Here is a 72,089-nt window from a genome sequence, read left to right as displayed (position 1 = left end):
CTCCACAGGATTCTTACTCTCCTGTGGTGCTAACACCTTCCACCCCATTGCTCCAGTTGAAAACTCACTCTTGGATACTGTAGCCTTTTTCACCAGACTTACCATAGAGGAAGTTAACTGAGAAGATGCAGCTATCAAGGAAAAAGAATATTTTAGCCAAAAGTCTTCAGGTTGTTGGAAGTCATGAGCCATCCTCTGCCCGTCTCCAACTGCAGACATCAGTGCTTCATTGGCTTTTGTTTTACTTGATTGTGGTGTATGGATAGATGTCATCTCATAGCCCCAACTTCACTCTGCTCACTGGAGCCATCACTGTCTCTCTGAGAAATAAAAATAGGACACACTGTAAATGTTATGTGACAGGCCCTTATCCCCTTCCAGTGTCTCTGAAGGCTTCCCCATGTCACTCTGGGTCTCATCTCTGAAGTAGGTGGAAACGCCTCTGTCACCTTCAAGACTTCCAGGCCCAGGGACTTGATGCTGTGCATGTGACTAGACCTTTTTCCTCATTAATGAATCTGGTTCTGAATTTCCCATCTCTTCCTTATATGTGATTGTCTAGTATGTTGTCCTGTCCAGGTTTTGGAGATTTTGTGCTCTCTTTTATGCATTTACTCTCAGCTCAGGTTGTTCCAGGGAAGGATCTCAGGATAGTTGAGTTATAGAAGAGAAAAAATAAAAGCCAACAAAGGTCAAAGATATTAATAAAATCACAGAGTAAAATCTACTTAAAAGAAAATTGAAAAGTGTTTGTATATAGTCAAGGACATCTTTGCAGCAGTTATCCATGAGCTACTGGTTCTACACTTATTTAGAAAATATAGCACCCAGTGGAATTTTTCTATACCAGCTGCTGCTTACACTCAAATCAAGAGGAAGTAATACATGCTAAACCCCAATTCAGATTCTCTCTGTGAGGCAACTACTGGGATATCATGAACTCACTCTTTTTCATGATGTCCTCCTGTCCTGTGCCAGGGCCCTCCTTCTTTTCACTGCCTGGATGTTGGTAGATTGTTTCCAGGCAGGCAGGATCCCCCACAGTCTGGCACTGCTCCTCTTCCTTCTGCATTAAAAATCTGTTATAGCATCCTTCAGAAACACGTTTCCCCTGGAGTCACCTAGGCTGTGACCCATTTCAGCCTCCCGTGTTCCAACAATACCCCATAACCTCCTTCCTAACTTACCGTGTGGCTCACGTGCAGAGCCTTGTAAAACTCACTATCCAGATGAGGCATCTGTCTTCTCCTGGCCTGGGTGGGACTCTGAGCCTGAACTGATGTCAGCTGTTCTGAGGCTGTTACAGTCCAGTTCCTCCTAGGGTGGTACTGCCCATGACACTGGGGTGGGGTAGAGGTGTTACAATGGAAGGAGGGGAGCTTCTTAAAGAGGAGATGGGTTGAAGGAACCTAAAGGGAAGTTTCAACAGAAAATCCCACATTTCCCAGCCCAAACCCCCTTCCCTGTCCATGTCAGTGTGTTTTATGGTGTCTTTAAGCGCTTCCCCCTCTGCCCTTGAGGGTGCGCTGCTCTCATTTTCTTCTGCTGCGCCTCGTGGCTCCGCAGCCTCAGCAACTCCTGCTGCAATTGCCGCAGATCTTGTTTCTGTTCCTCCAACTTCTCCTGTAAGCGGCGACAGACTTTTTCCTTTACTTTTATTTTCCTTCTCACATTGGCCTTCATGCAACGGTGGGCCATCTGGAGACACCGCTGATGAGGGCGCCTTTCTGAGTGGGGCCGCTGCCTCTCCAGCATCTCTTCATAGAAGACGCGGCAGCTGAATCCCTCTTTGACGCCGTGCTCTGCATGTGCCAGGAGCGCCCCCCTGCTCAGGAACACCCGGCAACAGGCTACACAGCGGAACCCGAGCTCGGTGGTGACTAGCCCTTCTGGGGTTGCAGCCCGGGCCCTCTCCTCCTCCAGATGGACAACAGGCTCGGGGGTGGGTATGTCAGGCTGCTCCTGGAAGGGCTCCGGGGAGCTGAGCAGGGACCTGGTGTTGGTTGGACTTGGGAGAGAGCCAATGGTGCTCTCTTCAGAGAGCTCAGCCTCAAAGACCTGGGGTGCTTTTCCCACGGGTGAGAATGTGCTTCCGGTTTGCCACTCAACAGCTACACCCTTTACTGTGTGCACTCTGGTGAAATAGGCACACCTGACCCATTGCTGCCCAGCAGGAGACCCGGACTGGGAGTCTGCTGAATCTGAGGTCTTCTCAGTCGAAGTCGAGGAAGAAGAGCTCTCAGACACCCTTGGGATCTTACTGGGCCTGGAGTCTGGACTTTCTGATCTCTGTGTCGTAGGCTGCTTGGCACTCTCCTCTCCAGTCACAACATCTGAAAACAGAGTTATTTTAATGACCTGTTTGAATCGTGGGTGGACAGCAGTGAGCTCAGGCTTTTATCTCAGAGATCACTTGAGACTTCTCCATCCAGACCTTCCCTGACACTACTGAATCTTGTCAGTTCTTTCTCCTTTCACAGGGCTCCTTTTACTTTGGTGACACTGTGTGGGCAACTTCATGTCCTGTGCGCATTATATTAATTAAGGTATCACCTTATCACAAACATTTTTACTCTTCAGAAGTACTAATACATATTGGGGTTCTATGTTTTCAGTTGTAGATTCATCCTTTAAATTTTTTCTTTTATTTTTGATTTTTAAATTCCAATTGATTTCTGCTTTGGAATGTAGAAATTACCCCATGTGCCTGAACTTTCCTCATTTTATGTTACTTCTCTAAAAGAAGTATTCTGTGAAAATAATCTTAGTAATTTGGAGGGTGAATAGTGAAATAGAAGTAATGGTAACCTTTTTTTAAAAATCTGATTTCAAATTCTTTTCAGGGAAAGCTTATATAAAGGAAATCACGTTTAAAGAAAGGAATTTGAATAAATTGTTTTACTTCGTACCATTATACCTCTCATTTTTATCATTTTCACTAAGCAATAATTCCATGTAAAAGGTGTTTCCCCTGAATAAAACTTCCATTAACATATCCTTATTAAGTCATCTCTTTCAGGATCAAATAATGTATCCAGAACACAGTTCTTCATGTCTTAAAGTCATGATTCTATATATCTCAGATGGTCATGATGCAGCAACCTCAAAGAAAATTATCTGGGAGTATGTAATCATCAGCTTAAAGTTTTCTGTGTATTTCAGAATAAGATCAGATTATTCACAATGAAAAAAAAAGATGGAGCCAAGAGTTCTTGATATCAGGGTTGAATGAAGTGTGAAAATCCATTCAGAGTCTTTGGATAGAGAGGGGTGACTGAAATGCATGAGGATGTTAGAGGCAGGCAGCGATGGAGAAGGTAACAGGAAGGTAGGCTGCACTAGGGGATGGAGCAGATGAGAGAAGCAGAGGAGGGGTAGGGTGGGCAAAGGAAATTGGCTTGGGGGAATGAATTACAGTAGCAGCTCAGTTTGAGTAAAGTAAGAATTAAAACCATGATCATGAAGTGAGGCTATGCCTTTACATGGTGTTAGGTCCTTGGAAAGTAGCAGGCAGGAGACAAACAGGGTGGATTTCCTTGGAGCTAAGGAGGGAGGGGCCTGCACAACTCATCTGCCTGAGAGGAGCAGAGCTCACAGGACTAGGACACCTGGGGTGAATATGTGATACTGGCTCCATCACACTACCCACTCACAGAACTCCCTAAACATTTGCTTTCTTTTCAAGATTCTTCAAAATATGCTGTGACTCTCATACCCAATATGTAATAACGGTGAAGGAAAAATCTTCAAAAGGCCACCTTGTTCCCCTTGCCCGCATCCTTCTGACTCAGTTGCCCCCTTCCTTCCTTTTCATCTACGTGAAGAAGTTAGGTTTCAAAACTGAAAAGTGAGCAACTTTTTTGAAACTATTATAGAAATCCCTGAGATGCCACTTAATTATTTTGTTTGTTTACTCATTTATTTCATTATTATTCATTCGTATTACACACTTTTGTTAATGGTCTACCACATGAAAGAATTATGCTCTCAGTGAAAACCTTGGTGAGTTATTGCCTCCTTTCCAATACACATCTTTTCTCTGGCCCAAGATAAATCAAATTCCAGGGAAATTAGGGGAAATCTAGGCAGGAAAATAAACTGCCTCATGGCCCACTGACCATCAGTCAGAGACAGTTTTCCTTCTTACCTAAGGTTTCAGAGAAAGGTCTCTTCCTTGCAGACTGCTGCATCATCTTGTCTGGGTGAATGTGAACTTAAAAGAGGAGTTTCTGAAAGGTTTTATCACACCTCCCAGTTGGAGGAGCTGTTCCAGCCTCTCCTGAGTTGGGGCCTTGGATTTAGTCCTAATTATCTGCCAGTCTATAGTCAAAGTCGCTCTCCCACAGGGAGATCTCAGATCACCAACCTCCCAGAAGAGCAGTTGGGATATGAGTGAGCACCAAGACTTCCAGTAACCCTTGTGTGACATCATCACTGACATAGCTGAGTTCCATGGGCCAGTTTGAATCTAAACACAGAAACAAGAAAAACAGCAGCAGTTGAAGTAGCAGTTGGCAAGGGATTGTGGGTCAGAATATATAATAAAAATGAATTTAAACTCTTCTCTGTTCTCAAAGAAGTTATAATCTCCGAAGAGATGGACATGCAGTGCTTAATAACTAAATGTGATGGGATATCTATTTCCCCCAAACTTCTCATCTGACTCTGATTGAATCTTTACTCTTCAACTGTAATAACACAATATCCTGTCTGAACCCCCTCAGGTATCTCTGTACCAGAGTCTTAACACAGGCTGTTACTTCTGACTACAAGTCTTCCCTTTCCACTTCTCCTCTCCCTTTGTTCACCCTGATTTGGAGATACATGGTATTGAAAAGAGCTGTACTCTTCTGTAAAAGACATTATACTCTATCCATCTCAATATTGTCATTAGTATGGAACAAGTGTGCAGCTGATCAAGAGTATGAATGCTGATCACCATATGAACGCTGGCTGTTAGTATTATGATTTAGGTGACAGTTTGCTTAGTTAGTCCAGTCAATGTGATTTTCCTTCTTGAATGATTCAGAATGCCCAAATACAGCTTCTATCCTTGCTTTCCTCGTGGATCATGGAAGATGGTCATTTTCAAATATCTAGACTCTGAAAGTATTGTATCAAGTTAATGGAAAATAGGAGGATTACTTCATCATTGCAGTTCTAGAAAGTAAGAAAGTTCCTTCCCATAATAGGTACCCAGTATCCATTTGTGGAATACATGAATGTCTGGTCACTTTACAAAGGGACACTTCCCTACTAGGCATCCAGTGGAGAATGGGACTGTGTGACATGTATAGTTGCTCATCTTTTAACACTGATATCCCAGGAATATTATTGTGAAAATCCTGAATCTTTGATTCTAGCCATGCTAGTATCTATGAAGTAGTATCACAGTGTGATTTTGATTTTGATATCCAAGATGACTAACATGGAGCATATTTTCATGCAGCTTTGTATATTTGGGTGTAATCTTTAGAGAACTGTCTATTGAAATCCTCTGCAACATTTAAATAATGTTTGTTATCTTTATATTGAGTTGTATATGGTCGTTTCATATTGTAGTCAAAACTCCTTATCAGGTATATGATTTGCAAATATTTTCTCCCATTCATTAAGTTCTCTTTTCCCTTTCTTGATGTTGTCCTTTGAAACAGAAAAGATTTAATTTTTGATGAAGCCCAATTTTATATATTTTCTATTGTTTATCATTCTTCTGATGGTTTTGGAAAATCCAAGGTCATGAATTTTTACCTCACTTTTATTCTAAAATTTCAATAATTTTTTTATATTGCAGTATTTATCCATTTGAGTTGTTTTAAATGTTGTGCAAATAAGGACCCAACGTTCTTTTGTATGTGAGTGTCAAGTCTTATTGATCATTTCTCAGAAAAAGTTTGCTCAGAGTCTGATAGGAATTTCATTGAATCTTTAGATTGAATGAGGGATTATTGTGATCTTAATATCTGGTGTTCTGAATCATAAACATAGGATTTTTTCATTTATTTTGATCATCTACATCATTTCATCAGTTTTTAATTTCCTGAAAGCAAAATTTACAATTATGTAGTTAAATCTATTCCTAAGAATTTTATCTTTTTTGATGTGACTGAATAGAATTTTTTTCTTGATTTCATGTTTGGATTGTTCATTGCATATATAAGGAAATATAACTGAATTTTTTAGATTGATCTTATATCTTGCACCTTTTTGATCTCATTAGGTATAGTAGTTTGTAGGGGATTCTTTAGGATTTTCTTCATACAAAATCATGTCATCTCTGAATAGAATAAACATTCTCCTTTCTGGTCTGCCTGGCATTTATTTCTTTTTGTTGCCTAAGTTTTCTGATGAAAAGCTCCAGTACAATCCTGAATGTAAGTGGAGAGAGCGAACATCTTGTCTTGTTCCTGATCTTTGAAGGAGATCATTTAGTCCTTTCACCATTAAGTGTGATGTTAGACATGGGTGTTTGAAGGATGACCATGATTAGAATGAGAAAATTCCCTTCTATTCCGAGTTTGTGAGTACACCTGTTGTGGAAGGGTGTTGGCTTTTGTCAGATACTTAACGCATGTTTGATATGATCATGTCATAATGGTTTTTATTCTATTGATAAGACATAATGATTGATATTTAGGGGTCAAAACATCATTGCAAATCTGACATCAAACTCATGTAGTTAGGCCATATAATTTTTCTATGTTGCAGAATTCAGTATGCTAGTATTTTGCATTGGAGATTGCATCCACAGTTGTAAGGTATTCAGTTCTATAGTTTTCTTTTATTGTGAGTTATTTATGTAATTTTCATATTATGTATGTTTTAATTGGGTGTTCATCTTCGTTTTACTATTTAATTTCTTATATACCTTATGTCTCTGTGGTCTCTCTGTTCCTTCTTTGCTGATTTATTTTGCATTTAATAAATATTTCCTATCATAGCATTTTTATTTGATGATTGCCTTATTATATTTTTTGATCATGCTAATGTTTTACGTAAATGTGTGTGTATAAACTTATCTGAATCAGTTTCATATTTTTACTAGTTTAATTCCAGATGCATATGAGAACATTATTCCTATATAATTCTATCCTTATTTTTCTCTTACCATGATATTGTTATTCATAATACATCTAACTGTGTGAAAAAAATGAAAAGTACCTTGTTATATTTCATAATTTACCATCTGATGTAATTTCCTTAGCTCTTACAGACTTTGTCCCACTCACTCTTTTCTTCTATTATTGGAAATCATAGTAACCATATATTTCTATATGTTATAGGACAAACAATACATTGAACACTGTTTCAGCTTGCTAAACCTGCCAGAATGCAATCTCCCAGGAAGGAATTTGCTTTCCAGGGGGAATTTATTAAGTTATGAGTTTAGAGTTCTAAGTCCATGAAAATGTCCCAATGAAGGCATCAACTGGATGATACCTGTACTCTGAGAAAAGGCTGCTGGCATCTGAAACACCTTGTAAAGCCCACAGTTAGCATTTGCTACTCCTTGCTCCCAGTTCCATTGCTTTCAGCTTCTAAATCCAGTAGCTGTGTCCTTTGGGTTTTCTCTTAGCATCTCCAGGGCATTTCTCTCTCTAAGCATCTGTGGTTCATCTATAATTTTCTGCATAATCTCTTGGTCTGATGTCTGTATTAGAGTGGTGTTAGCTTACTAGAATAACTTAGGGAGTATTCCCTCCTCTTCAATTTTGTGGAAAAGTTTGAGAAAGATTATCATTACCTTTTCTCACAATGATTCATAAAATCATCCTGAATCCCTCTGGTCCCTAAATCATCATAGGTTGTTCATTTACTCTAAGCAGCCTAGTTTCTTGGCCTAGAGTTGCTCATATTATCCTCTACTGATAGTTTTTTTGCGTGTGTTATCAGTAGTACTGTCCCACCTCTCAGTTCTGATTTTCTTTATTTGCATTTTCTATCTGTTTTTCTTTGTGTATCTGTCTCAGAGCGTGTCACTTTTATTGCTCTTCTCAAAGAACCAACTTGTGCATTTGTTGATAGTCCCCTTTTTGAAATGTTCAATTTAATTTATTTCTGCTCTAATCTTTGTTATTTCTTTTCCTTAGGTTCACTGTCAGCTGAGTTTAATGTTCCTTTTCTAGTTCCTCCAAATATACAGTTTGTTATTCTATGTTAGCTCTTTCCTCTTTTATAATGTTGGTGTTTAGCCAATAAATTTCTCGCTCATCCTTGCCTTTGCTGCATCCCATAGTTTTTATATGTTGCATTCTCATTTGCTTTCATCTTGAGATATGTACTGATTACTCTAGTAATTTCTTCTTTGACCTACTGATTAAGAGTATGATGTTTGACCTGCAAGTATTTGTGAATATACCAGTCCTTCTGCTGTGACTGGTTTGCAGCTTCATTCCATTATGGTTCTAGAAAATGCTTTGTATATTTTCAAATTTTTTCAATTTGTTGAGAACCTGATTTTGTCCCATCATATGGTCTATCCTGGAGTGATCCATATGCAGTTGAGAGGAATGTATATCCTCCTGTCGTGGGGTGTATTTATCTGTATCTATCTGTTATGTCTGGTTCATTGATCTTATTATTCAAGTTATCTATGTCCCTGTAGATCCTCTATCTAGACATTTTACCTGTTGATGATGGCAGTCTCGTTAAAGCAATCTAGAAATGTCTGTTTCTCTGTAGTGTGTTGCCAGTTGCTGGCTCATATATTGGCACAACCTTCTTAGATGCATAAATGTTCATGATGATTATTACTTTTTTGTCGATTCCCTCCTTAATTATATATAGTGTTGTCCTTGGCTCTTAAAATTTTTGCTTTTGAATTCTATTTGATCTCATTTAGTTTACTACTCCTGATCTTTTTGGTTACCGTTTGCATGGAATAACTTTCCCAACATTTCACTTTGAACCTATTTTTGACAAGTAGCCTAAAGTGAGTCTCTTGTAGAGGGACATACACATAGATGGATCACATATTTTTTATCCATTTCCCCTGTCTGTGTCTTTTGATTGACCTCCATTGTAAAGGCAATACATTTCTCAACCATTTTAACTTTGTGCTTTTATATTTCCTGTCTGAGTGTTTCTCATTTTTTACCTCTTTAGTTACACATACTGGCATTCTTCTTTCCTCCATTCTTTTTCAAACTTCTTTCTCCCGTCTTTTCCTTTCAGCCTGTAGTACTCCTTGTACTACCTGTGGCAGAGCAGGTTCCTTGTAAATAGTCTCTCCCAGATCCCAGCTTATGTTTGTCTGAGAATATTTTAAACTCTCCTTCATTTTACAATGACTTTTTTTCCAGATAAAGAATTCTAGGCTGCAGTTTTTCTCTTCCAGTGTCTTAAATATATCATCCTATGGCCATTTCACCTTTATAGCTTCTGATAAGAAATAAGAACTTCATCTTATTGTAGTTACTACAGAAGTTATTAATCACTTGGTCTTGCTGCTTTCAGAATTCTCTCTTTAATTTGATATTTGACATTGTGATTAATGTCTTGGAGTAGGTGTATTCAGATTTATCCTGTCAGGAGTATGTTATATTTCTTGAAACTGTATATTGATGTCTTTCATAAGAGTTAGTAAGTGTTCAACCATTATTTCCTCTAATATTCTACTTGTACCCTTTCTCCTCTCTTTTACTTATGGTACATCCATGACATATACTTACATGTTTCACGTAGCCATTCAATTCCTTGAGACCCTACACCATACTTTCCATTCTTTTCTGATCTGTTTTTTCCCTCTAAGATTTTGTATGCACTATCCTCCATTTCTGTGATCCTTTCTTATGCCCCTTCAAATCTCCTATTGTATATCTCTATCATTTCTTCATCTCTTCCAATGTGCCTTTTATTTCCATATGTTCTATTATTTTGTACATGCTTTTGAATTATTCTTTATGCTCAATCATTATCTTCTTTGTATCCTTTATCTCTTTTGCCACACTTTACTTCATCTCCTTGAATTGGCTTAGATTTCTTTGGACATGATTAATGAGTTTTTTCAATTCTTATATCTCAGCTGAATTTTTGGTTTGTTCCTTTCTCTGTGCCATATATTCCTGTTTCTTGTTGGGGCTTGTAATTTTTTACAGTTGTTTAGATTTTAAAAACTGTTTGATGAATTTATTCTGAAGGTCATTTGTCTCTCTTGCTTAGGGTTTTCATGTTGAATGGATTTGTGCAGAAGCACTTCTTTGATGCTTGGTTGAACTTAGTCTATACCTTTATAATAGGCTCTGTCTAACTAATTAGATTTTTTTGAACAGGGCTGAGGCAGGGGCTGGGGCAGGGGCAGGGGCAGGGCCAGGGACAATGGCTGGGGCAGGGACAGGAGCATGGCAGGGGCAGGGCAGGAGCAGGGACAGGGGCAGAGCCAGGGGCAGGGCCAGAGTCAGGGGCAGGGCAGGGTCAGGGTCAGAGCCAGGGGCTGGGACAGGGGTAGGAACAGGACAAGGGATTTGAGCAGGGTCTGCGGCAGGGGCATGGGCAGGGCCAGGTACAGGGTCAGGTTAAGGGTAAGGGGCAGGAGTAGGGGCAGGACCAGGCCTGGGGCATGGCCAGGGGCAGGGTCAAGTCCAGGGGCAGGGTCAAGTCCAGGGGCTGGGACCGGGGCAGGAACAGGGAGAGGGGTTGGGACAGGGGCAGGGACTTGGCCAGGGGCTGGGGCAGTTCCAGGGGCAGAGCCAGGGGCCTGGGCAGTGCCAGGGGTAGAGCCAGGGGCCTGGGCAGGGGCAGGGGCAGGGCCAGGGGCTGGGACAGGGCCACGAACTGGGACAGGGGCAGGGGCAGTGTCAGGGGAAGGGGCAAGGGCAGGACCAAGGGCGGGCACAGGGGCAGGGGCTCAGGCAGGGCCACAGGCAAGGCCAGGGTTAGGGGCTGAGACAGGGACAGGAGCAGGACCTTGGTAGGGGCTGTGGCAGGGCCAGGGGTAGGGCCAGGGGCAGGGTATGGAATGGGGCAGTTGCAGGGGCAGGAGTAGGGCCAGGTGCTAGGGCAAGGGCAGGGGCACAGGCAGGTCAGAGGCAGGACCATGGGTTGGGGCAAGGGCAGGGGCAGCACCAAGGGCATGTTCATGGGCAGGGGTAGGGCTGAGGGCTGAACCAGGGGCAGGGGAAATTGCAGGGCCAAGGGCAGGACCAGGAGCAAGGGCAGGACAGGGGCAGGTCCACAGTCAGGGGCAGGGACAGGGGCAGGACTAAGGGCTGGGGTAGGGGCTGGGTTAGGGGCAGGGGTAGGGCAGTGGCCGGGGCAGGGCCAGGGACTGGGCCAGGGTCAGGGTCAATAACAGGGGCTGGGGTAGTGACACAGGCAGGGGCAGGGGCCGGGCCAGGGTCAGGGACTGGGGCAGCAGCAGAGGCAGGGGCAGGGCAAAGGCAGGGGCAGGGGCAGTTCCAGGGGTTGGTGCAGGGGCAGGGATAGGACCAGGGACTGGGTCAGGGGCTGGGTCAGGGGCTGGGCCAGGGTCACGGACAGGGGCTGGATATGGGCAGGGACAGGGCCACGAACTGGGTCAAGGAAAAGGGCAATGGCAGCACCAGGGGCAGGACCTGTGGCAAGGCCAGGGGCAGGGTCTGGGATGGGGGCAGGGGCAGAGACAGGGCCATGAACTGCGACAGGGGCAGGGGCAGTGGCAGGGGCTTGGCAGTGCCAGGGGAAGGGGCAGGGGCAGGGCCAGGGTCAGGGGCTGGGAAGGGGCAGGGCCAGGGCCTTGATAGGGGCTGTGGCAAGGCCAGGGGCAGTGCCAAGGTCAGGGGCAGGGGCAGACGCAGGGACATGGGCAGGTTTTGGGGCTGGGTTCTGGCAAGGGGCAGGGCCAGGGCTAGGGGCTGGGACAGGGGGGAAAGGGAATTGGCCAGGGGCAAGGGTAGGGCAGGGGCAGGTCCAGGGGCAGGGGCAGGACTAGGGGCTGGGGTAGGGGCTGGGTTAGGGGCAGGGGCATGGCAGGGGCAGGGTGAGGGTCATGGGAATGGCCAAGGGATGGGGCAGGGACAGAGGTAGGGGTAGGGCCAGAAGAATTCTCAGGGGCAGGTGCAGGGCCAGGGGCTGGAGCATTGACAGGGGCAGGGGCAGGGATATGACAAGGGGCTGGGGCAGGGACAGTGGCAGGGGCACGGGTTTAGGCAGGGCCTGGGGAAGGGTCAGGGTCACGGGCATGGGCATTGCCAGGTGTTGGGGCAGGGCCTGGGCTAGGGTCAGGGGCTGGAGCAGGGGCAGGAGCACAGACAGAGGCAGGGGCAGAGGCAAAGGAGGGGCAGGGGAAGGACCAGGGGCTGGGGCATGGACAGGCCAGGGCCAGCAGCAGGGCCAGAGGCTTGGGCAGGGGCTGGGGCAGGGGCAGGGCAGGAGCAGGCCCAGGGGCAGGGGCTTGGTAGGGCCAGGGGCAGGGCCAAGCTCATGGGCAGGGCAGGGGCAGGGGTAGGACAAGGGCCAGGGGAAGGGGCAGGGCCTGGAGCTGGGGTTGAAGTAGGGGCAGGAGCAGGGGCTGGGGCAGGGGCAAGGGGCAGGGCCAAGGCCAGGGGCTGGGGGAGGGTGAGGGGCAGGGCTAGGGGCAGGGCTAGAGGAAGGGGCATGGCTAAGGGTAGCACAGGAGCAGGACCAGGGATGGGCAGGGGCAGGGTCAGGGTCAGGGACTTGGCCAGGAGCTGGACCAGGGTCAGGGGCAAGGGCAGGACAGTGGCAGGGACAGGTCCACAAACTGGGGCAGGGGCAGGGGCAGGGACTTGGCCAGGGGCTGGGCTAGAGCCAGGGCCAGGTGCAGGGTAGAGTAGCTACAGGGGCAGGGCCTGGGGCAAGACCAGGGGCAGGGACAGGGCCAGGGGCTGAGGCAGGGGCAGTGGCAGGGCCAGAAGAAGGGCCAGTGGTAGGGGCATGGGCAGTGGCAGGGGCAGGATATGGAATGGGGCAGTTGCAGGGGCAAGGGCAGGGGCAGCGCCAAGGGCATGTTCAGAGGCAGGGGTTGAGGTGAACACTGAGCAAAGGGGCAGGGGTGGGGCCAGGGGCAGGGGCTGGGGCAGGGCCAAGGCCAGGAGCTGGGGCAGGGCAGGGCCAGGGCCAGGGGCAGGGCCAGGGACTGTGGCAGGGGTAGGGTCAAGAACAGGGGCTGGGGCAGGGATGGGGGTAGTGCCGGGGGCAGGGGCAGGGGCAGGGGCAAGGCATGGTCAGGGGCATGGCCATGGCCTGGGACAGGGGCAGGGGCAGGAGCAGGGGCAGGGGCAGACCCAGGGTAAGGGGTAGGGACAGGACCAGGGACTGGGGCAGAGGCAAAGGCAGGGACAGGGGCAGTTCCAGGGCCAGGGCCAGGGTCAGGGCCAGGGCCAGGGGCTGGGACAAGGTCAGGGGCAGGTAGTGGGGCTGGTACAGGGGCAGAGACTTGACCAGGGTCTGGGGCAGGGCCAGGCACCAGGGAGGGACAGGGGCAGGGCCAGAGGCATGTTCAGGAGCAGGTGTAGGGCCAAGGCCTGAACCAGGGGCAGGGCTAGGGCCAGGGGCAGAACCAGGGCAAAGGGTCGGGACAGGGTCAGGTGCAGGGCAGGGTAGTGACAGGGGCAGGGCCTGGGACAAGGTCAGGGGCAGGGCCAGGGGCAGGGTCTGGGGCTGGGCAGGCACAGGACAGTGGCAGTGCCAAGGGCAGGGTAGGGATAGGGGAAGGGTCTGAGGCAGTGTCGGGTCAGGGGCCGGGCCAGGGGCTGGGGCAGGGTCAGGAGCAGGGGCAGAGGTAAGACCAGGGGCAGGGGCATGGCACGGAAAGGGCCAGTGCAGGGGAGGGGCAGGGGCTGGGATAGGGGCAGGAACAGGGACAGGGGCAGGGGCAGGGGCATGGCAGAAGCAGGGTCCTCGGCCACAGAGGAGCAACTCCTCTCTCCCCTGCATAGGAGCCCCCACTGGTGCACCCATGGGTGAGAGGCCAGGTGCCTGGCTCCCGTCAGAGGTGGGACACTTTAGTACCCCTAGAATCCATAGAATTGCATGAAATGAGACTGTGATTTAATTCAATTTTCACCAGATATTTAAAATCTGGGCAACTTTTATTAACTAATCCTTTTCTTAATAACTAACTTTCCTTATTTTTCACATAGAATTTTTTATTATTAAATTTTTTTTGGACGGATGCATGGTCTGGTAAATTATTTAATATTTTAAATTAGAGAAGTTGTGTGTTTACAAATACTGTAAAAGAAATACAGCATTCCCATACACTGCGCCCCTATTATCAACACTTCGCATTAGTGTGGGACTAACTAACTAACTAATTGCAGCTGGTGAAAGAATATTTTATTTCTACTATTAACTGAGTTCATGGTTTACATTAGGGTGTATTTAGGCTCCTTGCATTTGTGGGGTACATATGTTATAATTCGTGAAAGAACATTTTTCTATCCAAGTCTTTTGTCCATTTTTAAATTGGATTGTTTGTCTTTTTTATTGTTGAGTTGTCAGGTTTCTTCCTTCCTGCATTCCGGATGTTAAAGCCTTCTTGGAATGCGGTTTCCAAATATTTTCTCCCATTCTCTGACTGCCTTTACACTTCTGCCATCAGGTCCTTGGAGTGCCTGGGAAGGTCCCATCCCCTCTGTCCCTGTGGGCTCCCCTCTCATGGCGTGTTGGGGCATCTCCGGGTGCACACTCCTTAGTGGGGGCTCCACCGTGGGTCTCGCTAGTGACGGCACGTGGGAAGCCCTCGCGCTGCACCAGCCTGACCTTTCCAAGTCGGGGGCCACATCTGCTGCCTTTAAACCACCAAAGATCAAAACAGTTACACAATCCAGCTGAGTTTCAGTCTCCAGAAGGTGTCATGTGAATGGACACACACTGACAAAGCCTGGGCCTGAGTTCAGCGGGGAAAACTCTCTGTCACAGCCCTTTTCCTCAGGTGTCCCAGGCATGGCTGCACATCCTCGTGCACAGAGCCACCCACGCGTGGGAATGAGCATCTTACATGATGGGTCTCAAGCTTAGTTTTTACCCCAGAAGCTGGTTTTCTCATAACCCCCTAACCTGTCACCGAGTCACAATGTGCAAACACTTTGTGGAAATCAATCTAAGGCTTGGCTCTTTTTTTTTACCTAAAATCTATGATCAGTGCTACTGAAGAATTTTATGCTTTTCTAAAAATAATTACTTTTGGGAAATAGCTGTGATCTCGTATTCCTTATTCATCACCCTTCTGCCCCAAATGAGCCTTAGCAGCAGGGCCCTGATGCCCCAGGTGAGCCTTAGGGGGCTGGGCCCTGACTCAGGCCTTTGTCCCATGAAAAGGCAGATGTTTTCCAGATGTACCCAGGAAATCATTCCTAGGCAGGGTGCCTGGTACCTCATGCCTCTGATGGGAGATCTTACCTGTATGAAATGTCACTTTCAGAGCTTGGCAGTTGATAGCCTACACCAAAATGCACATTTTTGGTGTTTTTTTTCTTAGTTGCAGTAATTTCAAAACTGTAACTGAGCTTCATTGTAAATTGCTGGGTTTAGCTTTTGACGGCATGTGGGCTCGATTGCCAGCTCTGCTTATTCATTGTTTCCTAAGGAAATTTTCCATAGCCTCTGTACATGTGTAATTAGCAAATCACTAGTTTTGCCTTCTTACCACTTCTAAGCTGCTAAAACATCTCTAGATTCCAATATTTGCAGGGTGAAGCTGAGCAGCTGGCACCAGCCAGCTCAAACCTGCCCGGCCTCTCGGGTGGCCTGTTCCCCAGCCCTGGTAGGACTGCTTTCCAGCAGAACACCAGGTTGGGCCTCTCATCCTCAGTACAGTTCTGCTAAGGAAGGGTTATTAGGCCCATTTTCCAGATGTGGAAACTGAATTTGGAGAAGGAAAGTGGCTTGTATGGAGTCACACAGCCAGAAAGCAGAGGTTCTGTGATCTAGATGCTGGTTTCAGGCTCTCTATACACGGAACCTGGCCCCACACATCCAGGAAAAGCTGTAGGAGGGCAAAGAGTCGGACCTTACCAAATGGCCCCCAGTGTGTGCTCTGGCTTTGGGGCTCTGGGAGCCCATCCATGGGACTACACGGTCCCCTTTCCACTCTCCAGGCCTATTAGTATATAAGAGGCCCAGGCCCTTCCATGATGTCCCCTTCCACACTCAGAGCAGACATAGCTAATCTATCACAGGACTCTTCCTCACCAAACTCAGATGCTGCCTCTGAATTTTCCTCAACCCAATGCTGCCAATGCAGCTGGCACTGGTGACCAAGGTGGGCTGACAGGAGGGACTGAGGTGCCCACTGGTCCATCCATCAATTTCAAGTAAGGACCATACTGTCAAATATGGTAGCCACTAGCTACGTGGGGTTACTGAGCACCTAAATGCATCTTCTGTGGGTGAAGAGAGACTGTAACTGTAAGTGGCATACCAGATTTCAAAGATGTAGTCCGAGAAGGGGCCAAGAAGGCGGCTTAGTAATGTGTGTGCATTTTAGTTCATTCTCCAGAGCAACTACTAAATAACAGAAACAGTACAGAACAGCTTCTGGAGCAATGACAGTGACCAGACACACAACGTACCCCAGCCTGGACCAGCTGGACCGGCTGCGAGTCTCTGGAACAGTGAGTTCCCCAAGCCATGGAAGATCCCCAAGCTGCAGCGGCCGGTGCCCCTCCCCCACAGGCAGCTTCCTGGAGGGAAAGGAAAGAGTCTCTAACAGTAGCAGGGACTGAGTCCAACCAAACACCAATAGTGGCATTAATAAACAAATTCTGACTACTAAAAGTAGGCCCCCAGCTCAGGCAAAACTGGTCAAGGCGGAGGTCGCCTATTGGGCTAACCAAAAAAAAAGGAAAGGGGAAGAAAAGGAGGCTTTTGTGGCTGTTTCTATGGAGGCTTGGCTGCCTCTGGATTCAGCGGTGGGATTACACAGGCTGCAACTGCCCCAAACGCAGAAACAGGCTGCTTTCAGGGCAGTCTTCCACCTGAACCTTCCCCATGGGAGGGGTGAAATGCAACTCCGGTGGAATCCCTCTCTCAAGGAATTCAGACCGCAGGGTTTTGCAATTTGAAGCCATTAAAACCAGCCTACAACCTTTCCTCTGTCTCCACCATGCCCCCCAGGGACAGCCTTCCAAAGTTAAAGGAGCCACAACACCTTTTGCTGGTGGGACCCACAGACAGACAAGCACCACATACTGGGAAGGATAAGAAAAACAGAGCCCAGAGACTTCACAGGAAAGTCTTTCAACCTGCTGGGTCTCACACTCAGGGAAAACTGATGCAGGTGATTCCTTCCCCCCAAAAGGAGGCCAGCTTAGTCCAGGAAAACCTGGCTGGAGTCTGTAATACCTATGTAGACCCTCCTAAGTGTGGGGAGGGAAAAAGCACCTTACAAGCAGAACAAGAAACAAGAAAACAAGAACTGAAAAATTACCCTCTGTTAAACAAAACTTAAGCTAGAGGCCCAGAAAAAGCTGAACTGAAGGTCATTGAACAGATAGACAACAAACTCATCTAGCAAGAAAACCCTAGGTAAGATAAGTGAAAGTAATCTCCAGAATAAACTAATTAAGGTAATTAAATGTCCAGATGCCAGCAAAAAATAACAAATCACACCAGGAAAATTGAAGATATGGCCCAGTCAAAGGATCAAACCAATAGTTCAAATGAGATACAGGAGCTGAGACAACTAATTCTGAATATATGAACAGAAATGGAAAACCTCTTCAAAAACCAAATCAATGAATTGAGGGAGGACATGAAGAAGGCAAGGAATGAACAAAAAAAGAAATGGAAAGTCTGAAAAAACAAATCACAGAACTTATGGGAATGAAAGATACAGTAGAAGAGATGAAAAAGACAATGGAAACCTACAATGGTAGGTTTCAAGAGACAGAGGTTAGAATCAGTGAACTGGAGGATGGAACATCTGAAATCCAAAAATAAACAGAAACTATAGGGAAAAGAATGGGAAAATATGAGCAGGGGCTCAGGAAAATGAATGATAATATCAAGCGCACAAATATACATGTTGTGGGTGTCCCGGAAGGAGAAGAGAAGGGAAAAGGAGGAGAAAACTAATGGAAGAAATTATCACTGAAAATTTCCAAACTCTTATGAAAGACCTAAAATTACAGATCCAAGAAGTGCAGCACACCCCAAAGAGAATAGACCCAAATAGATGTTCTCCAAGACACTTACTAGTCAGAATGTCAGAGGTCAAGGAGAAAGAGAGAATCTTGAAAGCACCAAGAGAAAAGCAATCCATCACATAAAAAGAAAACCCAATAAGACTATGTGCAGATTTCTCAGCAGAAACCATGAAGGCAAGAAGACAGTGGGATGATATATTTAAATTACTAAAAGAGAAAAACTGCCAACCAAGAATTCTATATCCAGCAAAATTGTCCTTCAAAAATGAGGGAGAAATGAAAACATTTTCAGACAAAAAGTCACTGAGAGAAATTGTGACCAAGAGACCAGCTCTGCAAGAAATACTAAAGGGAGCACTAGAGTCAGATACAAAAAGACAGAAGAGAGAGGTGTGGAGAAGAGTGTAGAAAGAAGGAAGATTAGATATGATATATAAAATACAAAAGGCAAAATGGTAGAGGAAAGTACTACTCAAACAGTAATAACACTAAATATTAATGGATTGAACTCCCCAATCAAAAGACATAGACTGGCAGAATGGATTAAAAAACAGGATCCTTTTATATGCTGTCTACAGGAAACACATCTTAGACCCAAAGATAAACACAGGTTGAAAGTGAAAGGTTGGGAAAAGATATTTCATGCAAATAACAACCAGAAAAGAGCAGGAGTAGCTATACTAATATCCAACAAATTAGACTTCAAATGTAAAACAGTCAAAAGAGACAAAGAAGGATACTATCTACTAATAAAAGGAACAATTCAACAAGAAGACATAACAATCATAAATATTTATGCACCGAACCAGAATGCCCCAAAATACATGAGGAATACACTGCAAATACTGAAAAGAGAAATAGACACATCTACCATAATAGTTGGAGACTTCAATTCCCCCCTCTCATCAATGGACAGAACATCTAGACAGAGGATCAATAAAGAAATTGAGAATTTGAATATTACAATAAATGAGCTAGACTTAACAGACATTTATAGGACATTACACCCCACAACAGCAGGATACAACTTTTTCTCAAGTGCTCATGGATCATTCTCAAAGATAGACCATATGCTGGGTCACAAAGCAAGTCTCAACAAATTTAAAAATATTGAAATCATACACAACACTTTCTCAGATCATAAAGGAATGAAGTTGGAAATCAATAATAGGCAGAGTGCCAGAAAATTTACAAATATGTGGAGGGTCAACAACACACTCTTATACAACGAGTGGGTCAAAGAAGAAATTGCAAGAGAAATTAGTAAATACCTTGAGGCGAATGAAAATGAAAACACAACATATCAAAACCTATGGGATGCAGGAAAGGCAGTGCTAAGAGGGAAATTTATTGCCCTAAATGCCTATATCAAAAAAAGAAGAAAGGGCAAAAATTCGGGAATTAACTGTCCACTTGGAAGAACTGGAGAAAGAACAGCAAACTAACCCCAAAGCAAACAAAAGGAAAGAAATAACAAAGATTAGAGCAGAAATAAATGAAACTGAAAACATTAAAACAATAGAGAAAATCAATAAGACCAGAAGTTGGTTCTATGAGAATATCAATAAGATTGATGGGCCCTTAGCAAGATTGACAAAAAGAAGAAGAGAGAGGACACAAATAAGATCAGAAATGGAAGAGGAGACATAACCACTGACTGCACAGAAATAAAGGAGGTAATAACAGGATACTATGAACAACATTATGCTAATAAATACAACAATGTAGATGAAATGGACAAGTTTCTAGAAAGGCATGAACAACCACCTTTGACTCAAGAAGAAATAGACGACCTCAATGAACCAATCACAAGTAAATAAATTGAATCAGTCATTCAAAAGCTTCCCCAAAAGAAAAGTCCAGGACCAGACGGCTTCACATGTGAATTCTACCAAACATTCCAGAAAGAATTAGTACCAACCCTGCTCAAACTCTTCAAAAAAATCAAAGTGGAGGGAAAGCTACCTAATTAATTCTATGAAGCCAACATCACCCTCATACCAAAATCAGGCAAAGATATTACAAAAAAAGAAAACTACAGACCAATCTCTCTAATGAATATAGATGCAAAAATCCTCAACCAAATTCTAGCATATCGAATCCAGCAACACATTAAAAGAATTATACATCATGACCAAGTAGGATTCATCCCAGGTATGCAAGGATGATTCAACATAAGAAAATCAATTAATGTAATACACCATATCAACAAATCAAAGCAGAAAAATCACATGATCAACTCAATTGATGCAGAGAAAGCATTTGACAAGATTCAACATCCTTTCCTGTTGAAAACACTTCAAAGGATAGGAATACAAGGGAACTTCCTTAAAATGATAAAGGGAATATATGAAAACCCTCAGCTAGTATCATCCTCAATGGGGAAAAATTGAAAACTTTCCCCCTAAGATCAGGAACAAGACAAGGATGTCCACTATCACCACTGCTATTCAACATCATGTTGGAAGTTCTTGCCAGAGCAATTAGACAAGAAAAAGAAATACAAGGCATCAAAATTGGAAAGGAAGAAGTAAAACTGTCTCTGTTTGCTGATGATATGATACTATATGTCGAAAACCCTGAAAAATCCACAGCAAAACTACTAGAGCTAATAAGTGAGTACAGCAAAGTAGCAGGTTACAAGATCAACATTCAAAAATCTGTAGTGTTTCTATACACTAGCAATGAACAAGCTGAGGGGGAAATCAAGAAACGAATTCCATTTACAATTGCAACTAAAAGAATAAAATACTTAGGAATAAATTTAATTAAAGAGACAAAAGACCTATACAAAGAAAACTACAAGAAACTGTTAAAAGAAATCACAGAAGACCTAAATAGATGGAAGGGCATACCATGTTCATGGATTGGAAGACTAAATATAGTTAAGATGTCAATTCTACCTAAATTGATTTACAGATTCAACACAATACCAATCAAAATTCCAACAACTTACTTTTCAGAAATAGAAAAACCAATAAGCAAATTTATCTGGAAGGGTAGTGTGTCCCGAATTGCTAAAAGTATCTTGAGGGAAAAAAACGAAGCTGGAGGTCTCACGATGTCTGACTTTCAGGCATATTATGAAGCCAATATTCACAATATTCTATTGTATGTATATACTGCATTGATCCAGTCATCATTTGATGGACATCTGTATTGCTTTCACATTCTGGCAATTGTGAATAATTCCTCCATGAACATTGGTGTGCAAATATTTGTTCTAGTACCTATGTACTATGCTTTGGGTGTATACCTAGAAGTGGGATTACTGGGTCATATGGTTATTCTATACCTAGCTTACTGAGCAACCACAAAGCTGTCTTCTGTACACCTGCATCATTTTTCATTTGTATTTATTTTATTGAACTGTTTATCCCTTACCTATTCTTCTATTGATGTGCTCATCTTTTAATTATAGTGTCTACTATGTCCTACTACCTCTATTCTGTGAGTGTGAAATAAATTGCACAATTTTCCTAGGGTTTGACACTTACTATTTGTCCCATGCAGATTTGTTTCCATACAAACATTTGATGTTCATTTTTTCAAATATAGCAGTTTTCCTTTATGATTTTGAGTCATAGTAACATTGTAACATAGTAACATTGTGAAGAATCATTCTGTGTAGTCTTCTAGAATGTGATAGACCTTATTTTATAGATTCATATCTTTGTATGCATTTGAATTTTGTCCTATTCTAGGGGTGTGGTATAGATGTAACTTTCATGTCCCATAGGACCATCTAGTTATCCCTGTGATATTGACATCAGCTTTTCTCTACTCGTTTGAGATGTCATCTGTATTAGGAAATTGTCCATATTTGTAGGATTAAGTCCCATCCTGAACGAGGTGGTCACACTTTCCCTGAAGTAGCTCCATCAAATGTACCTACTTAACAATGGGGTTGCACCCACAGGAAAGACTTAGATTTAAGAACATGTTTTTCTAGGGCACATTCAGCAAACTTTTTAGATTTTTTCTTGAAACTCTCAACAGTAAACATACTAAGAGTCAATTTCCTAAGATATTTTCTATGTCATTTGTTTCTCGACCCTTCAGATTGACCAGAAATGTGCTGTCACAGGCCTCAGTGTCATTCAAGGATGCAGCTGTGGAGCTCGCCCCGGAGGAGTGGCAGCTCCTGGGCCCTGCCCAGAGGACCCTGTACAGAGGCGTGAGGCTGGAGAACAACAGCCACCTCATCTCAGCGGGCAAGCACATTGTAGCCCCCCATGGAATTATTTCTCTTTTCTTCTTCTTTTTTTTAATATTAATTACATATTTTTAAAAATTCTGCATTCATATTCACCAGCCTCTGCATAGTGAAACATAGAGGTCAGTGACACACAAGTCTCATTAAAGACATCCCTCAAAATCTTCATGTTGTCTCCTGTTCCTCATCAGAACAGAAAGGAAATTAACCCAGGGGAAACCATGGGACTCTGATAATGATAGAAAGTCCAAGATCAAAATTTCCATAGTAAAAGAGTCATTGTGGAATGGAGTTTTTCCTCCATGTGCACAGTTGCTCTTACTGTGATGAAGAAAATTTGTTCTTTGCTGAGCATCTGTGGGTTAAATGTACTTGATCCTGAAGTATACTCATCATAGCTTAAAAAACCTTAAAAATATAACTTCTGTGTGATAAGCAAGCTCAATGTGTATCAAAAAATTTACACAGGGGTAATCCCTCATGACATCCCAAATGATCATAAGAACTTACCCAGAATTATTCTTCATTACTTAAAAGGTTGGTATCAGGAGATAGCCAACATTTCAGTATAAATAAGAAATAATTTACCAAAATGAGATCTCCTTGACTATCTCAGAATATTTATCAAAATCAAGTAATCAACGTTGATAAAATGCTAGGATTTACTAAGTGGAGCCTATTCATTTTTTTTTTTTTACCTATTTTCCAAATAACACCCATTGCAGAAAAGAAAATCCAGAGCACTATATTACATTCTGTTGTCATGTCTCCTCCCTCTCCTTTAATCTCAAACATCTTACCATTTCATTGTGTTTTACAACCATGTCATATTTCAAGAGTTTGGAGCATATTTTGTTTGGACTTTTCCTGTTTCCTTATGATTAGGCATAGTAATGCCCCTTTGCAGCAGTAGCACAGAAAAGACGCTGACCAGGAGCAACATGCTGTCAACTCGTCCCATTGTAACTAATGTCAACTTTTTCTGACCTTAGAATTGTTAACTTGTAACATAGTAAATTCCCGTTATAAAAGCCATTCCATTTCTGGTATGTTGCATTCCAGCAGGTTTTGCAAATGAAAACTGCTGGTGTCCTTATGAGCAGAGAAACCTTAAATAGAGCTAGTGTGCTGGTTTGAAAATTTCATGTACCCCAGAAAAACCATGTTCTCATGATCCAGTCATGTGGGGGCAGACCTACTGTAGGGTGGAACCTTTTGTTTCAATGGTTTTCATAGAGCTATGACCTACCCAATTGTGGTGGGATTTTTGAGTACATGATTTCCATTGAGATGTGACTACACTCATTCAAGGTAGGTCTTAATTAGCTTACTGGTATCTTTAAAAGATCTGACATAGTGAGCAGAGAGATGCAACCAGATGGACATTTGAAGATGTTAAGCTAAGAGATGAAATCCAGAGTTTGCCCCAGAGAAGCTAAGTAAGGTCCCACAGGCACTTATGGAGAAAGCCACTGGAATCTGAGGCTGAAAGCAATAAACTGGGAAGAAGTAGCAGATGCCAGCTATGTGCCTTCCCAACTGAAAGAGTTTCTCCAGATGTCAGCATCCTTTCTTCAAAGTCAAGGTATCTATCTCTGGATGCCTTAAATTGGACATTTTCATGGCCTTAGAACTATAACCTTATAACTTAATACATTCCCTCTATAAAAGTGAGTCCATTTCTGGTATATTGTAATCTGGCAGCATGAGCAAACCCAAATAACCAGTAAGAGAGAGGCAAGGAGAGATGCCCATGGCATAGACCTAGACTTGGATTTCTGCTTCCAGGAGCCAAGGAAATCATGGAATCCAATCACCCATCAGAAGAAAGGGAAGAGGCCTTGGGATGGTTAGTGTATGTGTTAACCTGGACAGGTGATGGTGCCCAGTTGTCTGGCCAAGTAAGCACTTGCCTGACTCTTGCTGCATGGAGATTTCATAGACTTGAATCACCAGTGAGTTGATCGCATCTCTCCCCCACTGTATCTGAAGTCAACTAAGGGGAGTGTCTTCCACAATGAGAAACATTTAATCCAATCAGTTGGATGCTTTTAAGGGAGAAGTGATGAACTCAGCAGTCAGAAGAGAGAACTTTCATCTCCACTTCAGCCAACAGGTAAATTCATTGAAGACCTTCAGAGTGCCAGCTTACATCCTGCCCTAAGTAATTTGGAATTGTACCTCTGCAGTGGCATGAGGCCCTTTTTAAAACCTCATACTATTTACAGATATATTCTGTTGGTCCTGTCTCACTAGAAAACCCCCAGGGAGTAGAAAGCATTTCCAAGGTGCTCAGAGCACAGCAGGTCATTGATGGAAAAACCAGGACCAAAGATATTTATCTTAGCCAGAGAATCCTAAGGGTCATCTACTCAAACAAAGTATCACAATTTATAGAGGTGGAAATTAAAGCCTTTTCTGTATCCTCCTTTCAGAGTGGAGGAGGAAGGAAACAGTTCTATATGTCTATGTCCACTTCAGGACCTCAAACTGGGTATCATTTAAATGTGTTCAATAAAGTAGAAGCCCTCAGTTGTCACACCGTGGAAACAGAGTATTCAAGACCAGCTTCTCCTACACCCTGTGGCTGAGTCATATGAGTCACATCCTCCTGAGCAACGCTCTGCCCTTGATGAAGGCTAATGCCGTGAAGGGTTTCAGCAAGACGCGTGCCATGGAGAGGAGTGAACTTCCTGAACTCCAAACCCACACAGAAAAGTGAGTGCACTTATGAAGACAAAAACCCTGCATGTTATCTGCTCCTTCCCTGCAAGTGTTGCACACAGGTCACCACCACCCGTGAGAGACCCCATTTCAAGTCTAAAGCTGGTTGGGTCTCATGCAGGCTGCAGAAATTCCTCCATTTCCCTCTTCTTGCCCTAGAAGAAATTGACGTGGAAGAGGAAGCCTGTTTAAAAGACTGCCTGGTATGATGGTAGCACAATATTGTGGATGCAGTTAACAGCACTGAAGTATATTTGTGAATGTGGTAAAAAAGAGAAATTTTAGGTCGTGTATATGTTACTACAATAAAAAATAAAAGAAAAAACATACAGTTGTCCAACACGGTGAACTGTATTGTAAAGGATGGATTATAGTTAATAGAACAATTATAACAATGTTCTCTCATGAATCATAAATGTGCCACACTAATGCAAGGTGTTACTAATAGAGTGCTATATCAGAACTGTATTGTTTTTTTAAATGTAAACATATTTTAAAAAAGGACCACCTGGTAGGTACTCCTGAGACATGGTGGGACTTCCTCTACAAAACTGATGTCAGCTCTCTCACTCCATGTTCCTCATCCCTGCCAATCTACCCTTTCAGGGACCCGCACATGACACACTGCTGGGTTACCTCACATCAGGGTCTCATCAACAGCTTTAGCTAGAAACACTCTGGAAATCACATGGACTCTTGAAATCTTTCCCAGCACAATTCTAAAATAGGTTTATTATTCCCACTGTTAAAAATAGTGAAGTTGAGGGGATTTTCTCGAGTGATGAAATAGTTTCAGTATTTCGATAGGGGTGTGAATGGCAGGGATGATAATCAGGTAAAACTCAGCTAATTGTGGATAGATGCGTGATAAAGTGGAGCAAAACATTAGGGGTAGACTCTAGGTGGTGGGTATACCGTGTTCACTGCTAAATTCTTCCAGCTTTTCGTTATGTTTGAAAATTTTTATTAAATAATGTTGGAAAAATGAACTGAACTCTGCACTTCAGGTCTGTACGTTACATTATGTGTAATTGATATCTCAAAAAAGGAATAGTACCAGAGCTGAGGAGGGATTGGGTTAATAATGGAATGAAAAGAAAACAATAATCCTATTGGTTGACAGATGTGATTGTTTATTTCTTCTAAACATTTTTTAAAAGAAAAAAAATTCCTTTTAATTTCCTGGGCAACTCCGGTTCTCCTGAGTAGACAGGTAAGATCTATCCTAGGTCAAGACGATTTTGGAGTACAGGGCAGCTTTCTCCTTAAAATTCGCTTTTCTGAGACTTCGCGCTCCTCCCACCCTGAATCCCGAGGAAGAAAATCCCCGCGTGGTCTGCAGTTTCCCCAAGCACTGAGGACGGCGACACCCGCACCTCAACGCGGCCCGGGTGCGCCCCGCCCGGCCCCCAGTGCCCAGCCCGCCTGGACCTCGTTCCGCCCCCGCCGCTCTGCGCCCTGCCAACCTCCCGGCAAGACCCCGGCGCGCCCTGCACCCCGTCCGGCTCCAGCTCTGCTCACACACCTGCGCCCTGCACCCCGGGGTCCCGTTCCCGGCTTTGCGCCGACTCCGCGAGCAACCTGGAGCCGCCCCTCCCGCGCGCCCGGCCCCCGGACCCGTCCCGCCCCTTAAGCCCCGCCAGGACCCCGCGCCCCGCCCCGCTACGCAGGTCACAGGGCAGGTCAGCGGTCACGCAACCCCGGCGCCGAGCAGCCCTGAGCGCGGGTCGCCCCTGGGTCCGCAGTGGGCGAACTGCCGGCGCTGGACGCCTCCGGGAAGCAGGTTCTGTTGGGTGAGCTGTTCCGGGAGCGCCGGGCCATTGTGGTCTTCGTGCGGTGAGTGCCGGTGGCGGGGAGAGCGCTGCGGGGTGGCAGGCGCAGGGTGCCTCCCCGGCCCGGGGTGCGCGTCAGGCCCTCGGAGGGCTCGGAGCCTGTGAGGGAGGGTCCGCCGGGCCGGGCCGGGCCTTTCCCGCCCACTAGGGGCTTGAGGGATGGGAACTGCTCCTCCCGTTTCCTTTAACTGGAATGGGAACAAGCCCCCAGAGCCCAGGCCCTTTTGTCAGGCAGAGGAGTGGCTCAGCCTGGATTGGGTGCAACCGGATTTTAATGCAAATCGGGCGCCTCGGGCACTCACCTCCCCTGCCCCCCCCCATTCCCCACCCTGTCTTGGGTATTAGCATCAAGCCTGAAGAAATACTTGGTCCCTTCTGATCCTGGAGGATGTTATGTTGCTAACTTACCCTCTTTGCCCTGTTGTAATTTCAGCATTTTCAGTTTAATATCTGCAAGGAATATGTAAAAAATCTGGCCAAAATCGCCAGGATTTTTTTACAAGTAAGTTTTCTGAGAGTGTAGGGTCTCGTGCCCACTTCATGGGAACCCTCTGAAAGTACCTGTGGTTTATAAGAATGGCAGTAGGTGTGTGTGGAGTACGCAGACACCCAGAGAGCCAGAGTTTTAGCTCCTCACCCCCTTTCACCTCTCCAGCACCTCCATAAAACAGCAGAGACACCTTAGCAATGGACTTCTGTCCTGGTTTATTCAAGGCTGCCTGCTTATAAACTACTAACCATGGTAGTTATTTTCATCTTACTTAACAGTATGTTTTCAAATGTCAAAAAATAATGATCAAAAACATAAATTCTGGAAATTGCTGATGTACTCTTCCTTTTGCTTCTTTTTTTTAATTTTGCTTCTTTTCTTATGCTCCAAATATTTGTTCACAGTAGGAAATATTATTTTATCTTACAGGTGAAAATGTGCAGTTGTAAATAAATGTGCATACCTCGTCCTCATGACAGCCAGGTATCTGTAGTTTCCTTCAGGCACATATATAAGTTTATCTCCAGGTGAGATTTTTTTGTTTTTGTTTTAATATTTTTATTGAGATATCTTCATGCACATGTGGCCCATTCAAAAGTAAACAGTCAGTGGCACAAAATACCATCCCATAGTTGTGTAGTCATCACCACGATCATTTTTAGAACATTTCTATCACCCTAGAAAAATACAAAGAAAAAACTTATGCATCCCAGACCCCTTAACCCTCCCTGTCATTGATCACTAGTATTTCCATCTACCTAATTAATTTTACCCTTTGTCCCCCAATTATTTAGTGTTTTATCCATATTTTTTTACTCATCTGTCCATACCCTGGGTAAGAGGAGCAACAAACACAAGTTTTTCACAATCACACAGTCACATTGTAAATGTTATATATTTTTACAGTCATGTTAAAGAATCAAGGCTACTGAAACACAGCTGGACAGTTTCAGGTACTTCCCTGCAGCCACTCTGATACATGATAAACCAGAAAGGGATATATGTAATGCATAAGAATAACCTTCAGAATAACCTCTCTACTCTGTTTGAAATCTCTCAACCACCGAAACTTTATTTTGTCTCATTTCTCTCTTCCCCGTTTTGGTCAAAAAGGCTTTCTCAGTCCAATGGTGCCATTTCCTGGCTCTTCCCTGGGAGTCCTGTTCCACATTGCCAGGGAGATTTACACCCCAGGGAGTCATGTCCCACACAGGGGTGAGGGCAGTGAGTTCATCCAATTGAGCTTTGTGTGAAGGGACTGGGCAGCGTTTCTGAATCTAAGATCTGTGTCCAACAGAAGATATCAACTGGAATGTAAAAGAAGGTAAAATTGTCTGATTAAATAACCTAAGTTTAATAGCTTTTATCCTTTTTTATGTATACCTTTGGGGAAAGTGAAGAGAATTATTATCTATATCATTTTGAAATTCTTGGCAAAAGAATCATCTAAATTAATTGAACATTTTAGCATATAATTCTTTGCTCTGGCTCATGCAATTTTTTTTAAAAAACTTCTTTTCATTTCTCAACTACATTTTTGATGCATTTTGGCCATTGGTAATGTTTCTTTTGAAAATTAATCATACTGAATGCAGATGCACACACCACTAACACTTTTTATTTTTTATTTACATGGGCAGGCACTGGGAATCGAACCCAGGTCCTCTGGTATGGCAGGTGAGCATTCTTGCCTGCTGAGCCACCGTGGCCTGCCTTGGCTTATGCAATTTTGCTGCTTTAAAAGCCTATAGGTAGCATTAGAAGGGAATAAAAAACTTGGGTTGAGGGAAGTTGTATAAAACATATAATTTCTTTTCCATTTTTTAGTTTTTAAACGTATATAATTTCTAATCATCCGTGTCTGTCCTTTTTTTTTCTTTGAAGGAAGGAAATGTCACCCTTATAGTGATTGGACAATCATCCTGCCATTATATTAAGGTAAATATTAACATTAAATCTGTTCCAGAAATAAAAATTTTATTTGAGACACTAAGTGTAGGTAAAATTTGCACAAATTGCATTAGATGTTGTTACTTTTCTCTTATTTGTTCCTGTTAAAAATCCCAGCTGTTTTCGTTCTTTAGCCTGTCTGCAAACTGACTGGATATTCTCAAGAAATCTATGTTGATCTTGAGAGAGGAATTTATAAAAGATTGTGAATGAAAAGAGGTGAAGAAATTGCCTCCTAGGTAAGACATGACATGTGTTACATAAAAAAGCTGATGGTATGTTTTCATGTTTGCGTGTTATACTCATAGGGAAGCAAATTCATAAATCAGACTTCTTTTTGTGATTCCAATAAGTGGTGTAGACAGATACACCAGACTCTTAAAAAATTCCATTTCCTGGGTGTAATGACACAGAAGGCTGTCGTGAAGTTTAGTACCCCATTGTGGTCAGTGAGAGGGAGGGGTCAGGGGTTTAGGATGTATGGGTTTTTTCTTTTTATTTCTTTTTCTGGAGTGATGCAAAAGTTCTAAAAATGATCATGGGGATGAATACACAACTATATATAAATATATACATATATAGTATACATATATATAAAATACGAACTGTGCCAGAAAGGTGAGAGGAAGGTCTGGGAAGGCTTTACAGAGGAGGTAAAGTCTAAGCTGTCCCCAAAAGGATTTAGCTGAATGAAGACAAGGGTGGGGAAGCGTGACAGAAAGTAGCATACGAGGCATGCAAAGACGGGACTCGTGGCAGGTGGTATCTCTGGCTGGAGTCTGGGAGCCAGTTGGGAGGTTGGTGTGAACTGACAGAGAGGTTTTGTCCAACTGATGTCAGGTCTGGTGTGACAGGCCAAGAGCTTTGGGTTTATTCTGAAGGCTGTGAGGGAGTCAGACAGTGTTTGAAGTGGAAAAGTGGTAGAGTTGCATACACTCTGTGGAGGAGGAATTGGAGCAGGTGAAACGCAAGCCAGTGAGTTGGGTTGTGATTATAGGCTAGAAAGAAATCAGAGGGCCTGCAGTGGAGACGGAGGGAGGAGGTATGTCTGGGGCCTATTCATGAGATGAAGCTGGCATGGTCTCTTGGCAGATGTTGTTAAAGAAGGCAGTCTAAACTGATGATGAGCTGGTGTAAACACAGTGTTTGTATTCTTTCTCTATTTCTCTCTCTCTCTCTTCTTTTCTTTCTATCTATCTATCTGTCTGTCTTTCTGTCTGTCTGTCTATCTACCCATAACAGGACAGATTGCCAGCCTTACTTACTTTTTGGTATACTATTTTCATGTGCTATTATGGAGACTCAATATTTGTAAGTACTGCATATCATTTAGCACTTTAGATATAAATTGCAAGTTTTCACACTAATTAAATCTCACTAGTCATTGCCAAACTAAAGTTATAGACTTATAAAGAAAACAGATGAATTCTAAGCAAAATACATGCTTATAATTATTAGAGAGGGTATATTAAAATCTTTTAAACTCTGTTGACTTCTATTAAAGTACTGTAATTCCAAACCAAAATTATTAGGTTTTCATAGAATAATTTTTAGCAATACCTCAATGAAAAGTATAAAGGCTTAAATCTCAGGATTAGTAGTATCAGAATAGTCCTACTTGAAATTTAAGACAGTGAAAAGATATTACATAATTATAATTTAAAATATCAAGTTTTATAGCACTTTTTAAAAATGTTCAGTGAAGGTGAAGATTTCAAAATAGGAAAGAATCATCAAGAGCTTTTTTTTTGCATCAACAGAATAATGTTGTATATATATTTTTTAACTTTTTATTTGGCAGTAAATAATTTGGCAATGAATAATATTTTCAAACTTACAGGACAGCAGCAAAATTAATACAAACCCCATATACAGAGAACACCAACAAACCCCCTCCGCCAGATACCCAGATCTCCCAGTTTTAACATTTTGCCTCCTTGCCCTGTCCGTCTGTCTGTCCATCTATCTATCTATTTTCTGAACATCTGATAGCAAGTTGTCCACATTTTACTCCTTGGCACATAATACTTCCACGTACATTTCCTATAAACAAGCATATTCATTTATGTAATCACCTTAAGTGTACTTTATCAAGCTCCAAAAACTTAAATCTATAAAGTTAAGATACATAGGTTACAATCTATATTCCACTATTTTCTTACATCTCACTAATGTACTTTTGAGCCATTTTACCTCCATTCTTAGCTCCCATCTAGTATCATGTATTACATTTAATTGCCATTATCTCTTCAGCTTTAAAAGACTCATGTATTCAGTATAAGCCTTCCCATCCCAGCCCCTCCCAGTACACAATGCAGTAGGATTAATCACATTCAGTGTTGCAGGATCTTCACCAGTATCCATTACTGTAACTTTCCCTTCACCCCAGATGAAACCCTGCACTCACTTTGCATTAACTCCTTATCACCCTAACTCCCACCCCTGCTAACCTGTGCTCTACTTTCTGTCACTATGAGTTTGCATATTCTCTAATAATTAAGTTTCTTCGTGGTTACCATGATCTTAAATTTAACACACCAAGTTTCTAACAATCTCATTTGCTTAGCTACCAATTTAAGAACTTCAATAACATCATAAACCATGTTCCCAAACCCCTTCATCCACCCAATTTTATGTACCTGTTATCACAGATTACGTAGTTACACATTATGAGTCCCGGACATTGATTTATCATATCTTATGCATGTGCCTTTTAGATCCTATAGGAAGTGAAAAGTGGAGTTACTAATACAAAATACAATAGTGCTGGTATTTATATTTGCCCATGATATTAATTTACTAGAGATCTTTATTTCTTCATGTGACTTTGATTTCATGTCGTTTCCTTTCAACCTACAGAACTCCCTTTGGCATGACTTGTAGGGCGAGTCTGATGGTGAAGAAGTCCCTCAGCTTTTGTTTTTCTGGGAATGTCTTAATTCCTCCCTCATTTTTGAATGACCCTTTTGCCAGATACAGACTGATGGTCAGCTTTGGTTCTTTTTCATAATTTCCATCTCATATCGATACTCTCTTTGTGCTCATCTATCAATTCCTTGATTTCTTGTAGTTCTTTGTCCATGTTTTCCTTTAGCTCTTTGGGCATATTTAGGACCACTTTTTAAAATATCTTTGTCTGGAATGTCCCAGGTCTGAGCAGCCTCACTGGTGGTTTTTGGTGCTTTAATCTTCTCCTTCGCCTGGGCCATCACTTCCTGTTTCTTTTTGATTTGTGCTATTATGATTAAACTTGAAATTTTTGATATTTTAATGCATCATTGCTGGAATTTCCACTCTGAGGCATGCATTCCTTAAACTTGTATCCCACTATTGTTATGACAGAGCTTTACTTGAATGCCAGGAAATAACAGAAGAAAGGAAGACAGAAAGAAAGGAAAAAGAAAACACCTTTCCTAGTCTTTGCAGATGGCCTGGGCAAGTTCTGTCCTTCAGCGCTTTTCCATACAATGAGTCTGGAGAATATCTCCAGGCCAAGCCCTCCCTGGTCCTTTCTGCAGGGATGTCTTGTCCTGGGCATGCAAGTTTGGCCGTAAGAAATCCGATCTACATGGGTGTGAACGTCTCCTTTTCCCTAGGAAATAGTTTCCTCATGGTACTGGCCACTGTACTGCTCATCCTACAGTCAGCAGCCCCTCGCCCCAGGCAGCCACTTGCCTGCTCTCTGTAGGGGGATCAGTGAACTACCTTCCATGTGCAGAACCAACTCTGGAAGGGCGAGCCCCTCGGGCCATGGCCAGACAGATTGGGCCAGGCACACATGTTCTGAGTGTGTGCACAAAGGCTACTATGCCCCCTCTGGATCTGGGGCCAGGGATCTGCACTGGGGACTTGAGTGGCTCCACGCTAAGCTAGTTGGGGAATAAGGAAGAGGCCAGCCAGGGTGCTGTTAGATCCCACCACTTTTAAGGCTTTTTTCTTGATTCAGGACTGAGTTATCATGATACTGCAATTCTTTTTTTTTTTTTAACTTTTTTTTTATTGTATCATGTAACAGATATACAAGCAAAGAAATGAAAAAGAATAGTTATCAAAGCACTCTTCAAAAAGTGGTTACAGGGCTTATCCCAGAGTTTGTCATGGGCTACCGTATGATCCTCTCGTATTTTTCCTTCTAGTTGCTCCAGAATATAGGAGGCTAGAGGGTTATATTCCAATCTCTAGCTTCTATGTATCTCGAAGCCTCTTGTATTCTGTATTATAAGCCTCAGATTATACCTTTATGCTGGTCATAAAAGTGGACTGTTGTAGTATCTATCCTTTTGTTTCTGGCTAACTTCATTCAGCATTTTTTCCTCAAGGCTCATGCATCTTATTATGTGCTTCGGGACGTCATTTTGTCTTACTGCTGCATAATATTCCACTGTTTGTATATACCACATTTTGTTGACCCACTCATCTGTTGATGGGCATTTAGTTTGTTTCCATCTTTTGGTGATTGTGCATAATGCTGCTACAAACATTGGTGTGCAAATATCTGTTTGAGTCATTGCTTTCAGCTCTTCTGGGTATTTACCAAATAGTGCTATTGCTGGGTCATAGGGCAACTTGATATTTAGTTTCCTAAGGAATTGCAAAACAGTCTTCCAGTATACATTCCCACCAGCAGTGCACATGTTTGCCAGTTTCTCCACATCCTCTCCAACATTTATAGTTTCCTGTTTGTTTAATAGCAGCCATTCTTATAGGTGTGAGGTGGTATCTCATTGTTGTCTTCGTGTGCATTTCCCTTATAGCCAATGAAAATGAGCATCTCTTCATGTGCTTTTGAGCCATCTGTATTTGCTCTTCAGAAAAATGCCTATGCATATCTTTAGCCCATTTTATAATTGGGTTGTTTGTTCTTTTGTTGTTGAGCTGTATAATTTCTTTGTATATACAGGAAATCAAACCTTTGTCCAATATGTGATTTCCAACTATTTTCTCCCACTGAGTTGGCTGCCTCTTCACCTTTTTGTCAAAGTCTTTTGAGGTGCAGAAGCATTTGATATTGAGGAGTTTCCATTTATCTGTTTTTTGTTGTTGTAGGTTGTGCTTTGGGTGTTAAGTTTAGGAAGCTACCTTCTGTTACTAGGTCTTGAAGATGTTTCTGTATATTTTCTTCTAGAATTTTTATGATGCTAGTTCTTATATTTAGTTGTTTGATTAACTTTGAGTTAATTTTTGTGTAGGGTGTAAGATAGGGATCCTCTTTCATTCTCTTGGCTATTGATATCCAATTTTTCCATGTCCAATTATTCAAAAGACTATTTTGTCCGAGTTCAGACGATTTGGGGGCATTGTCAAAAATCAGTTGACCATAGATTTGGTGGTCTACTTATGTACTCTCAATTCCACTGGTCAGTGCTTCTATCTTTGTGCCAGTACCATGCTGTTTGACCACTGTGGCTATATAATAGGTTTTAAAGTCAGGGAGTATTAATCTTCCCACTTCATTCTTCTTTCTTAGGATGCTTTTAACTATTCAGAGTCTCTTTCCCTTCCACGTGATTTTGGTAATTAGCTTTTTCCAAATCTTCAAAGTAGTTTGCTGGAATTTTGATTGGTACTGTGTTGAATCTGTAGATCAGTTTATTCCAGAAATGGAACAAAATGAAATAAGAATGACTGAAAGGTAGAACCACTGATGCAACTGTCTGGCCCTAAGGACATCCCAAAATGATGAGGTCAACACCAACCTTGTGATTGAAGAGTAGGTGTCAAGTTATAACCCAGAGCTTATAGAAAGTGTGGCTACCGCCTGGTATTTCAAGAGAATGAAGCCTGATGTTTGAATGGGCCTTTACTATGGCTGTTGTTTTAGGAAGAGTGAACTTGGACACAGTAAGAGTGAAATAGAGAGACAGCCATGTGATGGAGTCAGAGATTGCTTCAGACTGCCACAAGCAGAGGAATTTCATTGTCACCCATTAGAAGCCAAGAGAGAGGTATGTAATGCATTCTCTCCTTTAAGAGGACACAAGGTCCTGAGAACACATTTATTTTAGACGTCTAGCCTCCAAAAGTGTAAGACACTAAATGTGCTGTTTTAAGCCAGTCCATCTGTTGTACTTTGTGCAGCAGCCCCAGCAAACTAAAACAGATACTAAAGGTTTGATCTTTGAAACAGCAACAATATTGACAAACTTTTACTACAGTAACCATAAAAAAGAGAGCAGACTCAAATTTTAGTAATTTTAGAAATGAAAGAAAGAATATTACCATCAGCTATAGCATCTACAAATTAGATAACCCAGATGAAATGGACAAATTTCTAGGAAGACACAAACCGCCTAAACTGACCCTGAAGGAATAGAAATACTGAACAGACCCACATCAGGTAAAGAGATTGAATCAGTAATGTAAAACCTTCCAAAAAAGAAAAGTCCACAAATGCTTGACTTCATTGGTACTTTACCTAACATTTAAAGAATTAGCATCTGGCCTTCTCAATCACTTCCAAAATGTAGAATATATGAGAGAATGCTTCCTGACTCGTTCTGGGAGATCAGCCATTCCAAGATATCAATACTAGCCCAAAATATTAAGATAAAATACAAACCAATATTTCTTAGAAATATTGACCCAAAATGCTCCATAAGTAGCAAATTCAAATAAGCTGCATTTTAAAGATATAATACTCTGTTATAAGCAGAATTTATTCCAGGAATAAAGGGTAACTCAACTTGCAAAAATAAGTCAATATAATGTGCCTTGTAAATAGAATGCAGGGAAAAAACCCATGATAATCATAATTGAGACAGAAAAAACATTTGATAGCACAACACCCATCCATGATAAAATCACTCAAAAAACTGGAGCTATAAAAGAAATCACTCAACATCATGAAGGACCTTAGTAAAAAACACACAGCTATCATTTAAAACAAATATTTTTATTGACAAATCTTCACACAGATATAGCCCACGCATTGTGTACAAGCAGTGACTCATGATATCATCACATAGTTGTGAATTCATCACCATGATAATTTTTACAACATTTTCGTAACTCCAGAGAAAGAAATAAAAATAAAGGAAGAACTCATAATTCCATACCCCTAACCCCTCCCTCTCCTTGACCACTAGTTTTTCCATCTACCCAATTTATTTTATCCCTATTATTAGTTTCTTTTTATCCATTTTTTCTATACTTATCTGTCCATACCCTAGATAAAAGGAACATCAGAAACAAGATTTTCACAATCACACAGTGATATTGTAGAAGTTATATCTTCACACAATTATCTTCAAGAATCAAGCCTTCTGGAACACAGCTCAACTTTTCAGGTACTTCCCTCTGGCCACTCTAATACATCATAGACTAAAAAGGGATATCTATAGAAAGCATAAGAATAACCTCCAGGATAACCTCTTAACTCTGCCATGGAAAGTATATTTTGTTTCATTCCTCTTTTACTGCTTTTGGTCAAGAGGTCGTTCTCAAACCCTCGATGCCCAGCTTTTCCTGGGATTTCTGTTCCACATTGCCGGGGAGATTTACACCCCTGGGAGTCACATCCCATGTAGTGGGGAGGGCAGTGAGTTCACCTGCTAGTTGGCTCAGAGAGAGGCCACATCTGAGCAACAATAGAGGTTCTCTGGGTGAACTTAGGCTCAATTTTAAGTAGACTTAGCCTAACCTTTGCAGGAATAAGTTTCTTAGGGGCTGTGCTAGTTTGCTAGCTGCCAGAAAGCAATATGCCAGAGATGGAATGACTTTTTAAAAGGAGAATTTAACAAGTTGCTGGTTAACAGTTTTTAGGCTATGGAAATATGCCAATTAAAGCAAGTCTATAGAAGTGCCCAATCTAAGGCATCCAGGGAAAGATACCTTGATTCAAGAAGGCTGATGAAGTTCAGGGTTTCTTTCTCAAGTGGAAGGGCACATAGTGAACATGACATCATCTGCTAGCTTCCTTTCCAGCTCCCTGGGAGGTGTTTTCCTTCTTCATCTGCAAAATTTGCTGGCCAATGGACTCACTACTTTGTGGTTCTATGACATTCTGTCATCCTTCTCTGCTCACTCTGAATCTCTCTTTTATAGGATTCCAGTAAAGTAATCAAGACCCACCTAGAAAGGGTGGAGACACATCTCTACCTAATCCAGTTTAATAGCCTCTCTTGATGGAGTCACATCTCCAGGGAGATGATCTAATTAAGGTTTCAAACATGCAGTACTGAATAGGGATTAGAAGAAATGGCTGCCTTTACAAAATGGGATTAGGATTAAAACATGGCTTTTCTAGTTTACATACATCCTTTCAAACCAGACAGGAGCAGACCCCAAGGTTGAGGGCTTAGTCTGTTGATTTGGTTGTCCTTATTGCTTATAAGAGGAAAATGCACAGTGGTCATCTTAACGGTGAATATCTAAACTCTTTCTTACTAGCAGGAAGATTGCAGAATAAGATAGGTTGCGTTCACCCCTGCTACAAGGAACAGCTAGAGAAGTGACAGAAAAATGACTGGAACATCGATTCCAGGATGTAAGTGACCTGGGACTGTCTTCTGTACCACTTAGGGTGGCCCTGTTTGCAAAAACTGAAGAATTTAGACACAGAGAACCAGAGTCCAACCAGCTAGTAGACAGAGTCTAATGTGCCCCTTTCCACACAGATGCCCAGATCCCTCAGGAGTGCAGAGACAGGGAGACAGGACTAGGAAGTAAGCCAAGCCATGTTTCTTGAACATGCTACACCCACACATGCTGTTCATGCCCTGGGCAGACCCCACACCCAGGCATCTGAACCCCGTCACCCACCATTTCATCACCCTCCAAGCATGCCTGCCTCAAAGCCCCCACACATCCTCGCCCCACACAAACCCACTCGCCTGCCCCAGAATGACACACCTCTCCAATGCAAGTGCACAGTCTCACCTCACCCCTCCTGGGAACTGTGAACCTGCTCCCAGCCCCTAGCCCCCCTCCCCCTACCTAACCCCTGTGGGTAATCACCTGCACATCAAGGCTGAGAGCTCTCACCTTCATAGCTGGGCAACATCTGCCCCCAAACCTTAGAGTCATGCGACCCCCTCCCAAACCCTGTACATACATACATTAGTGTCTGGCCTCCCCTGACCCCTGCTCGTGCATGCGTGCATTTCTGCCAACCCTCCCAACTCTTGGCAACTGTGGTCCTGTGCCTCCAGCCACACCCAGCCTAACTCCATGTGAGTGTAACCCCACCCCACTGGTTGTGAACTCTGAACACATACACATAAGGACTCCATCCCCAGATGCGCACACACTACCACCCTGTCCCTCAGACACATATATATTCATAGCCACATCCCACTGTGCACCCATGCATCTGTGCACCAACCTCTTGACACCTGTACCCCATAAACCCTGCCCTGCACAAGTGCAGATCTTTGCCCCACCCCCTGGCACATGTGCCCTGCTCCCACACCTTGCAGATGCTCATGTGCATATCTGTGCCACACAGCCACTGCCATGCACATGCACTACTCTATTCCCCACCGTCCTGCAGCTGCAACCCCCATGACCTGTGCCCAAACCCTGCACACATGTTCATCCACATCCCAGCCCCCCATGGACCCCTACTCCTGTACAAGGACACACCTTTGCCATGCACTACCTGGGCCCCATGCCAAACCCTCTGTTACCCAGAACCCCCATACTCCATGTACCCATCCACCTTTTATCCACACACCATACCCTGTGTGTCCACAGAGTCCCCATCTGCCACCCTCCACACCCTTTCTCTGTGTCCCCATTGCCGCACCCTGCCGGTGTGTGCCAAGGCCTGCCTGAGCTGGACTCCACCCCGACGGCCCGCATACTCACCTCCACAGCCCAGTGCCCTGCACTCCAGGCTCACAGGCACCAGCAGAGCATCCCAAACCTGTATCTATGCATGTGCTGCAACCCGTTGCCACACTAATGTGCCCCACATCCTGCCCCACATCCATCCCACAAATACAAAGCTTTAGACTATTGAATGAAATCAAGTTAAAAAGGAATGCTATCAAGATATTTACATGTCTCAAAGGCCACAGACGATCTCTAACCATATGAAGATGCAGAAAGATAGAGCCCAGCCTAATGACCAAATTAAGACAGCAGAGGAGACACAGACTTTGGAACAACTAATCAAAGATGTTCATATAAATCCTCTATATAATGTGAACGGGATGGTTAATGACAGAAAGGAGATCAAGAAGACACTAGAAGAGCATAAAGAGGAATTTGAAATAATAAATAGAAAAATAGCAGATATCATAGAGGTGAAAGATGCTGTAAACCACGTCAGAAATATAGTAGAGACACAACGCAGCAGATTTCAAGAGGTAGAAGAAAGAACAAGGAAACTAGAGGATAGGACAAATGACTTTGAATGCACAAATGAGCACATAGGATAATAATGGAAAGATGTAAATTGGAGTTCAGGGAAATGATGGACAAAACAAAGTGCATGAATAGAAGTATCATCAGTGTCTCAGAAGGAGAAGAGAAGAGGATACAGCTAGAAAGATTAGTTCAGCATATAATGGGGGAAAACATCTCAACTCTTATAAAAAACATAAATCTGCAAATCATAGAAGCCCAATGAACTCTAAATACAATAAATCCAAATAGGCCTACTCCAAGACACATATTAATCAGTCTATCAGATGAAGATAAGCAGAAAATCCTGAAAGCAGCAAGAGAAAAACAGTCTACTACATACAAAGGAAAATATGCAAAATTGAGTTGGGACTACTCAACTGGTGCTGGTGGTGGCAAGATGGTAGTATATCATGTATTTAAGATCCTGCAAGACAAAGACTTCCAGTTAATAATTCTCTACCCAGCCAAATTGTCCTTCAAAAGTGAAACACTTAGAATGGGCATAGCTGAAATAGCCCTAAAGAGTGGGAGAAAGATCAAAGATGATGGTGGAGTTATACAGAGAATGTAGGGTTTAACAAATGAGCATGTTTTCTGAATTAATATATTGATATTTCTTTTAGTCTCCAGTATCTTAGAGCAGCTAGCAGTAAAAACCTGAAATTGTGGAATTGTAACACATACCAAACTCTGCAACCTGTTCTACAACTAATTGTTGCAATGTGTTTTGAAATTAATTGTTTTTTGTGTATATGTTATTTTTCAGAAATAAAAAAAAAGTTGATTGTGATGATAGATGCATAGCTACATGATGATATTGTGAAGCATTTGTTGTACATTTTGGATGATTACATCACATGTGAATATGTAATATATGTCAATAAAAATAAAAAAGTTATGAAAATGAAAAAGAAACTTTCTTACTGAAATCAGAAAATAGACATGGATGCCTGCTCCTGCCAATTCTGTTGAACACTGTATTGCAAGTTCTGGGACAACGAATTAGACTAGTAAAGGAAATATATGGCATCCATATTGGAAAGGAGGAACTAAAACTTGATTCCCCAATGACATTATCCTTCTCATAGAAAATCCAAAGAATCCACAAGAAAACAAACTGTTTAAAAATGAAGTCAGCAGAGTTGGGGGCCACAAGATAAACAGAAAAAATCAGTTGTGATTCTGTATGCCAACAAAGAACAAATTAAATGGAAATAAAAATTCCTTTCACTCTAGCAACTAAGAACATGCACCAATGAAAGACTATCCTAAATAGATAAAATGAAAGTGAAACCTGTTTAAGGGAAAGTAAGTTTGTTTCTTTCTTCTCTGAGGAAGCTCATATGATACTGAGAAGGGCCCAATTTGGCAAAGACAGAAGTTCATGTCTATAAAGAGGACAAATCCACAGGACCTTCAGAAATCCAACAACTTAGAAGACTCAGTCCCTGCCTTCAACTCTTCCAGCTGTGCTTGTGACCCCAACACAGCCCTGGTCAGCTGAGCCAGGGGGAGAGCTGTTTGTGCACCTGGCCCTCCCTTTCCACACCCCCTGACCCCACCTTCTCCCCTCCTTTCTCCCTCCATTCCCTCCCCGTTGTCTGATGCTGCATCTCCAGGACCTCCCAGACTTCTGCACGACCCACTATAAGAGCAGCACACTATGTCGAAGAGGCAAAGCATAGTAAAATTTATAAAGGGGACCACAAGTGCACAGATATGGCAGTTCCAGGAAAAGTAACCTCCACAGCCAGAGAGACCCCGGTAAATTCCAGCATTTTCACATGAGCGACAGGTGTGTTCCTCATCTGAAAAGGAGGGTGTCAGTAAAACTGCCTCGTGGTGTCATTCTCCGAACAGGGTGTTGCCTGTATATGGTTCAGCCAAAGCCCACTTAATAAGTAACATGTAAATGTTGGCTTCCATCATATTCAGAAGCCACTTTGTTCTTTTCATTTGGTATTTCATTTAATCCTTACAAATGCCCTAATTATAGGTATAACCATATATGCTGGTTTGAAATGATGTACGTACCCTAGAAAAGCCATGTTTTAATCCTAATCCCATTTTGTAAAGGCAGCGTTTCTTCTAATCCCTATTCAGTATTGTATGTTTGAATCTGTAATTAGAACATCTCCCTGGAGATGTGATTTAATCAAGAGTGGTTATTAAACTGGATTAGCTGAAGGAATGTCTCAACCCATTTGGGTGGGTCTTGATTAGTTTCTGAAGTCCTATAAAAGAGGGAACATTTTGAAGAATGAGAGAGATTTGGAGAGAGCAGAGAATGCTGTGGCACCATGAAGCAGAGAGTCCAGGAGCTGGCGACCTTTGGAGATGAAGAAGGAAAATGCCTCCCAGGCAGTGTCATGAAACCAGAAGCCAGGAGAGAAAGCTAGCAGATGATACTGTGTTTGTCACGTGCCCTTCCAGCTGAGAGAGAAGCCGTGACTGTGTTCGCCGTGTGCCTTCTCACTTGAGAGAGAAACCCTGAACTTCATCGGCCTTCTTGAACCAGGGTATCTTTTCCTGAATGGATGCCTTTGATTGGACATTTCTATAGACTTGTTTTAATTGGGACATTACCTCGACTTTAGAACTGTAAACTAGCAGTTTATTACATTCCTCTTTTTAAAAGACATTCCATTTCTGGCATATTGCATTCCAGCAGCTAGCAAACTAGAACACTGTATTTTCAAAAAGGAAAACAGTTTTAAAGGTTATATAACCTTTAAATATAACTTTCAGGGGTGGGGGAGCTAGGATGCAAATGCAGATATGCTTCCCAAATTCAGGTTATTCCTAATAGACTCCATGCCTAAAATTCAATGTTAACAGCACTTAGCAGAGTGACTTGTCCCCAGATCTCCAAGACTATGATGGTGAAGTGAGTGTGGACACAGTGACCCTCTGCCAGGTGGATTTATGCTGTGAATTCTGGCATCTGTCCAAAGACCTTGGGCCAGACTAAGGCTCTTGCCCTTCCTGCTCTGTCAAGTCTGTGTCTATTTTCAGTAGGCACAGCCTGATGTTCTAGTGCAGCACTTGTCTGATAGATAGGTAAGGGGGCCACATGGGCAATTTTTAATTTTCTCCTAGTGAATTTAAAAAAAGCAGGTGAAATTAATTTTAAGGATGCATTGTGTTTAACCCAAAATATCTAAAATATTATTTCAACATGTTACACTAGTACATTTCAAGTACTTTGGTCACATGTGGCTACTGGCCACAGACATGGGTAGTAAAGTCCTGAAGTCCAAGAGTCAGTCTTAAAGTCCTATATTAGCTCTCAACTGGGGACAGGAAGGGCCAGTTTTGCTCCCCAGGGTCTTTTTGGAATGTCTGGAGAAAGTTTTGTTGTCACAACTGAGAAGGGAAGTGCTGTTGGACTCTATTGGGAAGAGGCCAGAGATATAGCTAAATATTCCATAATGTGCAAGTCAGCCCCCCATCCCACACAATTACCCAGCACAAAATATCAGTACTGCTGATTTTGAGCAACTCTACCCTACATGAAGGTTTCAACTAACCTGTTATTTCTCCCCAGGCCTAGGTCCCAGCCTCTCTGGAATGAAGCAGTGTTTATGGGGCAGGAAGGACAGAGCCACACAAACAGGAGACCTACCTGAAAGAACAGCCTCACTGGCCAGAGACTACTCAGCAGAGCTACAGAGCAGGGCAGAAGAGTCCAGAAAAGAGCAGGTCTTGAATTCATCCACCAGAAGTAGTTTTTGATCCCCTTGCCCTGAGTGAGCCAGATGGTGATGTTGCCACATCCACAAGCAATCCCAGTCCATGTGATAGTGGACATCGTGGATCAACTTACAGAAGGTGGTGACCTGGGATGAAAGGGGTGAGTGAATGCCCAGAAGAGCCACATGGCTGGAGGGCTTATGAGGGCATTATCTGCAGGGAAGACAGAACCACCCAGAGCTGAGGAAATGCTGCCTCCACCCCTCCTTCAAGGGCCTTCCATTTTCTTCATTCTTCCCTCCCTCTTTCTAGATTCTGAGTTGTTCTCACACCATGTCAATCACCACAGGTTGTATATAGAGCTTGTCTGTGGCTCCCTCTATTACGAATATAGTCACAAAATAATGGTACAGGTAGGGGATTCTATTTCTAATTCTTGAAAGCTTAATAAACTATCAGGCCTCAAAGGAGTGCCATTTCTAGGATCACTTAGCACAGCGCTAGGAGTACTGGTGCTCAGTCTGTCTCAATAAGTCAACAGAAGTGTCTGATCAAAAAGTCCTCTTGAAAAACAGCAACCAGTTAAAACAACGGGATTAAGAAATTTTCTGTCATTAAAAAATCCCATCTTTCTTTTTTCAGAATTTTCTGTTGATTTTCTACCTTGAGATGTAAATAATATTAAGAAGCTATTAATATTAATCCTCTTTTAATTTTTTGTGAGTTAGTCAGAGGGGACATAGATTGTTCATAGATCAGTAGGAAGAGAATTTAATTCAACCAGTGAAAAATTGTGGGATTAAGCGCAGGTATCCTATAGGAGATGCACAAGTTCAGGTCATGAAAGCTGTTGTGATAAGATTTTGAGGTAGGAAGAGAAGGAGCTCACCAGATCTCTCGTGACTCAGTTCCTCTTTTTAACCTCAGCTTATCCATTCCCGTTCTCTACACTCTTCCAAAAGGAGCAGAAATTGGACATAACTCAGGTGAGTTGTTTCTTGATGCATGTTTTATGGTGGATTTTACAGATGTGTATGGGTCCACACATTAAAATGAAACAGTAGAATTCAAAGTACATCAGAATCATTAGGTAATATTCATTAGGGAGGAAAAGCAGAATAGCGGGATAAAGTTGTCATCTAGGAAAACTCAGGTCCTCTGGTGTTGTAGATTTCCAAAGTGGAGCTTCAAGTTTATTTCTGACCACTGTGAAAGCCACTGGAGAAAGTCAGAACAGATAATATTTGTTTAAATATTTGAATTAATGGGAAGAATAAATCAAACCTCATGGAAACAAAACACAGTGACGTTTTTGCTAAACATCCTGATGTTTTTCATGTAGGTGACTTGCAGATCTTTTCAGTAACAACCCTCAAGTTGGAAAGACCATGCTTGGTCCACCAAGTTACATTGGGGCCTCTGTTGTCAATCAATTGACTGTGCAGGTCTAATCTAAACTTTGTATTGTATAAAGCCCCAGTTGTCTGTCTATTGGCTGATACTTCAGTGTCATAATTACTGTTGCTTTATAGTAAGTCTTGAAAAATGGTAGTGTAGAGTCCCCAAGTCCTGCTTCTTCAGTAATTTATGGTTATTTTGGGTCTGTTGCATTATCCTATGAATGTTGTCAATTTCCCCAGAAGATGCTGCTGAGGGGTTTTTCACTATAGAGGTGAATGAAATGTTGGACATCTTTCATTAGATTCATTGTCAAAATATCTATTTCTTTCCATTCTCTAAATTTTTACCTTCTGTATTTAGAAATTTGTTATTAGTTGCATGCATGTTATTCTTACTTAGGATTTTTTGTAATTGATGAGTTGCTTCTCTGTTAGTGCTTTCAAGATTCACTCACTGACTTTAACTTCCAGCAATATTTTATCATGTTTGTGATATAGTGTATTTGTGTTTGAATTATTGTACTTTGAGTTTATTGACATTCTTGAATGTGTATGTGAATATTGCCCATCCAACTTGGGAAGTTTTTAGCCATTTTCCTTACTTCAAATTATTCTTCCCCTTTTTCTGCTCTCCTTCTGCAGTGCCTGTTACATGTATGTTGACGTCCCACTGGTCTCCAAGGCTTTGTTCATTGTTTCCCATTCCTTTTTACTTTCTGTCCCTCAGCTTGGATTATCCCAGTTGACTTTGATTCATGTTTACTCATTCTTCCTTTGGGCTACTCCTATTTGCATTTGAGTGTATGCTTTCTATCTTCTGAACATTTGAGAGCAGGTTACACAATTGCACATTAAACACAAAATAGTCCCAGGTACATTTCCCATGAACATGGATATTCTCTTATTGTTTTAGTTTCCTGGCTGCTATATCAAATATGATGCAATGGGTTGGCTTAAACACTGGGAATTTATGACTCATGGATTTGAGGCTAGGAGTCCACAATCAAGGTGATGCTTTCTCCAGAAGACTGGCATTCTGGTTCTCTTACCAACAGTTCTTCTTCCATGGCTTTATGTCACATGGCAATGCATGTGGCAGCCTCTCCTGGCCTCTTTGGGTTCCACTGCTTTTCAGATCCTTCTCATGACTTATTCTCAGTCTGATATTCACTCTACTTATAAAGGATTCCAGGAATCTGGATTAAAACCCAAGCTTAGTACAAGTATTTTTGAAAATATTGTATTTACAATAGTTCCACCCATACCAGAGTGCAAAGCAAGCAAAAAAACATGCCTACATTTCTCTCTCTTTAAAATGTGCTTTCTTTGTTATTTGAATATAGTGAGACGGTCCTTTCATAATTGGCTATGTAGTCCAAGAATTGGTACATTATTTTCTCTGAAGGGTTAGGTAGAAAGTATTTTCATCTGTGAGAGTCATAAGATCTGTGACTATTCAGCTCCACAGTCGATATGTAAATGTGAAGCTAGCAGATGACTCCGTGATTACCATGTGCCCGTCCAGATGAGAAAGGCAGCCTGTGCCTATGCAGAAGACAGAGAAAGTCTGACTGTGTTCACCATGTCCCATGTCACTTGAGAGAGAAATTCTGAACTTCATAAGACTTCTTGAACCAAGGTATTTTTCCCAGGATGCCATAGATTGGACATTTCTAAAGACTTATTTTAATTGGGACATTTTCTTGGCCTTAGAACTATACACTAGCAACATATTAAATTCCCCTTTAAAAGCCATTCAATTTCTGGTATATTGCATTCCTGCAGCTAGCAAACAAGAACAGATTTTGGTATGGGATAATGGGATGCTGCTGCTGCAGTTTGCAAATACCAAAGATGTTGGAACAGCTACTGAAATGGATAAGGGGAAGAGTCTGGGAGAATTGCGAGAAAATTGGCACCATTCAGCCTTTTCAGAGAATGCCAGGATTGGACATGGAGTTATCCAGGAAGGATACTCCTTATGTCTGATGGGCATGGTCCAAGGCTACTGCCTAGAAAGCCAGTGAGAGTGCTGTGGGACCTGTGTCAAGAGAGCCACTGCCAGCCAGGACTGTGGGGTTCAGACAAGGGACCTAATGGATGAAAAACAACTTCAGAGGCAAAACCATGGGGGCTGAGGTCCGAAGTGAAGCAGCCTCAGGCCAGGAGAGTGGATCCACCCGAGCCGGTGGAGAGGGTGAATTTGCCCCACAGGCCGAGGATGGGCCTTCCAGCTCATCGCAGTGGAAGAGTCATTTGGCCTCAGGCCTTGCAGAGAGTGATGCACATTCCCTGGGGTTTGGGGAGAGCCTGGCTGCCACCACATGGTGGGGTTGAGCATGTGCCGTGGAGATGTCAGGGGGCCCAGGTGCAGCCGCCATGCTGGGAGAGGGTGGTCCCAAGGAAAAGGTGTTCTCCCCAGTGTCCCACGTGGTTGCATTTGGAGAGAGGCAGAGCTGTGCATAGGTGTTTGGAATGGGTTGGACTGCTTCTTTCAGAAGGCCCCAGGAGGAATGACTCTCAGACTGTGAAGTCTAGTGGACTTGCCCTGAAGGTTTTGGAAACCACTTGGGTCCTGTGTCCCCTGTGTTCCCTCCACCATATGAGAATGCATAGGTGTATCCCATGACTGTTACTCCTTTGTATGTTGGCAGCAAATGACTTGTCTTGGGTTTTTACAGGTCCGAAGCAACAGGGTAATTTTGCCTTCGATAGACCGTGCCATACCTCACTTTGATAGGAGTTTGTTCATTTCTAACTTTGTATTTCATGTCTGTTGCTATTGAAATGGTTTAAGGTCCCCTGATATTGTTATGAAATGAATGCATTTTGTATATCAGGAAAACATGTACTTTTTAGGGTCCATGCAGTGGAATGTGCTGATTTGAAATGATGTATGTCCCCTAGAAAAGAGGTGCTCTAATTTTAAATCCCATTTAATACAGGCAGAATAATCCCTATCCAATACTGTAAGTTTGAAATGGTCATCAGGTCCTCTGCCTGGAGATGTGATTCAATGAAGAGTGGTTGTTATGCCAGATTAGGTGACGACATGTCTCCAGTCGTTTTGGTGGCTCTTGGTAAATTTCTGGAGTCCTCTAAGAGAGGAAACATTTTGGAGAATGAAAGATGTACAGAGAGCAGAGCGGAATGACATGGCCATGAAAGGAGTGTCCACAAGCCAGCGACCTTTGGGGATGAAGAAGGAACATGCCTCCCAGGGAGCTTCCTGAAACAGGAAGCCAGGAGAAGATGCTCGGTGATGACGCTGTGCTTGCCACGGGCTCTGCCAGATGTGAGAGGCACCCTGACCATGTTCACCATGTGCCTTTGCAGGCGAGAGGGAGACTCTGACTCTGTTGACCGTGGGCCTTCTCCGTTGCTAGAGAGACCCTGAAGTTCATCGGCCTTGTTTGAGCAAGGTATCTTTCCCTGGATGCCTGTGATTGGACATTTCTGTGGACTTGTTTTAATTGGGCCATTTTCTCAGCCTTAGGCCTGTAACCTCGCAGCTTCTTCAACCCGCCGTTTGAAAAGCCATTCCGCCTCTGGTATATTGCATCCCTGCAACTGGCAAAGCAGAAGAGATTTTGTTACCGGAGAGTGGGATGCTGCTGCTGTAGTTTGCAAATACCAAAGATCCTGGAAAGGCTTTTTAAATGGAACAGGGGAAGGATCTGGGAAAATGGTGCTAAGCTTTTATGAGAAGGCCTAGAATGCTGTGAAGAGACTGTTGTTAGAAATGTGGCCTCTAAAGATCCCTCTGACGAGGCCGTTGACCGAAATGAGGCATGGGTTTTTGCAAACTGGAAGGGAGGCGATCCTTGTTTTCAAAGAGCAGGTCATCGGGCCGAATGGACTAGTGGCTTTGTCTGGCATATAGATTTTCAATGCCATGAACTTGGATAGTTAGCAGAAGAGCTCTCCGAATTGGATGTGGAAAGTGCAGCCTGGTCTCTCCTCACAGCTTGTCGTGAACTGCGACTGGAGAGAGAGAAGCTGAGACTTGAACTCTTGGGTAGAAAGAAACCGGGAGTTGATGTTGTGGCAACCTCTGGGCTTCCTGGCAGGGAGACCCCAATTAATAGTGCTCCGTGTGAGGATGGAACCAGCCCGTCTTTTCAGAGAAAGCCAGGATCGGACGTGGAGTTATCCAGGAAGGATCTGTGGAAATTCCTTATGTCTGATGGGCATGATCCAAGGCCCCTGTCTAGAAAGCCAGCGAGAGTGCTGGGGGTACCTGTAGAAAGTGAGCCCGTGTCAGCCTGGACTGCGCGGTTCAGAGGAGGGACCTGATGGCAGAAAACTAACTTCAGAGGCAAAACCGTGGAGGTTGAGGTCTGAAGTCGAGACACCTCGGGCCAGGAGTGGGGACCCAGGCAAGCCCGTGGAGAGGGTGAGTTTGCCCCACAGGCCGAGGATGGGCTTTCCACTTTGTTGCAGGGCAGAGTCATTCGACCTCAGGCCTTGCCGAGAGTGAGGCCCATTCCCTGGGGTTTGGGGAGAGCCTGGCTGCCACCACATGGTGGGGTTGAGCATGGGCCACGGAGACGGCAGTTAGCCCGGGTGCAGCCCCCGTGCTGGGAGAGGGTGGTGCCAAGAAAAAGGTATTCTCCCCCTGTCCCCCACGGTTTCATTTGAATAGTGAATGACGTCTTCATAGGCCTTTGTAACAGGTGGGATTGGTTCTTTTAGAAGCCCCAAAGATGAATGATGCTCAGACTTTGGAATCTAATCAAGTTTGCCTTGTAGGTTTTCGAAAATGCTTGGTTCCTGTGTCCACTGTTTTCTCCCACCCTGTGGGAGCATAGGTTTATCCCATGACTCTTCCTCCTTGGTATGTAGGCAGCAAATGTCTTGTCTTTGGTTTTTACAGGTCCATAGCCAGAGGCTAATTTACCTTAGAAAAACAGTGCCCATAACTAACTTTGATAGAAGTTTGTTCATTTCTAACTTTGTATTTCATGTCTGTCACTACAAAAATGGTTTAAGTTTCTCTGATTTTGTTATGGAGTGAATGAATTTTGTATATGACAACAACATATCCTTTCTAGGGTCCTAGTGGTGGAGTGTGCTGATTTGTAAGGATAGCTGTCCACTAGAGAGGCTGTGTTCTAATTTAAATCCCATTTCATGAAAGCAGCATCATCCCTTTCCAATAATGTATGTTTCCAACTATTATCAGATGCTGTCCCTGGAAATTTGATTTAATCAAGAGTCGTTGTGAAACTGGATTGCATGATGACATCTGTCCAGCCATTTGGGTGGTTCTGATAAGTTTCTGAAGTCCTTTAAAAGAGGAAACATTTTGGAGAATGAAAGATTCACAGAGAGCAGGGCAGCACTACATGGCCACAAGAAGCAGTGTCCACCAGCCAGCAACCTTTGCACATGAAGAAGGAGCATACCTCCCAGGGAGCTTTCTGAAATGGGAAGCCAGGAGAAGAATCTAGCAGATGATGCCTTACTTGCCATGTCCCCTTCCAGATGAGAGAGGCACCCTGACTGTGTACACCATTTGCCTTTGCACACGAGAGAGAAAGTATAACTGTGTTCACCATGTGCCTTCTCACGTGAGAGAGATACCCTGAACTTCATCGGCCTTCTTGGCCCCCAGTATTTCTTTATGTGTGCCTTAGATTGGATATTTCTGAAGGCTTGTTTTAATTGGACATTTTCTCGCCCTTAGAACTGTGAACTAGCAATTTATTGAATTTGCCTTTTTAAAAGCCACTCCAGTTTCAGTATATTGCATTCCTGCAGCTAGCAAACTAGAACAGATTTGGTATCAGAGAATGGGGTGCTGCTGCTGCAGTTTGCAAATACCAAAGAAGTTGGAACACCTATAAAATGGATAAGAAGATGAATCTCAGAGAATCATGAGTGCCTTGGTAGAGAAGGCCTAGAATGCTTTGAAGAGACTGTTGGCAGAAATGTGGAATCCAAAGATGCCTCTGAGGAGGCCATAGACCGAAATGAGGCATGTGTTATTGCAAACTGGAAGGAAGGCAATCCTTGTTTTCAATTAGCAGATAATCGGGCAGAATGAACTAGTGGCTTTTTCTCGAAGGTAGATTTTAAATGCCCTGAACTTAGATATTTAGCAGAAGAGATCTTCAAAATTCACTGTTGAAAGTGCAGCCTGGTTTCTCCTCACAGCTTAGCATGAAATACAACCTGAGAGAAATAAGCTGAGACCAGAACTCTTGGTAGAAAAACCAAAAGTGGATGTTCTGGAAAATTATGGGCTTCTAGAAGGGAGACCCCAGAGAATAGTGCTCCCTGTGAGGATGGACCCAGTCAGTCTTTCCAGAGAAAGCCAGGATCAGACATGGAGTTATCCAGGAAGGATTTGTGGAAACTCCTTGTTTCTGATGGGTGTGATCCAAGGCCCCTGCCTAGAAAGCCAACGAGAGTGCTGCTGGCACCTGTATAAAGAGAGCCACTGTCAGTCTGGACTGTCGGGTTCAGAGAAGGGACACAATGGAAGAAAAATAACCTCTGAGCAAAACCATGGAGGATAAGGTCTGAAGTCAAGAAGGCTCTGGCCAGGCGAGCCAACTGACCCAGGCCCCTGGAGAGGGTGAATTTGGCTCAAAGGCCGAGGATGTGCCTTGCACTTTGTTGCAGTGGGAGAGTCATTCCGCCTCAGGCCTTGTGGAGAGTGAAGCCCATTCCCTGGGGTGTGGGGAGAGCCTGGCTGCCACCACCTGGTGGGATGAACATGTGCCGTGGAGGTGGCAGAGAGCCTGGGTGCCGCCCCCATGCTGGGAGAGGGTGGTGCCACGAAAGTGGTGTTCACCCCAGTGTCCCACAGGGTTGCATCTGGAGAGAGGCAGGCCTCTGCATAGGCCTTTGGAATGGGTGGAGCTTCTGCTTCCAGTAGCCCTAAGGAGAAATGACTCTCAGACTTTGAAATCTAATGGACTTTGCGCTGTAGGTTTTTGAAACTGCTTGGGTCCTGTGTCCACTCTGTTCCCTCCACCCTATGGGAATGCATATGTGTATCCCATGTCTGTTCCTCCTTTGTGTGTTGGCAACAAGTGACTTGTCTTCAGGTTTTACAGGTCCAAAGCCAGAGGATAATTTTGCCTTAGAAAGAATGTGCCCATAACAAACATGGATAGACGTTTGTGTGTTTCTAGCTTTGTATTTCATATCTGTTGCTACCAAAATGGGTTAAGGGTCTCTGATATTGTTATGGAATAAATGTATTTTTTATATGGTGAAGACATGTCCTTTTTAGGATCCAGAGGATGGATTGTGCTGTTTTGAAAGGATGTATGTCCCCTAGAAAAGCCATATTTAAATGTAAATCCCATTTCATAAAGGCACAGTAATCCCGATTCAATACTGTATGTTTGAAACTAATCAGATCCTCTTCCTGAAACAGTTGACAATGTCTAGAGGCATTTTTGGTTGTCACACTGTGGGTAGCATTGCATGTGTTACTGCAGTTGCATGTGCAGAGGCCAGGAATGTGCTAAACATTCTATAATGTTTAAGAATTAGGTGCCCCCAGAGAAACGCTGCATGATTGAAAAGACAGGGAGAAAGTAAAATGACTTGCAAGTAAAAAATATTTTATAAAAATGCTAACGTCTTAACATCTTACAGAATATAACATTTAAGTAACATGAAAGTATAAAAATATTTAAAGTATTAAATTCCTAATATTTCAGGGCAGAGCCCCCCATGTGAAGTCAGACATGCCCTCAGGAAGCACTCAGAGCCTGTGGCAAATGGTGACTGGCCCTCTTCTTAATTTTCAAGGAGATGCCGCTCAGCAAGGTGGAACTCTCATCTCAGGTCCAGGTAAGCTTCACAGCACAGGTTCAGCAGGTGCATGGGCTGTGCCTTTTAAATGTCCAGAGGTCACTCATTTCCTCTATGAAATAGCCGCCCTAAGAAAGTGGGGACCTTGACGTTGTAACAGCCAGGGTGTTGTGATTTCATAGGGGGCATTTTTGTTTTCAAAGATGTCTGTGTAATTTGATGTCTGTTTATTTAAGATAAAGTGACTGTCATTCCATGCCTGAGTGATTTCAGGTATTTGAGAAAGGGAAAAGCAAATGTGATTCTGTGATTGTGATTTATATATGGTTATATTTATACTATATGTTTTACAAAGTTTTATAACACTTTTTAAAAATGTTCAGTGAAGGTGAACATTTCAAAATAGGGAAGAATCATCAAGAGGTCTTTTTTTACATCAATAGAATAATGTTATATATATATATATATTTAACTTTTTATTTGGCAATAAGTAAATTATTTATTTGGCCATAAATAATAATTTCAAACTTACAGGACAGAAGCAAAATTAATACAAACTCTGTACAGAGAACACCAGAAACCCCCCCAATCAGGTACCCAGATTTGCCAGTTTCAACATTTTGCCTCCTCTACCCTGTCTGCCTGTCTCTCCATCTATCTATGTATTTTCTGAACATCTGAAAGAAGGTTGTCCACATTTTACTCCTTGGTACATAATACTTCCACATACATTTCCTATAAACAAGCATATTCATTTGTGTAATCACCTTAAGTGTGGTTATCAACCTCCAAAAACTTAAATCTATAAAGTTAAGATATAAAGGTGACAATCTGTATTCCACTATATTCTTATGTTTCACTAATATCCTTTTGAGCCTTTTTACCTTCCTTATTTGCTCCCATCTGGTATCATGTATTACATTTAATTGTCATTATCTCTTCATCTTTTCTTCTTTTTTTTTTGTAGAATCATATATTCAACATAAACCTTCCCATCCCAGCCCCTCCCAGCCCCTCCCAGCACACGATGCAGTAGGATTAATCACACTCAGTATTGAAATATCCTCACCAGTATCCATTACTATAACTTTCCCTACACCCCAGATGAAACCCTGCACTCACTTTGCATTAACTCCTTATTGCCCTAACTCCCACCCCTGGTAACCTGTGCTCTGCTTTCTGTCACTATGAGCTTGCATATTCCCTAATAATTAAGTTTCTTCATGATTACCATGATCTTAAATTTAACACGCCAAGTTTATAACAATTTCATTTGCTTAGCTACCAATTTAAGAACTTCAATACCATCATAAACCATGCTCCCAAACCCCTTTACCCACCCAATTTTATGTACCGCATATCACACATTACATAGTTACACATTATGAGTCCCGGGCATTGATTTATCATATCTTATGCATGTGCCTTTTAGATCTTGTAGGAAGTGAAAAGTGGAGTTACTAATACAAAATACAATAGTGCTGGTATTTATATTTGCCCATGATATTAATTTACTGGAGATCTTTATTTCTCCATGTGTCTGTGATTTCATGTCTAGTGTCCTTTCCTTTCAACCTGCAGGACTCCCTTTGGCATGACTTGTAGGGTGAGTCTGATGGGGAAGAAGTCCCTCAGCTTTTGTTTTTCTGGGAATGTCTTAATTCCTCCCTCATTTTTGAAAGGCAGTTTTGCCAGATACAGAGTCATGGTCGGCTTTGGTTCCTTTTCATAGTTTTCATCTCACTATCAGTACTCTCTTTGTGCTCATCTGTCAATTCCCTGATTTCCTGTAATTCTTTGTCCATGTTTTCCTTTAGCTCTTGGGCATATTTAGGAACAATTTTAAAACATCTTTGTTTGGAATGTCCCAGGTCTGAGCAGCCTCACTGGTGGTTTCTGTGCTTTAATCTTCTCCTTCGCCTGGGCCATCACTTCCTGTTTCTTTGTGAGTTGTACTATTTTGATTAAACTTGGAAATTTTTATATTTTAATGCATCATTGCTGGAATTTCCACTCTGAGGCATGCATTCCTTAAATTTATATCCCACTACTGTTATGACAGGAGTTCTCCTTGAAAGACAGACACTAACGAAAGAAAGGAAGATGGAAAGAAAGGAGAAAGAAAACACCTTTCTGTGTCTTTGCAGATGGCCTGGGCAAGTTATCTCCTTCCACGCTTCTCCATACAATGAGTCTGGAGAATAGCTCCTGGCCAAGCCCTCCCTGGTCCTTTCTGCAGGGATGTCTTGTCCTGGGCATGCAGGTTTGGCCCTAAGAAATCCCATCTACATGGGTGTGAATGTCCTCTCTTCCCTAGGAAATAGTTTCCTCATGGTCCTGGCCACCGCACTGTTCATCCTACAGTCAGCAGCCTCTCACCCCAGGTAGCCATTTGCCTGTTCTTTGTAGGGGGATCAGTGAACCACCTTCCACGTGCAGGGCCAACTCTGGGAGGGTGAGCCCCTCGGGCCATGACCAGACAGATTCAGCCAGCCACACATGTTCTGAGTGTGTGCACGAGGGCTGCTCTGCCCCCTCTAGAACTGGGGCCAGGGATCTGCACTTGGGACATGAGTGGCCCCATGCTAAGCTGGTGGTGAAATAAGGAAGAGGCCAGCCAGGGTGCTGTGAGACCCCACCACTTTTAAGCCTTTTTTCTTGATTCTGGGCTGGCTTGTACGGACACTGCAATTCTTTTCTTTTTTTTTGTTACCTTTTTATTTATTGTATAGTGTAACATATATACAAGCAAAGAAATAAAAGAAACAATAGTTTTCAAAGCACTCTTCAACAAGTGTTTTCAGGACAGATCCCAGAGTTTGTCATGGGCTACCATACGATCCTCTCATATTTTTCCTTCTAGCTGCTCCAGAGTATAGGAGGCTAGAGGACTATATTCCCATCTCTAGCATCTGTGTATCTCTAAGTCTCCTATATCCTGTGTTATAAGTGTCTGATTATACCTTTATTCTGGTCATAAAAAGTGGACTCATATGGTATCTATCCTTTTGTGTCTGGCTAACTTCACTCAGCATTTTTTCCTCAAGACTCATGCATCTTGTTGTGTGTTTCAGGACATCATTTTGTCTTACTGCTGCATAACATTCCATCATATGTATATACCACATTTTGCTGATCCACTCATCTGTTGATGGGCATTTGGTCTGTTTCCATCTTTCGGTGATTTTGAATAATGCTGCTGCGAACGTTGGTGTGCAGATGTCTGCATAGTTGCTTTCAGCTCTTCGGGGTATGTACCAAATAGTGCTATTGCTGGGTCATAGGGAAACTCAATATTTATTTTCCTAAGGAACTGCCAAACAGTCTTCCATAGTGGCTGCACCATTATACATTCCACCAGCAGTGCAAAAGTGTCCCAATTTCTCCACATCCTGTCCAACTTTATAGTTTCCTGTTTGTTTAATAGTAGCCATTTTTTTACTTTGAATGTTTTTTAATTTTTAAATTAAAAAAATATATAACAACAAACAAATGTAAGCATTCTTAACTTTTCATCATTCCATTCTACATATATCATCACTAATTCACAATATCATCACATAGTTGCATATTCATCATCATGATCATTTCCTAGAACATTTGCATCAATTCACAAAAAGAAATAAAAACTCAACCACAAAAAATTCATACATAACATACCCCTACCCCTCACTTTCGTTGATCACTGGCATCCCAATCTAAATTTATTTAACATGTGTTTATTTTTATTCCATATGTTTTACTCATCTTTTGATAAGGTAGATAAAAGGAACATCAGACACAAGTTTTTCACAATCACACCATCACATTGTGAAAGCTATATCATGATACAATCATCTTCAAGAAACATGGCTACTAGAACACAGCTCTACATTTTCAGGCAGTACCCTCCAGCCTCTCCATTACATCTTGACTAACAAGGTGATATATATTTAATGCATAAGAATAACCTCCAGGATAATCTCTTGACTCTAATAGTAGCCATTCTTATACATGTGAGGTGGTATCTCATTGTAGTCTTAGTCTGCATTTCCTTATAGCCAGTGAAAATGAGGACTCCTTTATGTGCTTTTGAGCCATCTGTATTTGCTATTCAAAAAAGACCTATGCATTTCTTTAGCCCATTTTAAAACTGGGTTGTTTGTTCTTTTGTTGTTGAGTTGTATGATTTCTTTGTATACACAGGAAATGAAACCTTTGTCCGATGTGTAATTTCCAAATATTTTCTCCCATTGAGTTGACTGCCTCTTCAACTTTTTGACAAAATCTTTTGAGGTGCAGAAGCATTTGATATTGAGGAGTTCCCATTTATCTGTTTTTTGTTGTTGTTGCTTGTGCTTTGGTTGTAAAGTTTAGGCAGCTACTTCCTATTACTATGTCTTAAGATGTTTCCCTATATTTTCTACTAGAAGCTTTATGATGCTAGTTCTTATATTTATGTGTTTGATCTGCTTTGAGTTAATTTTTGTGTAGGGTGTAAGATAGGGGTCCTCTTTCATTCTCTTGACTATTGATATCGAGTTCTTCCATGCCCAGTTATTGAGAAGACTATTTTGTCTCAGTTCAAAGGATTTGGGGGCCTTGTCAAAATCAGTTGACCATAGATTTGGTGGTCTATTTCTGCACTCTCGATTCTGTTGTTCATTGCTTCCATCTTTGTGCCAGTACCATGCTGTTTTGACCACTGTGGCTTTATAATAGGTTTTAAAGTCAGGGAGTATTAATCCTCTCACTTTGTTCTTGTATTTTTAGGGTGCTTTTAGCTATTCAGAGTCTCTTTCCCTTCCAGATGATTTTGGTAGTTAGCTTTTTCCAAATCTTCAAAGTAGTTTGCTGGAATTTTCATTGGCACTTTGTTGAATCTGTAGATCAATTTGTTCCAGAAATGGAACAAAATGAAATAAGAATGACTGAAATATAGAACCATTGATGCAGCTGTCTGGCCCTAAGGACATCCTCAAGTCTTGCGGTGAATATCAGCCTTGCGAATGAAGAGTAAGGGTCAACTCTGCAGAGCTTAGAGAGGATGTGGCCACCACCTGGTATTTCAAGAGGATGAACACTGGTGTTTGAATGGGCCTTTAATAAAATATGATTGTTGTTTTAGGAAGAGTGAACTTGGACACAGTAAGAGTGAAATAGAGAGACAGCCATGTGATGGAGTCAGAGATTGAATTAGACTGCCACAAGCAGAGGAATTTCATTGCCACCCAATAGAAGCCAAGAGAGAGGCTTATAATGCATTCTCTCCTTTAAGAGGAGACAAGGCCCTGATAACACTTCACCTCCAAAATGGTAAGACAGTAAATATGCTGTTTTAAGACAGTGCATCTGTGGTACTTTGTGCAACAGCCCCAGAAAACTAAGACAGATACTAAAGGTTTGTTCTTTGAAACAGCGATGATATTGACAGACTTTTGCTCCAGCAACTGTAAAAAAGAGATGACTCAAATTGCTAAAAGCAGAAATGAGAGTGAGAATATTACCCTCAACTATAACATGTACGAATTCGATAACCCAGATGGAATGGACAAATTTCTAGAAAGACACAAACCACCTAAATTGATCCTGAAGAAATATAAATACTGATCAGACCCACATCAAGTAAGGAGATTGAATCAGTAATGTAAATACTTCCAAAAAAGGAAAGTCCACAATTGCTTGACTCATTGGTGTTTTACCTAGCATTTAAAGAATTAGCATCTAGATTTCTCAATCGCTTCCAAAATGTAGAAGGTGAGGGAACACTTCCTGACTCATTCTGGGAGACCAGTTTTTCCAAGATACCAATACTAGGTCAAAGTATTAAGATAAAATACAGACCAGTATTTCTTAGAAATATTGACCCAAAATGCTCAATAAGTAGCAAATTCAATTAAGCTGCTTTTTAAAGACATAATACACTGTCATAAGCACAATTTACTCCAGGAATAAAGGGCAATTCAACTTACAAAAATAAGGCAATATAATGTGCCAGGTAAATAGAATGAAGGGGAAAACCCATGATTATCCTAATTGAGACAGAAAAGCATCTGATAGAACAACACCCATCCATGGTAAAATCACTCAACAAACTGGAACTATAAAAGAAATCTCTCAACATCAAGAAGGACCTTAGAAAAAACACACAGCTGTCATTTAAAAAAAATTTTTGTTGACAAATCTTCACACAGATACAGTCCACACCTGTTGTACAATCAGTGGCTCATGATATCATCACATAGTTGTGAATTCATCACCATGATAATTTTTACAACATTTTCATAACTCCAGAAAAGAAATAGAAAGAATAAAGGGAGAACTCATAATCCCATACCCCTAACCCCTCCCTCTCATTGACCACCAGTTTTTCCATCTTCCCAATTTATTTTACCTCTATTATTTATTTATTTTTATCCATTTTTCTTTACTCATCTGCCCATACTCTAGATAAAAGGAGCATCAGAAGCAAGGTTTTCATAATCACACAGTGACATTGTAAAAGTTATATCTTCACTATACAATCATCTTCAAGAATCAAGTCTTCTGGAACACAGCTCAACTTTTCAGGTACTTCCCTCTGGCCACTCTAATACATCATAGACTAAAAAGGGATATCTGTAGAAAGCAGAAGAATAACCTCCAGCATAACCTCTTAACTCTGCCATGGAAAGTGTATTTTGTTTCATTTCTCTTTTACTCCTTTTGGTCAAGAAGTCTTTCTCAAACCCTTGATGCTGGGGCCCAGCTTTTCCTGGGATTTCTGTTCCACATTTCCAGGGAGATTTACACCCCTAGGAGTCACATCCCATGTAGTGGGGAGGGCAGTGAGTTCACCTGCTAGTTGGCTCAGAGAGAGAGGTCACATCTGAGCAACAATAGAGGTTCTCTGGGTGTGAAACTTAGGCTCAATTTTAAGTAGACTTAGCCTAACCTTTGCAGGAATAAGTTTCTTAGGGGCTGTGCTAGTTTGCTAGCTGCCAGAAAGCAATATGCCAGAAATGGAGTGGCTTTTTAAAAGGGGAATTTAATAAGTTGTTAGTTACCAGTTTTTATGCTGTGGAAATATGCCAACTACAGAAAGTCTATAGAAGTGCCCAATCTAAGGCATCCAGGGAAAGATACCTTGATTCAAGAAGGCTGATGAAGTTCAGGGTTTCTTTCTGAAGTGGAAAAGCACATAATGAACATGGCCTCATCTGCTTGCTTCCTTTCCAGCTCCCTGGGAGGCATTTCCCTTCTTCATCTCCAAAATTTGCTGGCCAGTGGACTCTCTGCTTTGTGGTTCTGTGACATTCTGTCATCCTTCTCTGCTCTCTCCGAATCTCTCTTTTATAGGAGTCCAGTAAAGTAATCAAGACCCACCTAGAATGAGTGGAGACGCATCTCCATCTAATCCAGTTTAACAACCTCTCCTGATGGAGTCACATCTCCAGGGAGATGATCTAATTAAGGTTTCAAACATCCAGTACTGAATATGGATTAGAAGAAACAGCTACTTTTACAAAATGGGATTAGGATTAAAACATGGCTTTTCTAGAATATGTACATCTTTCAAACCAGCACAGGAGCAGACCCCAAGGTCAAGGGCTCAGTATATTGATCTGGTTGTCCTTATTGCTTATAAGAAAAAAAAAACACAGTTGTCATCTTAATGGTGAATATCTGAAGTCTTTATTACTAGCAAGAGGATGGCAGAATAAGATAGGTTGAAGTCACCCCTGCTCCAAAGAACAGCTAGAGAAGTGACAGAAAAATGAGTGGGACATCGATTCCAGGGCGTAAGTGACCAGGGACTGTCTTCTGTACCACTTAGGGTTGCCCTGGTTGCAAAAACTGAAGAAGTGAAACGCATAGAACCAGAGTTCAACCAGCTAGTGCATAGTCTAATGTGCTGCTTTCCACACAGAGGTCCAGAACCCTCAGGAATGCAGAGACAGGGAGACAGGTACTAGGAAATAAGCCAAGCCATGTTTCTTGAACATGCTACACTCACGCATGCAGTTCCTGCCATGTCCTTCGCCAACACCCAGGCATCTGAACCCCATCACCTTCCCTTTCATCACCCTCCAAGCATGCCTGCCTTAAAGCCCCCACACATCCTCGCCCCACACAAACCCACTCACATACCCCAGAATGACACACCTCTCACAGGCAAGTGCACAGTCTCACCCCACCCCTGCTGGGAACTGTGAACCTGATCCCACCCCTAGTCCCCCTCACCTCCCTACCCCCTGTGCATAATCACCTGCACCTCAAGGCTGCAAGTGCTCACCTTCATAGCTGGGCAACATCTGCCCCCAAAACTTAGAGACATACAACACCCCCAAACCTTGTACAAACATACATCAGTGTCTGGCCTCCCCTGACCCATGCACGTGCATGCGTGCATTTCTGCCAACCCTCCCAACTCTGGGCAACTGTGGTCCTGTGCCTCGAGCCACCCCCAGCCCCATGCCATGTGTGTGCAACCCCACCCCACTATCTGTGAGCTCTTGACACATCTGGAAGGTAGATTTTAAATGCCACACCACTTGGATGTTTAGCAGAAGAGATCTCCAAGTGAAAGGTTGAAAGTGCAGGCTGGTTTCTCCTCAGCCCTTATTGTGAGATGCGACCAGAAAGAGATTCACTGAGACCTGAACTCTTGGGTATGAAACAACACAAAGTAGATATTGTGGAAAATTATGGGCTTCCAGGAATGGAAACCTCAGAGAATAGTGCTCTCTGTGAGGATGGCACCAGTCAGCCTTTTCAGAGAATGCCAGGATCGGACATGGAGTTATCCAGGAAGGATACTTCTATGTCTGATGGGCATGGTCCAAGACTACAGCCTAGAAAGCCAGCGAGAGTGCTCTGGGACCTGTACAAAGAGAGCAACTGCCAGCCTGGACTGTGGGGTTCAGACAAGGGACCTGATGGATGAAAAACAACTTCAGAGGCCAAACCATGGGAGCTGAGGTCCGAAGTGAAGCAGCCTCAGGCCAGGACAGCAGACCCACCCAAGCCTGTAGAGAGGGTGAATTTGGCTCAAAGGCTGAGGATGTGCCTTGCATTTTGATGCAGTGGAAGCATCATTCCACCTCAGGCCTTGCAGAGAGTGGGGCATATTCCTGGGGTTTGGGGAGAACCTGGTTGCCACCACATGGTGGGGTGAGGATATGCCACAGAGATGGCACAGAGCCTAGGTGCCGCTCCCATGCTGGGAGAGGGTGGCACCAAGAAATAGGTGTTCACCCCAATTTCCCACAAGGTTCCCTTTGGAGAGAGGCAAACCTCTGCAGAGGCCTTTGTTACGGGTGGGCCTGCTGCTTTCAGAAGCCCCAAGGACCAATGAATGTCAGACTTTGAAATCCAATGGACTTTGTTCTGCACATTTTCGAATCTGCTTGGGTCCTGTGTCCCCTGTGTTCCCTCCACCCTATCAGACAGCATGTGTGTACTCCAGGACTGTTCCTCCTTCATATGTTGGCAATAGTGACTTGCCTTGGGTTTTTAGAGGTCCAAAGCCAGAAGGTAATTTTGCAGTTCAGAGACCGTGCCATAAAGAACTTTGAAAGGACTTTGTTCATTTCTCACTTTGTATTTCATGTCTGTTGCTAGCGAAGTGGTCTAAGGTTCCCTGATACTGTTATGGAATGAATGTCTTTTGCGCGTGGGAGAAACAGGTCCTTTTATGGGTCCAGACGGTAAAATGTGCTGATTTGAAGGGATGCATGTCCCCTAGACAAGCTGTGTTCTATTTTCCATCCCATTTCAAAAAGGCAGAAGAATCCCCATCCAATAGTGTATGTTTCAAACTGGAATCAGATCCTCTCCCTGCAGGTGTGATTTAATCAGGCCTTTTTGTTTCGCTCGATTAGGTGAGGACATGACTCTAGTCCTTTCAGTGGGTCTCGGTATGGTGCTGGAGTCCTGAAAAAGAGGAACCTTTTTGGAGAATGACAGATGCACAGAGAGCAGAGCAGAACGACCTGGCCATGAGAAGCAGAGTCTAGCAGCCAGCGACGTTTGGAGATGAAGAAGGAACATGCCTCCCAGGGTGCTTCCTGAAACCGGAAGCCAGGAGAGAAAGCTAGCAGAAGACGCCGTGCTCACTGTGTCTCCATCCATATGAGAGAGGCACCCTGACCGTGTTCACCATGTGCCTCTGCAGATGAGAGAGAAAGTCTGACTGTGTTCACCATGTGCCTTCTCAGTTGAGAGACAAACCCTGCACTTCGTTGGCCTCCTTGATCCCCAAGGTATCTTTCCCTGGATGCCTTAGATTGGAATTGCTATAGACTTGTTTTAACTGGGTCATTTGCTCAGCCTTAGAAGTGTAAACTAGCAACTTACTGAGTTGGCCTTTTGAAAAACCATTCCGTTTCCGATGTATTGCATTCCTTCATCTGGCAAAGCAGAACCGATTTTGGTACTGGAGAGTGGGGTGCTGCTGCTGCAGTTTGCAAACACCAAAGATGTTGGAACGGCTTTTGAAATGGATGAGGGAAGGATGTGGGCTAATTGTGAGAACCTTGACAGAGAAGGCCTAGAATGCTTTGAAGAAACTGTTGGTAGAGATGTGGCCCCTAGAGATACCTCAGATGAGGCCGTAGACAGAAAAGAGGCATGTGCGATTGCAAAGCGGAAGAAAGGCGATCCTTGTTTTCCAGTAGCATGTAGTCGGGCAGGATGGACTAGTGGCTTTGTCTGGAAGGTAGATTTCAAACGTCATGAACCTGGATGTTTAGCATGAGAGATTTCCCCTTGAAATGTGAAAAGTGCAGCCTGGTTTCTCCTCACGTTATTGTCAGATGTGATCGGAGAGAGATGAGCTGAGGCCTGAACTCTAGGGTAGGAAGAAACCAGAAGTTGATGTTCGGGTAAAGTGTGGGCTTCCAGGAACTGAGATGCCAGGGAATAGTGCTCCCTGTGAGGACGGAACCAGTCAGTCTTTTCAGAGAAAGCCAGAATTGGACATGGAGTTCTCCATGGAGGGTTTGTGGAAACGCGGTCTGTCTGATGGGCATGATCCAAAGCTACTGCCTTGAAAGCCAATGAGAGGGCCGTGGGACCTGTAGAAAGAGAGCTACTGCCAGTCTGGAGTGTGGGGTTCAGAGAAGGAACACCATGGAAGCAAAGTGAGTTCAGAGGCAAAAGCATGGAGGCTGAGGTCTGAAGTCAAGAAGCCTCGGGCCAGGAGAGCGGACATACCCAAGCCTGTGGAGAGAGTGAGTTTGCCCCAAAGGCCAGGGATGGGCCTTCCACCTCATGGCAATGGAAGCGTCGTTCCGCCTCGGGCCTTGCAGAGAGGGGGGCACATTCCCTGGGGTTTGGGGAGAGCCTGGCTGCCACCACAGGGTGGGGTGAGCATGCGCGGCAGAGATGACACAGAGCCCGGCTGCCGCCCCCATGCTGGGAGGGGGTGGTGCCAAGGAAAAGGTGTTCTCCCCAATTTCCCACAAGGTTCCCTTTGGAGAGAGGCAGACGTCTGCAGAGGCCTTTGTTACGGGTGGGCCTGCTGCTTTCAGAAGCCCCAAGGACCAATGACTGTCAGACTTTGAAATCCAGTGGACTTTGTCCTGCAGATTGTGGAATCTGCTTGGGTCCTGTGTCCCCTATGTTCCCCCCAACCTATCCGACAGCATATGTGTATTCCAGGACTGTTCCTCCTTCGCATGTTGGCAACAAATGACTTGTCTTGGGTTTTTAGAAGTCCAAAGCCAGAGTGTAGTTTTGCCGTTCAGAGACTGTGCCCTAATGAACTTTGAAGGACTTTGTTCATTTCTCGCTTTGTATTACATGTCTGTTGCTAGTGAAGTGGTCTAAGGTTCTCTGATCCTGTTATGGAATGAATGATTTTTTTTTTTATTAAAAAAAGAATTAACAAAACAATTAGAAATCATTCCAATCTACATGTACAATCAGTAATTCTTAATAACATCACATAGTTGCATATTCATCATTTCTTAGTACATTTGCATCGATTTAGAAAAAGAAATAAAAAGACAACAGAATAAGAATTAAAACAATAATAGAAAGAAAAAAAAACAAAAAAAACAAAAACAAAAAACCTATACCTCACATGCAGCTTCATTCAGTGTTTTAACATAATTGCATTACAATTGGGTAGTATTGTGCTGTCCATTTCTGAGTTTTTATATCCAGTCCCGTTGTACAGTCTGTATCCCTTCAGCTCCAATTATCCCTTCTCTTTTTTTTTTTTTTTAATTAACGGAAAAAAAGAAATTAACCCAACATTTAGAGATCATACCATTCTACATATGCAATCATTAATTCTTGACATCATCACATAGATGATGTGCATGGTCATCATTTCTTAGTACATTTGCATTGGTTTAGAAGAACTAGCAACATAACCGAAAAAGATATAGAATGTTAATATAGAGAAAAAAATAAAAGTAATAATAGTAAAATCAAAACAAAACAAAACAAAACAAAAACCTATAGCTCAGATGCAGCTTCATTCAGTGTTTTAACATGATTACTTTACAATTAGGTATTATTGTGCTGTCCATTTTTGAGTTTTTGTATCTAGTCCTGTTGCACAGTCTGTATCCCTTCAGCTTCAATTACCCATTGTCTTACCCTGTTTCTAACTCCTGCTGAGCTCTGTTACCAATGACATATTTCAAGTTTATTCTCGAATGTCCGTTCACATCAGTGGGACCATACAGTATTTGTCCTTTAGTTTTTGGCTGGATTCACTCAGCATAATATTCTCTAGGTCCATCCATGTTATTACATGGTTCATAAGTTTCTCTTGTCTTAAAGCTGCATAATATTCCATCGTATGTATATACCACAGTTTGTTTAGCCACTCTTCTGTTGATGGAGATTTTGGCTGTTTCCATCTCTTTGCAATTGTAAATAATGCTGCTATAAACATTGGTGTGCACAAATGTCCGTTTGTGTCTTTGCCCTTAAGTCCTTTGAGTAGATACCTAGCAATGGTATTGCTGGGTCGTATGGCAATTCTATATTCAGCTTTTTGAGGAACCGCCAAACTGCCTTCCACAGTGGTTGCACCATTTGACATTCCCACCAACAGTGGATAAGTGTGCCTCTTTCTCCGCATCCTCTCCAGCACCTGTCATTTTCTGTTTTGTTGATAATGGCCATTCTGGTGGGTGTGAGATGATATCTCATTGTGGTTTTGATTTGCATTTCTCTAATGGCCAGGGACATTGAGCATCTCTTCATGTGCCTCTTGGCCATCCGTATTTCCTCTTCTGAGAGGTGTCTGTTCAAGTCTTTTTCCCATTTTGTAATTGGGTTGGCTGTCTTTTTGTTGTTGAGATGAACAATCTCTTTATAAATTCTGGATACTAGACCTTTATCTGATATATCATTTCCAAATATTGCCTCCCATTGTGAAGGCTGTCTTTCTACTTTCTTGATGAAGTTCTTTGATGCACAAAAGTGTTTAATTTTGAGGAGTTCCCATTTATTTATTTCCTTCTTCAGTGCTCTTGCTTTAGGTTTAAGGTCCATAAAACCGCCTCCAGTTGTAAGATCCATAAGATATCTCCCAACATTTTCCTCTAACTGTTTTATGGTCTTAGACCTAATGTTTAGATCTTTGATCCATTTTGAGTTAACTTTTGTATAGGGTGTGAGAGATGGGTCTTCTTTCATTCTTTTGCATATGGATATCCAGTTCTCTAGGCACCATTTATTGAAGAGACTGCTCTGTCCCAGGTGAGTTGGCTTGACTGCCTTATCAAAGATCAAATGTCCATAGATGAGAGGGTCTATATCTGAGCACTCTATTCGATTCCATTGGTCGATATATCTATCTTTATGCCAATACCATGCTGTTTTGACCACTGTGGCTTCATAATATGCCTTAAAGTCAGGCAGCGTGAGACCTCCAGCTTCGTTTTTTTTCCTCAAGATGTTTTTAGCAATTCGTGGCACCCTGCCCTTCCAGATAAATTTGCTTATTGGTTTTTCTATTTCTGAAAAATAAGTTGTTGGGATTTTGATTGGTATTGCATTGAATCTGTAAATCAATTTAGGTAGGATTGACATCTTAACTATATTTAGTCTTCCAATCCATGAACACGGTATGCCCTTCCATCTATTTAGGTCTTCTGTGATTTCTTTTAGCAGTTTTTTGTAGTTTTCTTTATATAGGTTTTTTGTCTCTTTAGTTAAATTTATTCCTAGGTATTTTATTCTTTTAGTTGCAATTGTAAATGGGATTCGTTTCTTGATTTCCCCCTCAGCTTGTTCATTACTAGTGTATAGAAATGCTACAGATTTTTGAATGTTGATCTTGTAACCTGCTACTTTGCTGTACTCATTTATTAGCTCTAGTAGTTTTGTTGTGGATTTTTCCGGGTTTTCGACGTATAGTATCATATCGTCTGCAAACAGTGATAGTTTTACTTCTTCCTTTCCAATTTTGATGCCTTGTATTTCTTTTTCTTGTCTAATTGCTCTGGCTAGAACCTCCAACACAATGTTGAATAATAGTGGTGATAGTGGACATCCTTGTCTTGTTCCTGATCTTAGGGGGAAAGTTTTCAATTTTTCCCCATTGAGGATGATATTAGCTGTGGGTTTTTCATATATTCCCTCTATCATTTTAAGGAAGTTCCCTTGTATTCCTATCTTTTGAAGTGTTTTCAACAGGAAAGGATGTTGAATCTTGTCGAATGCCTTCTCTGCATCAATTGAGATGATCATGTGATTTTTCTGCTTTGATTTGTTGATATGGTGTATTACATTAATTGATTTTCTTATGTTGAACCATCCTTGCATACCTGGGATGAATCCTACTTGGTCATGATGTATAATTCTTTTAATGTGTTGTTGGATACGATTTGCTAGAATTTTATTGAGGATTTTTGCATCTGTATTCATTAGAGAGATTGGTCTGTAGTTTTCTTTTTTTGTAATATCTTTGCCTGGTTTTGGTATGAGGGTGATGTTGGCTTCATAGAATGAATTAGGCAGTTTTCCCTCCACTTCGATTTTTTTGAAGAGTTTGAGGAGAATTGGTACTAATTCTTTCTGGAACGTTTGGTAGAATTCACATGTGAAGCCATCTGGTCCTGGACTTTTCTTTTTAGGAAGCTTTTGAATGACTAATTCAATTTCTTTACTTGTGATTGGTTTGTTGAGGTCATCTATGTCTTCTTGAGGCAAAGTTGGTTGTTCATGTCTTTCCAGGAACCCGTCCATTTCCTCTAAATTGTTGTATTTATTAGCGTAAAGTTGTTCATAGTATCCTGTTATTACCTCCTTTATTTCTGTGAGGTCAGTAGTTAGGTCTCCTCTTCCATTTCTGATCTTATTTATTTGCATCCTCTCTCTTCTTCTTTTTGTCAATCTTGATAAGGGCCCATCAATCTTATTGATTTTCTCATAGAACCAACTTCTGGTCTTATTGATTTTCTCTACTGTTTTCATATTTTCAATTTCATTTATTTCTGCTCTAATCTTTGTTATTTCTTTCCTTTTGCTTGCTTTGGGATTAGTTTGCTGTTCTTTCTCCAGTTCTTCCAATTGAACTGTTAATTCCTGCATTTTTGCCTTTTCTTCTTTTCTGATATAGGCATTTAGGGCAATAAATTTCCCTCTTAGCACTGCCTTTGCTGCATCCCATAAGTTTTGGTATGTTGTGTTTTCATTTTCATTCTCCTCGAGGTATTTACTAATTTATCTTACAATTTCTTCCTTGACCCACTCGTTGTTTAAGAGTGTGTTGTTGAGCCTCCACGTATTTGTGAATTTTCTGGCATTCTGCCTATTATTAATTTCCAACTTCATTCCTTTATGATCCGAGAAAGTATTGTGTATGATTTCAATCTTTTTAAATTTGTTAAGACTTGCTTTGTGACCCAGCATATGGTCTATCTTTGAGAATGATCCATGAGCACTTGAGAGAAAGGTGTATCCTGCTGTTGTGGGATGTAATGTCCTATAAATGTCTGTTAAGTCTAGCTCATTTATAGTAATATTCAGATTCTCTATTTCTTTATTGATCCTCTGTCTAGATGTTCTGTCCATTGATGAGAGTGGGGAATTGAAGTCTCCAACTATTATGGTATTTGTGTCTATTTCCCTTTTCAGTGTTTGCAGTGTATTCCTCACGTATTTTGGGGCATTCTGGTTCGGTGCGTAAATATTTATGATTGTTATGTCTTCTTGTTTAATTGTTCCTTTTATTAGTATATAGTGTCCTTCTTTGTCTCTTTTAACTGTTTTACATTTGAAGTCTAACTTGTTGGATATTAGTATAGCCACTCCTGCTATTTTCTGGTTGTTATTTGAATGAAATATCTTTTCCCAACCTTTCACTTTCAACCTATGTTTATCTTTGGGTCTAAGATGTGTTTCCTGTAGACAGCATATAGAAGGATCCTGTTTTTTAATCCATTCTGCCAATCTATGTCTTTTGATTGGGGAATTCAATCCATTAACATTTAGTGTTATTACTGTTTGGATAATATTTTCCTCTGCCATTTTGCCTTTTGAATTATATATATATCATATCTGACTTTCCTTCTTTCTACACTCTTCTCCATACCTCTCTCTTCTGTCTTTTTTGTTCTGACTCTAGTGCTCCCTTTAGTATTTCTTGCAGAGCTGGTCTCTTGGTCACAAATTCTCTCAGTGACTTTTTGTCTGAGAATGTTTTAATTTCTCCCTCATTTTTGAAGGACAATTTTGCTGGATATAGGAGTCTTGGTTGGCAGTTTTTCTCTTTTAGTAATTTAAATATATCATCCCACTGTCTTCTAGCCTCCATGGTTTCTGCTGAGAAATCTACACATAGTCTTATTGGGTTTCCCTTGTATGTGATGGATTGTTTTTCTCTTGCTGCTTTCAAGATCCTCTCTTTCTCTTTGACCTCTGACATTCTAACTAGTAAGTGTCTTGGAGAACGCCTATTTGGGTCTAATCTCTTTGGGGTGCGCTGCACTTCTTGGATCTGTAATTTTAGGTCTTTCATAAGAGTTGGGAAATTTTCAGTGAAAATTTCTTCCATTAGTTTTTCTCCTCCTTTTCCCTTCTCTTCTCCTTCTGGGACACCCACAACACGTATATTTGTGCGGTTCATATTGTCCTTGAGTTCCCTGATACCCTGTTCAAATTTTTCCATTCTTTTCCCGATAGTTTCTGTTTCTTTTTGGAATTCAGATGTTCCATCCTCCAAATCACTAATTCTATCTTCTGTCTCTTTGAATCTATCATTGTAGGTATCCATTGTTTTTTCTATCTTTTCTACTTTGTCCTTCACTTCCATAAGTTTTGTGATTTGCTTTTTCAGTTTTTCTATTTCTTCTTTATGTTCAGCCCATGTCTTCTTCATGTCCTCCCTCAATTTATCGATTTCGTTTTTGAAGAGGTTTTCCATTTCTGTTCGTATATTTAGCATTAGTTGTCTCAGCTCCTGTATCTCATTTGAACTATTGGTTTGTTCCTTTGACTGGGCCATATTTTCAATTATTTGAGCGTGATCTGTTATCTCCTGTTGGTGTCTGCACATTTAGACAGATTTCCCTGGGTATTGGATCCAAAAGTTTGGAAGATTTTCCTGTGAAATCTCTGGGTTCTGTTTTTCTTATCCTGCCCAGTAGGTGGCACTCATGGCACACGTTTGTCTGCGGTTCCCACCAGTAAAAGGTGCTGTGGGACCTTAAACTTTGGAAAACTCTCACCGTCCTGGGGGTTCGCTAGCCAAAGTGGCTTGAGCCGGCCCGCGGTCCGAACGCAGGGAGGGTTGCTGGTCGCCGCAGCCAGGGAAAGAGCCCGTCCGAATTTTCTAGTCGGCCCTGGGCAACAAGCGTGGCGGGAGGGCGCCAGCGGCAGCGGCCCGCCCGAGAGAGTGCACGTTCCCCGGGAGTCACGGGTTTGGAAGGCGCCTCCCCCACCCGTGACCATTCTCCGCAGCCTCTGGGTTTCCGATCCAATTCTCTCAGTTGGTCCGGGGGCTGTGCGTGGTGTGGGCGCCAGCCGCCTTGGTTTCAGGGGACCGCCTCTCCAATTCTCCAAGCCGGCCCGGGAAGGGGGAAGGGAGTAACTCCGGCCGCTTGCCACCCCGCCCGGTAAGGTCCGCGCGCCTCGGCGATCTCACCCGAGCTGCTTCTCTCAGCCAGCCAGCTGTTCCAGGATGGGGTACACTGTCTTTTTTATCTCTCTTGTGGCTTTGGGTGCTTTCTGTATCATTTCTACTCCCCTAGTAGGTGTCCTGGAGAAGAAACTAAGATCCGCGCGTCTTACTAAGCCGCCATCTTCCAGGAAGTCTGGAATGAATGATTTTGCACATGGGAGAAACAGGTCCTTTTTAGGGTCCAAACGGTGAAAGGTGCTGATTTGAAGGGATGCATGTCCCCTAGACAACCTGTGTTCTAATTTCAATCCCATTTCAAAAAGGCATAAGAATCCCTATCCAATAGAGTATGTTTCAAACTGGAATCAGATTTATTCCCTGCAGGTGTGATTTAATCAGGCCTTTTTGTTTCTCTCGATTAGGTGAGGACATGACTCCAGTCCTTTCAGTGGGTCTCAGTATGGTGCTGGAGTCCTGTAAAAGAGGAAAGTTTTTGGAGAATGACAGATGCTCAGAGAGCAGAGTGAAACAACCTGGCCACGAGAAGCAGAGTCTAGAAGTGAGTGACGTTTGGAGATGAAGAAGGAACATACCTCCCAGGGAGCCTCCTGAAACTGGAAGCCAGGAGAGAAAGCTACGAGAAGATGCCGTGCTCATGATATCTCCATCCATATGAGAGAGGCACCCTGACCATGATCACCATGTGCCTCTGCAGATGAGAGAGAAAGTCTGACTGTGTTCACATTGTGCCTTTTCAGTTGAGAGACAAACCCTCCACTTCGCTGGCCTCCTTGAAACCCAAAGTATCTTTCCCTGATGCCTTAGATTGGAATTGCTATAGACTTGTTTTAATTGGGTCATTTGCTCGGCCTTAGAAGTGTAAACTAGCAACATATTAAACCTGCTGTTTGAAAAGCAATTTCATATCTGGTATATTGCATCCCTGCAGCTGGCAAAGTAGAAGAGATTTTGATACCAGAGAGTGGGGTGCTGCTGCTAAAGTTTACAAATCCCAAAGATCCTGGAACTGCTTTTTAAATGGAAAAGGGGAAGGATCTGGGAAAATGGTGCAAAGCTTTTGCGAGAAGGCCTAGAATGCTGTGAAGACACTGTTGTTAGAAATGTGGAATGTAAAGATGCTTCTGACGGGGCCGTCGACTGAAATGAGGCATGGGTTTTTACAAATTGGAAGCGAGGCGAACTTTGTCTTCAAAGAGCAGGTCATCGGGCCGAATGGAGTAGTGGCTTTGTCTGGCATGTAGATTTTCAATGCCATGAACTTGAATAGATAGCAGAAGAGATCTCCAAATTCGATGTGGAAAGTGAATACTGGTTTCTCCTCACAGTTTGTTGTGAAGTGCGACCGGAGAGAGAGAAGCTGAGACTTGAACGCTTGGGTACTAAGAAACCAGAAGTTGACGTTTCGGCAAATTCTCGGCGTCCTGGCAGGGAGACCCCAGACAACAGTGCTCCGTGTGAGGATGGGATCAGTCAGTCTTCTCAGAGGAAAACCAGTTCGG

At 42.7% G+C, this 72,089-nt stretch overlaps 1 protein-coding gene and 1 long non-coding RNA gene across 6 annotated transcripts in view; one reads left to right on the top strand and one right to left on the bottom strand.

Moving 5' to 3' along the window:
- Window positions 1–4,422, bottom strand: part of LOC143673196 (uncharacterized) — a 4,799-nt gene extending 377 nt beyond the window's left edge. The window contains exons 1-4 of the mRNA XM_077147511.1: window positions 4,148–4,422; window positions 1,188–2,333; window positions 450–1,066; window positions 103–320 (exon numbers count right to left, since the gene is read on the bottom strand). Of these exons, the coding sequence (XP_077003626.1) occupies window positions 1,483–2,333; window positions 4,148–4,193 (897 nt within the window). The 5' untranslated portion in view covers window positions 4,194–4,422 and the 3' untranslated portion in view covers window positions 103–320; window positions 450–1,066; window positions 1,188–1,482. The remainder of the gene's footprint in view (window positions 1–102; window positions 321–449; window positions 1,067–1,187; window positions 2,334–4,147) is intronic.
- A 22,316-nt stretch (window positions 4,423–26,738) lies between these two features.
- LOC143673197 (uncharacterized) lies at window positions 26,739–71,378 on the top strand. Of its 5 annotated transcripts, none has more exons than XR_013170243.1 (14): window positions 26,739–26,865; window positions 27,781–27,878; window positions 28,465–28,675; window positions 29,236–29,289; window positions 29,436–29,540; window positions 35,123–35,246; window positions 36,471–36,587; window positions 43,199–43,504; window positions 44,272–44,330; window positions 52,427–52,559; window positions 57,632–57,815; window positions 58,950–59,069; window positions 62,363–62,743; window positions 70,992–71,378. It is a non-coding gene; the product is annotated as an uncharacterized LOC143673197 (long non-coding RNA). The 5 variants fall into 5 exon arrangements; XR_013170241.1 differs by having other exon boundaries at window positions 57,628–57,815; XR_013170242.1 differs by lacking the exon at window positions 62,363–62,743 and having other exon boundaries at window positions 57,628–57,815.
- Window positions 71,379–72,089: the final 711 nt, after the last annotated feature.

The sequence above is a fragment of the Tamandua tetradactyla genome, unplaced genomic scaffold (genome assembly GCF_023851605.1).
Source record: "Tamandua tetradactyla isolate mTamTet1 unplaced genomic scaffold, mTamTet1.pri scaffold_183_ctg1, whole genome shotgun sequence".
Lineage (NCBI taxonomy): Eukaryota > Metazoa > Chordata > Mammalia > Pilosa > Myrmecophagidae > Tamandua > Tamandua tetradactyla.
Note: the sequence above shows the minus strand (reverse complement) of the source record. Positions and strands in the feature narration are given on the sequence as shown.